This window comes from Diuraphis noxia, unplaced genomic scaffold, assembly GCF_037042655.1.
Source record: "Diuraphis noxia isolate RWA-SAM2 unplaced genomic scaffold, SU_Dnox_SAM2 contig0001, whole genome shotgun sequence".
NCBI lineage: Eukaryota > Metazoa > Arthropoda > Insecta > Hemiptera > Aphididae > Diuraphis > Diuraphis noxia.
The window spans coordinates 11,565,355-11,637,443 of NW_028301711.1; the positions used below are offsets into that span (position 1 = coordinate 11,565,355).

General features: G+C 28.4%; 6 protein-coding genes and 4 pseudogenes across 6 annotated transcripts in view; 7 read left to right on the forward strand and 3 right to left on the reverse strand.

Annotated features, from left to right (window-relative positions):
* Window positions 1–6,227: 6,227 nt before the first annotated feature.
* LOC149059634 (uncharacterized) lies at window positions 6,228–6,948 on the reverse strand (annotated as a pseudogene).
* Window positions 6,949–14,582: 7,634 nt separating this feature from the next.
* On the forward strand, window positions 14,583–35,303 carry LOC107171311 (uncharacterized). The gene is made up of 2 exons (XM_089216634.1): window positions 14,583–14,762; window positions 33,844–35,303. The coding sequence occupies exons 1-2, from the start codon at window positions 14,679–14,681 to the stop codon at window positions 35,152–35,154; spliced, it is 1,395 nt and encodes a 464-aa protein (XP_089072760.1). The 5' UTR covers window positions 14,583–14,678; the 3' UTR covers window positions 35,155–35,303.
* LOC149059635 (uncharacterized) lies at window positions 15,520–18,627 on the reverse strand. The gene is made up of 9 exons (XM_089218129.1): window positions 18,423–18,627; window positions 18,090–18,347; window positions 17,925–17,996; window positions 17,567–17,659; window positions 17,181–17,327; window positions 16,841–17,055; window positions 16,590–16,752; window positions 16,414–16,513; window positions 15,520–15,687 (listed from the first exon to the last, which is right to left on the reverse strand). The coding sequence occupies exons 1-7, from the start codon at window positions 18,625–18,627 to the stop codon at window positions 16,618–16,620; spliced, it is 1,125 nt and encodes a 374-aa protein (XP_089074255.1). The 3' UTR covers window positions 15,520–15,687; window positions 16,414–16,513; window positions 16,590–16,617.
* LOC149059636 (uncharacterized) lies at window positions 18,936–22,827 on the reverse strand (annotated as a pseudogene).
* Window positions 35,304–42,770: 7,467 nt separating the features above from the next.
* Window positions 42,771–43,521, forward strand: LOC149059637 (uncharacterized; annotated as a pseudogene).
* Window positions 43,522–52,730: 9,209 nt separating this feature from the next.
* LOC107171309 (protein CFDP2-like) lies at window positions 52,731–53,477 on the forward strand. The gene has a single exon (XM_089225236.1). It carries the CDS (start codon window positions 52,731–52,733, stop codon window positions 53,475–53,477), a length of 747 nt encoding a protein of 248 aa, XP_089081362.1.
* A 5,181-nt stretch (window positions 53,478–58,658) lies between these two features.
* Window positions 58,659–59,656, forward strand: LOC149059638 (uncharacterized). The gene is made up of 4 exons (XM_089230142.1): window positions 58,659–58,827; window positions 59,001–59,121; window positions 59,195–59,314; window positions 59,409–59,656. The coding sequence occupies exons 1-4, from the start codon at window positions 58,659–58,661 to the stop codon at window positions 59,536–59,538; spliced, it is 540 nt and encodes a 179-aa protein (XP_089086268.1). The 3' UTR covers window positions 59,539–59,656.
* Window positions 59,657–65,981: 6,325 nt separating this feature from the next.
* Window positions 65,982–67,597, forward strand: LOC149059639 (zinc finger MYM-type protein 1-like). The gene is made up of 2 exons (XM_089218032.1): window positions 65,982–66,586; window positions 66,862–67,597. The coding sequence occupies exons 1-2, from the start codon at window positions 65,982–65,984 to the stop codon at window positions 67,523–67,525; spliced, it is 1,269 nt and encodes a 422-aa protein (XP_089074158.1). The 3' UTR covers window positions 67,526–67,597.
* Window positions 67,598–68,675: 1,078 nt separating this feature from the next.
* LOC149059640 (uncharacterized) lies at window positions 68,676–70,218 on the forward strand (annotated as a pseudogene).
* A 1,712-nt stretch (window positions 70,219–71,930) lies between these two features.
* LOC107172121 (uncharacterized) overlaps window positions 71,931–72,089 on the forward strand; it is a 1,817-nt gene continuing 1,658 nt past the window's right edge. Inside the window, exon 1 of the mRNA XM_089225243.1 lies at window positions 71,931–72,089. This exon is cut by the window's right edge and continues 196 nt beyond it. Coding sequence (XP_089081369.1) covers window positions 71,931–72,089 — 159 coding nt within the window.

A 72,089-nucleotide genomic window follows, 5' to 3' on the forward strand; every position in this document is an offset into this window, starting at 1 on the left:
GTTCCTATAAATTGCCTTTCATTTTGAGAATGATTACATTTTTGATTTTGATCTACAGAACATTTATAACATAATGGAAATAATAATTTTTCATTTTTTTCCATTTTTATTTTTACTGGAAGTACAGGGTGATAAAGATTTTTTGGAGGTAAAATTTTACATTTAATTAATCCAAACCAATTTTTATCATATACTTTTGGTTTCAATATTTTTTCAGGATGTCCAACAGGATAATAATCATAATAATTCACAGTTGGATATAAACTACACACATCAATATAACGCATTTTTGTATTTTTTACTCTTAATTTTGTAGCATTTGTTCTACCTCCAAAGAAAGCGTCTCTTGGATTAATAGGTTCAGCTATATCAGCTTTTTCCATTTTTTTGTATGTATTACTATTTATCCAATCACATTCCCATTGTTCAACAAGATTATAACCGGCTTTTTTTATTGATGTACTTCTTTCAATTGTTTTTTCATACAAATCTTCCATTGTAGCATGATTTATATTATTTATAGTTTCTCTATCTTTATAACATTTAGTACAACCGTGCCAAAAACATCCATGATATTGATAAACTGTTTTTGATTTATTATCAAATCCGTCTACTTTAGCTCCTGCTATTTTTTTTTCACCGCCATTTAATGCATGTAAGATATTTTTATTATTAAAATGTTTTAACCACGTTATCGATTGTTTTGAATATTTTTCATTTTTTTCTTTATCAAAAACAGCTATAGTATCTTGTAACAAATATTTTGATTTATAAATAGACATACAAACACCTGCTATAGTCGTATATTGAAAAGGATCTATATTAGCTATTTCCAAAAACTGTTTTCTGAATTCTAAACAACTTCTTCGTAAAATATCTACATCTGAATTACAGTAAGACTCTAATTCTTCTTTAAAATTAAATATATAATTTTCCTTAATTTTACTATCATACCATTTTTCAAATTCTTGTTTATTCTCTGTTTTCATTGTCTTATATCCGTAATATTCTTTATCAGGTAATACGCCTATATAATCTTTATTTTCCACTGTATTAAAGAAATGTGGGAAGTAACCTTTTTTCAACTCTTTAATACCAAAAGTTTTGGGAAAACTACTAAGTGGAGCTTGAATAAAATTACTACTATCTTTTATTTTTATATTTAAATATTTAATTTCTAATAACATTAGTTTTGTACCACTATAAATTGTAAATGGTTTTAGAGTGTTATCAACCAAGTATTTTAATATAAATTGTGAATCGTATCCTTTTGCGTAATGAGCTATGAATGTATAACCCTTATATTTAGAGGATATTATATGCTTACAAAATTCTTCGTTTGTATCAAACATAATTTTATTTCCATCAAAATCATGTGCAATTATTTTATTTGCGATATGAGTTCCTGTTTCTTGTTGAGCTTCATAATCAAAAAACATATATTTTTCTGTGTAAGTACAATCTTGATATTTTTTACTACCTTTATAACATTTATAACAATCATCACGATCAATACATTTACCTCCTTTTGATATTCTAGGTTGCATATAACATTGGTGTTCATTTATTTTCACTTCTTGTTTACAATTTCTACATTCACTATATCCACATAAATGTTCCTTATTTCTTAATTCTATTTTATTACATTCAATACATTTGTAAACATATTCACATATATTATTATGATTATCTAAACATTCTTGATTAAAACAATATCTATTACATTTTTCACAATATATTCTATTTTTCGTACTACATAAATGTTCAAATCTCGTACCAAAATCTGTACATAATTTACATACATTGTATTCTTTAACACATTTATGTTTATCTTTATTTTTATATGGTTTATCACACTTTTCACAATAATAAGACGATCCGTAGAATCCTTTAGCTGATGTAATAACATCAAAATGATTACCATTTTTATACAAATAAATTTTTTTTTTTTTATCATCGCCCTTATAAATTAAAGTATTTAAATTTTCAGCACAAATAACATTTATTTGTATATCTAGTGCAAGTTCCACATTCTTAATATCATTCAATGTAAAACCTTCTTCGTTATATTCTGTTAACATATTACATAATTCTAATGCTAAATCTTTTTGAATTTTTCTACCTTTTCTCAAGTATATAATATCATTGGGTTTTAATTCATGTCCTAAAATATTATTTGTTTGAGTAGATAATGCAACAACAATAGCTCTGGGACAACATAAATTATCATTGTTCTTAATCTGAATAATACTATTTTTCGTTTTTATATTTTCTGATAAATTTATTATTTTAGTTCGATTTGAACCTCTTGGTATTTTTACTAATTGAACTTGAAAAGTAGTTTCTGTAATATCAATTGTTTCAGCTGAAGTTAATATTTTACCAATTGATTGTTTTAAGTTTGATAAAAAATTTTCAGATTTCATTCCAGTAGATATAGTATTATTTAAATTTGGATTCATTACTATAATATTTATTTGATCACCTTTTTCGTAATTTGAATTTTTTTGGACAAGTTTTAACATCTCCTCTAGAGCTTTATGTGTATAATCAATTTTGTATTTTGTATTACTTAGTTTAAGATCTTTTATTAAAGTTTCTCTAAAAGAAATTTTATATTCAGCATTATGTATCTTAAATTTCTTCTGCACTTGTTTATTCAATTGAATTACTTCTATCAACTCAAAAACCTCTGGTGTTTTTTCTAATGAACTATTAAAATAATTTTCTTCAGTGAAAAATGTTTTTTCTAACTTCTGAAACGGATTATTGTTTAATGAACTATTATCAGTCTTGAAAATATCTCTTTTAAATTTACGAAAAGGTTGTTGCTTTCTTTTATTTACGATGTTTGTTATTAAATTTTCTTTATTAAGTTTGTAAATTGATCTTATATCATAATCTCTTGCTAATGACTTAAGCTCAGAGATTTTTAAATCACGAATTGTACGACCTTTCCTAATTTTTGATATAAGATCAATTTTTTTAAGGGTACTATATCCCTTAAGTTTATTCTCTTTTGCTATTGACTTAAGCTCAGAGACTTTCATATTTTCTAATATTCTTATAGAATTTATGTTTGCCATTGTTTATTATAATTTTTATTTTTTTTTTTTTAAATAAGATATTCAATTTCTTTTGAAAGATTTTGCATTTGAGGATTTTATTTCATTTTGTGATCTTTTTATGAATAAAGTTATTTTACTGATCTTTTTATGTTTAATTACAGTGTCCTGATCTTTTTATGTTTAATTACAGTTTACTGATCTTTTTTATGTTTAATCACAGTTTACTGATCTTTTTATGTTTAATTACATTTTACTGATCTTTTTATGTTTAATTACAGTTTACTGATCTTTTTCTGATTAATTACAGTTTACTAATCATTTATGTTTAATTACAGTTTACTGATCTTTTTATGATTTATTACAGTTTACTGATCTTTTTATGTTTAATTATAGTTTACTGATCTTTTTATGATTTATTACAGTTTACTGATCTTTTTATGTTTAATTACATTTTACTGATCTTTTTATGATTTATTTCATTTTGTGTTCTATTTCTGATAAAGCGAGCGTTTCTGATAATGTTTACATTTTCTGATGATTTTCTGATGAAAATCAATCTTGTGATCTTTTACTGATATTTTTAGGAAAAGTGTCCTCAAGTGCCCCACTTACTACTGACAATATTTAAATATAATATATCCTAGACTGACAAATCATCTCCGTTCAGAATCGTTTTTCGTATACAATGATACCTATCATTGGATTCAAATTTAATCCCATCCATTACAGTAACCTACCGTACAGCAGAGCGACATCCACGACTTACCCGCCTTTTTTTAATATTCAGTATTTTTAAATTTCACCAAGATATACAATTTTAAAAAATTAAGTTAAGAACGCATTAAACTAATTTTTCGGTTCAAACAATTTTATTTAATTATACGAATAATATAATTAGTCCTGAAATTTATTTTCCAAATGGTTTTCTTTATTATCCAGTTTATTATTTCAGGTACAACAGAATGATGTTTTCAAGTGGCCAGATATTTTGCAGGGTGTGCTATTCGCATACAGAACTGCAGTTCACACTTCTTCACAAATTCAAAACGTCTGTCCAAACCAAAACAAACAATCGACGTAATTGGAGACGGAAATTGTTGGTTTCGGTGCGTCTCTGTTTGGCTGACGAATTCGGAAGAGTATCACGAAGTATTGAGATCCCGTGTATATAAGGTATTTATGTTATAATTAACTATTATACAATACTATTCATTCCAAGTTAGTAATAATACATTGTATACTTAATAAAAAAAAACAAGGATCTAATAATATTACTTTTTTATAATATAATCATAATTCATCAACCTTTCATAAAAAATAATACTTAAATGTCTCACAATAAAACATTTTTTATTTAAAAATGTATAATTTACAAAAACAATAATATTTATATTATCGAGCATATAATATTATGGTATTATAAAATATGTTTATTATTGTAATTTAAATTGCTATACAATTATTTGTTTATTTATAATAATATTATTGTACATTTTTCTAACAGTTTTTTACAGAAGACAGTAGAGTTCACAGTTTTGTTGGTGATATTGATAAATATTTAGAAATAAATCTAATCGATATTAGTGGCACATGGGGAACAGAAGCAGACATATTTGCTACTTCTCTGTTGTTGAAAACAAGCATTTTTATATATTCAGACTATCATTGTTCATGGCAACTCTTTGGCAAAGATGGTAGGTACATATAAAAATAGGATAAACCCTAATGAAAATTGCTTGTACATATCACACATTAACAGGAATCATTACCAAGTAATTACTGACGTGGAGTGAAGAAAATGTATCAATAAAACATATGTGATATTATATTAAATTAATTTTTAATTATAATTAAGTAACATATTTATTTATAGTTTGAACATTATAAGATATTTAAGCTTAAAATTATTATATTGATTTGTTTATTAAGAATTAAACAGTATTTTCAACATATTCGTGACTGTCGCTAAATATTATGATAAGAATAAATATACAACTATACAATTCAAAATAAAATGTACGGTATTATACTTAGGTAATTAACAATCAAGTTGGATAAAAAACTTTGATTCTAAACTAAAGTTAATATTTTTCAATGTCCTTTAACTTACAAATGATTCAATGAACAATTACAAAAATTACAAAATTTACTTTAAAACCTTTTCATTATGAGACAATGATAAAATGCAAAATATGTTAACGATTTATTTCTCTAAATCAATCTACTATTTGGTCAAAACTACTTCAATCGTTGACAAAAAAAATAATAAATGTGAGTTCATTGGTACATTTTTAAGAAACATCAACACAAGAGACCATTTTGGATTTATATATGGGTTCCCTAATGTTACAGATGAATTTACATTTAGTTTCTTCCAAATAGTTGGTAAGCTGAATAACCCTGAACCATATAAAAGAGGTTTATTTAAATTTCAAATTAACTACAAATCATTATAAGTAATTGTTATATAAATTGTACATTTGTACTTACCTATATTCTTAATACCAAGGTAGGTATGCTTAAAGTATCCAAAGAAGGTTTTACTTTAATAAGTTAATATAAGAAACATAAAGGCTATATTAAATTCAAAGACTGAATTTATTATTTTATTTGTTAAATTGTTTAAAATGTTGTTTTGTAAGTTTATATAATTAAATTAGTTAATATAAGAAACTTAAAAGACTATTAAATTCAAAGACTGAATAAATTATTTTAATTGTTAATTAAAAAAAAATACTGTTATTAAAATAAATATATTATGTTTAAAATGTTGTTTTTCATAAAATAAAGGATATAAGTAAGTTATTTGAACGCTTTTTTAAAAAAAAAATTCAAAATTATGTTTCTATTCAATCTCAATACAGTTGAATAACAAATTCTATGAAAACTAAGCAGCTGTTTTTTTTTACTCACACCTGCGTGTGAATAGAAACAGCGTACTTAAAAAAATTTATAAAATCAAATTTTATAGTTGGATAACCGTTGACAATTCTATCATGTAGTGCACGGTGAGACCCAAATTTTGATGTAATTCACAGCATTGTACATATTTTAGATCCAGAGATATAACACCTGAAAGGTGTAAACCTGTTTCTATTCACTCACAATTACGGTAATATTCTCTACGATATCCTAGGGATATTATAATACGAAATAATATTATATTTCAATAGTAATATTCACCTCTTCAATGTCGTTGACAGCACCACCAGCACCGTCATTACTCGGGCCGTTATTTATGCCGTTATTTTGAATATTGCTCGCCCAACACATGGCCAACTGTTTGTTCGCATACAATTTGATCTGGTTTATGAAACTGTTCTCGCTGTTCGGAAATATATTCATCGCATGGAGGTCGTGGTGAATATTGTCGGTCGCTGTGGAAATTTCTTCTACGGTCGACGATTTGTCGACATAAATATTAGTACTCAAATACGTGGCCAGCTGATCGATTTGCACCATAACTGCACATCGTTCGACGTTGGATTTACGCGAGATCGATTCGCCATTGCATGTCGTGAATTCTTAATAGCCCGCGCCCGCTAAGCATCACGCGACATCCCTGCTATAGGTGCGATTCGACGACGAGCATGCTTTCACCGCGATAAGTACTCCGGGACAGCGTGTTATACTCGTCTTTGAGGAAAAGTCTCTCTCGGCTCATGACCGACGCGTCGGATATATTCGACAGTATGTACCTACGGCATAAGCGCGAAAATTCGTCTTAAGAAAACACTCGTTATACATACATGACGCGACGGTGTTATAATCTGTACGCACACGTTGAAAACTCCGAGGCGTCGAGTCCGACGTTGATGGATTTTCGGGCAGCAAAGTCTATGACGAAGTTTGTGCAGTCAATCAAATCGTTAGGCGGCATAGTCGTCGAACGTTGCATAGGCGTGCGCAGGACATTTTTGCTGAGGGTGCATAGTAAAAATAGATTGAACATTTCAGTATGTTACCTAGCCACATAACAATTCGGGTCAGGATTAATAAAAAAAAAAAAAATTAATAATAATTGTATACATTATATAATTTAATTATAATTCAATACAGTAATCGTAATTACATAATAACTATAATTCTATAGTTCAAGACGACGTGTACCTGGGTACATAGACTTGAATTCATCAATTATACAAATTACACCAACCAATCAAAACTTAAATACCAGGACTTATTAAAACTTCTCAAAGTGTTTCCAAACTTAGATCTAGGATAAACTTCTAATATAGGACAGAAGGATCCTTTCATTATTCTTTCTTTCTTTTCAAGTTGATACTTGGGTAATGCATTCGCTGGATCACATGGGTCACATATTTTATCTACAAAAGTACATAAGAATAAAAATCATGCAAATCTAATGAAATATTATTTGATAATTCTTACCTGAAGTCAAAGAATAAATTTCAGAGTCATTAGTGTCATTAATAAGCAGATTTTTTTCATTTACATATAAAATAAAAATGAAATAATTTTTAGCTATACTTGTTTCTTTAACTTGCACCAAGTAACATCGATATTTTATTTGCAGAATTTAAGGCATTAAAAATGATTATAACATTTGATTTATTAAGATAAAATAATGATTTTTTTAGCACAAAAACATAAAAAAAATTAAGCAGGTATTTTAAATTGAAGTTTAAATTTTAACCCTGATGTAAGTTCAAATAAAATAAATTAGGATCAAATTTAGTATTATTCATTTCCTAAACGTTCATATTTTGTATATATAATCTAAATAAATATTTAATAATGCATGAACAATTCTATAAAAATAAAAATTAAATTAACTTTTATCTAAGCTGTAAGCAAATCTAATGAAATATTATTTGATAATTCTTACCTGAAGTCAATGAATAATTTTCAGAGTCATTAGTGTCATTAATAAGCAGATTTTTTTCATTTACATCTAAAATGAAAATGAAATAATTTTTAGCTATACTTGTTTTTTTAACTTGCACCAAGTAATATTGATATTTTATTTGCAGAATTTAAGGCATTAAAAATGATTATAACATTTGATTTATTAAGATAAAATAATGATTTTTTAGTACAAAAACATAAAAAAAAAGTAAGCAGGTATTTTAATTTGAAGTTTAAATTTTTAATTCTGATATAAGTTCAAATATAACTTACCAGTTTTTGTTTGTTTTGGCGACGAAGGCTCAAAAAAGGTATACAAGGTTGTTGACTTTGTTTTTCGTAACATTTTAAAATATACTATTAGTAGTATAGTAATATACTATTGACCTGCTAAACGTATTTAATATTTATAGTTAATATAATAATATATTAAATCAACAAATTTATCACACACGCGAATACACGACATACTATAAAATTATTATTTTGCACTACACTGCCAAGGATTATTATATCTTATCGTAAACAACAACAGTCATTGTCGTATAATCACAATTCACAGCAGCAATTCAGAAGTTATAAATAACTTTTAGTATAGCTGCTTTATGATAGCTACTATCAGTACTATCTATCAGCTATTACAACACGATAACAGAAAACGATTAATCGTGTTTTGTACCCCAATCCCTAAATCGTAATACCAATTACCAGCACTCTCGTGCGAGTCGTGTGACCGCGGGTTTGAAAAAAAACATAAACTTAAAAAATATTATTTTTATCTATCCATCCATTTCTAAGCTGAACTCGCTGGGGGTGCAGTTGCATACCCTGCACCCCCCGTGCACACGCCTATGGAACGTATATTTTTTCCCTTGCGCTCACCGCGAGCCTCCGAGATGGTGGTTTTAATATTTCGCGTCATTTTTTTACCAGTAGAATTAAATGCACTAGTTACACGTTAGGCGGTTGCAGTGTTACTGCTTCGCGATAATTAATTAACTCGGAGGGTACGGAATCCGCTCGATCGGCCATTTATACGTTATCTATTCGCGGTGTATAGCAAGAGTCATAGTTTTAGCAGTATAAAACCGTGATAATTCATGATACTATCAAAAAACCGCGTTACAGAATCGGCGGATAGATGGCGCCACCGGCGGTGGTGAAATGCCACGGCGGCGTACGATAAGCGAGGCCACGTCGCCGACAGAACGCGGTGGCGAGGCTCGGGGGGTGGTGAAGCGGTGGTCGGCAAGACGCGGGCCCACGGTATCGCGCGATACACATGGAAGGTGGAAGGAGGGTTGTCCCGGTGCCCCGGTGCCTATGACGTGGGTGGTACAGGCGTAAGGTGGTGGAGGGGGTGGCCCTGTGGCCGTTGTCTATGATGTAGGCGGTACAGAGGAAGGTGTGGTGGAGGGGGTGGCCCGGTGTCCGGGTGTCCATGACGTGGGTGCAGCAGGCGGGAGGTGTGGGGGAGGGGTGGCTCGGTGGCCAGTCGTCTATGGCGTAGGTGGTACAGGCGGTGGGTGTGGAGGGAGGGGGTGGCTCGGTATAGCCGTGGAGGGTGAGAGGGGCTCGGTTATGACGTAGTAGGGCTCGTTATTGGCTGGGGAGCAGGTGGAAGGGGTAATGGTTCGGGTGGGTTGGCGGGGGGTGAAGCGGGGGGACCCAGAACCGGCCATTTAATACTACTGTCGTTGGCCTCTTACAATTTTTTACAGTCTTGAATATCACAGGAATTAATAGCCAACTTATATACAAGGCGAACAATAATTGTAATATTAATAGACGTGAGTTCTTACAAACACTTGGTAAGCAACTTACAATGGGTTACTTACAACAACGTACAAATATCAAAACATTACCAATAGAGGTAAAACGAAAAATTGCTTCAATTTTGGGCGAAAATACATAGAACAATCTAACGCTGGACCAGCTCGTGAAGGAAGATGTTACTACTGTGATCGAAAAAAAAAATAGAAAAACAAAAACGCAATGTAAAAACTGTGAAAATTATATTTGTAAGGAACATACCGTAACGTATTGCCAGAAATGTTGCGAAGACGCACAACATTCATCAGATAATTCAGAATATTAATAAAATTATTATATTTTTCATTTATTTATATTATTATTATTTATTTCATTTATTAACTATACATACATAGTATATAGTCATGAACATTAGAGGAAGGACGCCGAACTGTGCATATAAAAGTGGTCCGAAATTATCGCATTCCGCCAGAATGCGCGTCGGACAGTAGTGATGTCGTTTTTACATGTAGAGCATAGGGAAATTATTGGTTTTTTAATATTATAATCTAAATAACGAAACTTATGAATAATTACTATGGAACGTTATTTTAAGACCAAATTGTCCTCGGTCGAATATATGTGTTTCTAGTAATATACGACTTCTATAAAAAGAGATATAGTTGTTTTAAAACATGCATTCAAATTTTGTAATATATATTATATCTATGTATAGGCAATATATATAATATCAATGATTGCGTCTTATCACAACTCGCAAGAATAAAATGTAAAATATTATGTTCTTGTAGCACGAATTAAGATATAATACCTATTATTATTATTCGTGAATTACTTTGTAGCAAGTACAATAATATTATTACATAAAATGTTCAGAAACTGTTTTGTTCCTGGATGTCGAGAGGGCTACAAATCCAAAATTAAAATTAATAAATGGCAAGGTATAATAAAAACAACAATGTTTAAGGCGCCCAAGGTAAGATCCTAAAATCTGAATTATATTTGTTTTAATTTAGTACTTACCGACAAAATTTATAATTTGTTCTAATAGTTAATATTTTAGTTATTAGTTAATCATTTGGTATTACTATTGAAGGCATACAATTATCTACCTCTGCTAAGAATTCAATTTTAGATTCTGGACGAAGTAATGAATGTATTGATTTTACAATGATGTGTGTTTTTTTTTTTTTTTTGTGTCTGTGTAATAATGCTTAAATTTCAAACTTTGGGGGTGGTTTCCGATGTAAAAGTGAATATCCTTGGTGCATTATAGAGGTCAAAAGTAAACATTTTCCAATAGTTTTCAAAAAATCGAGAAAAAAACAAGACTACATCGAAAGTCAGCCAAGTTAATTTAGCTTGTTAAATTAATTTTTAATAAATTTAACAGAGAAGTTACATAATAAGCTGTATTAGATTATTTTACAAACCTACATCAATCATTTATTGAACACATTTGTTGATTGACAATGTCAGTGTCTAAATAACTATTATAGTTACGCAACTTTTCATAAAATTCCTACTTTACATAATATATCATTAGTTATAGAAGTATTTACTGTTATAAGTAAGTTATTCTCTTCTTATGGCGTTAAAAAATATTTTCATATTTAATTGAATCATAGGTAAGGCATAACATTTATAATAATGTATAATATTATATTGTATTACAAATATGTTCGACCTAGTTGTGACACAGACTATAGGTCTGTGGTTGTGATGTGAACTAAATTTAATTTGCGATTTACGAGATTCTTACGACTTTGTAAGTACTAATTCAGAAATAAGTGTAAACATCATGACTGAATTAGTTATAAAATGTTATTTATTCATTATAAATATACTGGAATATTATATTTTATCCTCCAAATGGATTATGGATATAATATGGACATTGAGCCTTTGAAGCTTTAGCTTATTATGTAGAATGTAGATGCCAGTCATACAATCGTAATTCGTAAGCAGTGACAGCAAATATAATAAAATATATATAGTATAATTTGGTAACAGCGATTAGAGAATCGTAATAAAACGCATGAATTGATATTATATGACCTATAAGCTAGGTATGTATAAAAAATTCGAATTTATTTTTTGAAACAACTATATCTCTTTTTATAGAAGTCGTATATTATTGGAAACACATATATTTGATCGATAACAACTTGGTCATGAAAAAACGTTCTATAGTAATTATTCATAAGGTTAGAATGTATATTATGTATAGAATGCCTATGCTGTACATGTAAAAACGACATCACTACTGTCCGACGCGCATTCTGGCGGAATGCGATAATTCCGGACCATGTTTTTACGCTTCGTTCGGCGTCCTTCCTCTAATGTTCATGTATATAGTATACAAATTTAAATACAATTTGTACATTACTTTTTTTTAAATTAGGTACCCAATTTATGTATAAGGAAGTAGGTAACTTTTAGTTTCGATTTTTTTTTTTTATAAATAAAACCATAAGTTTTTAAGGTTATATGAAAATTGATTTATTTCAATAAAATTACTAATCATATACCTATGAAACAACGTTTTTTTATAATTATTTACTTGAAAATTATAACGCGGTCGAAAAGACCGCGGTGCGACTAACTACGTAATATACACTAGTGCGACTAACGCCGGGTTAAGCTAGAAATTCATAAAAAATTTTCTTTTTAAATCTAAGATTTGAAAATTTTTAATAATCTATAATATACCCTAGACAGATAAACCATCTCCGTTCAGAATCTTTTTTCGTATACAATGATACCTATCCTTGCCTAACCTAATGTACAGCAGAGCGATACCCACTTTCCCGCTTTTTTTTTTGGAATTAATTAGATTTTTTATCCAATATTAATTGTTTATTCAATAATAGTTAGGTTATAATAATTCAATTAATAATTATTAATTAATTAATTAATTAATTGTATAATAATTCAATAATAATTCAATTATTCATTGACCCTCAAAAATTACCAGTTTCTTGTGACGTAAGACACATAAAAACTTCAATAACGTTTTATAAAAAATTAATCATAAAAATTCTTGGATATACGCATCCAGTGAATCAAATACTGCTACATTAGTATGCCCAGATAATAGTAAAACACTAAAAATATTAGGGACAGGAATCCTATCAATAAACGAATTTTGTTATATAACAACTCCTACAACGATTTTAAAACCAAATAATTGTTATACTAATATGACAAAAAATATAGACTTCGTACCACAGTTTCAAATAACAAACATGTCTTCAAGCTTAATAAACAACATTAATAAAATACAAAACCCAAAAATAGTCATACCGGAATTAAAATCGATTGACAATCAATTATCTGATATTTCAAAATCTTCAAATTCATTGGACTCTGTTGTAAACATGATAGAAATACAAGAGGGAAATATTGAAAAGGAAATAAATTTAAACAATCATAATTATTCTTTATACGCCGTAATGATAATTGTAGGTTATATAGTTATACACAACATAATAAAGTATATAAAAAATAAATTCAGAACATATTTTTTAAATACTACTCAAACCCAAACAATAGTTTGTTTAACCCCTAGACGTTGAAAAAACTATTCAGACGCACCCATTTAAAAAAAATATATAATAATAAATATTGTTTTTAAATAGTATATATAATATAGTTAATAGAATATTTAAATTTTACTAAATAACACTTAACTGGTTTAAAATAATAGAAATAATTAGGTACAAAAAGGAAGTTGAGAATGCTAGAGGATTTAAGTTTTGTTTGTGTGCCACCTAGTTTATAAATTCTAAGTCACTCGTGGGTCATAATTATACAGGAAAAATTGTGAGGGGGCAACTTCTTAACACAGTCATAAAATATGTCCTACTATAACAATTCATAGTACTACTTCAATGAAAGAATAACAACTATGATGTTCTATGTAAAAGAAGAGTAGAAATATAGTCACTAAATGTTATTCTGTTCATTGGAATATTTTTCAGAAGTTTAAATTCTAGCAAGAGACCTTGTGAGTCTACATTACTGTGTGTCTGTGACCACTTTGACCCCACCTAGAAAGAATTTCTGATTATTTTGGATGGCTATAATAATCGAGAAAATGTGATTTCATGACCTAATATCAATAAGTATACATATACGTGTATTTGTTATTGATGTTTCAATTAATTGTTTATTTGTTATAAATTATATGAAAAAGCATAAATGTAATTAAACAAATAATTCTTATTTAAATTAATATGTTCCCTCATTCATAATACGAGTATATTATTTTAGAAGGAGATACATCGAAAAAATATTTATTTTAATAATATTATTAGTACTACTAAAGAAACTATAACGAAACAAAATAAGCTTTAGGTCATTTATAAATGAATTTGTTTTTGTACTCACGTTTGAAATATGATAATCAAGTATTTAAACGTTGAAAAATACATTTTGTTTTATTAGAGGAAAAACAGGTACACTGTGTTAATTATATTGCGTTTGCTATTTTATTGAACAAATAATGTTCCAAACAAAAATTAGATTTAAACTATACTCTGTTCAAAATGAGATGATGACTCGGCGGGGACCAGTTTTTGTCGCCGCCGGTTATACTCCGCCCACAAGTATCGATCACGTGACCAAAGCAACAGTAGGGATGTGTACGCGTGTGTGTGGATGGTGCGTGTGTGCGTCATGCGTTCCGCGTTAGGTGAATATGCGTACGTACATCCTGCATATTATACCATATGGTGCGATTTCCTGGAATGTGTGTCCATTAAAAAACGAACATCTGCTTGACATTCCAGCAGAATACACGTAGGCAGCTGGCAGCTGCCGACATATTATGCTTTGCATTTGTGTTCCGCTCTCTGTGCCGACATAACCTCCGTATTCGCTCCGTTAATTTTGTCTTTGTGAAAACTTTAAATTGTGTTTTTGATCTTTTTTCTTACGTTTTGTAATAATATAAACGAATCAAAAATGAGTGATCGTTTGGATGCGGTTCCTGAAATGGAAAATATGGACGATACTACTTCGCCAAAAAGAAAAAATGTACATGGAAAAGTGAGTAAAATATTATAAATTATAGTAACTTTACTGATTTAGTAATTTGTTGACGTTTGTCACTTTTTTTTATTTTTATTAATTTTGGCCTCATAAAATAAATCAAATATGCAAATATTTGAAATAACTTTAATTTAGTTTTATGTGGTTTATTAGCAATAACATAAAAATTAAGTACGATAGGCAAATTCTCCCAAGTAGCAAAGAAATGTTTTTGAAACGTTTTAAAAAATGTATGAAAAATATATAATAATATTATTAAAAATGTTTTTAAATATCTTAATGGCCGCTTTTACATTACTTTGAAAATGTTTAATTAACATTTTAAATAGGTTGTAAATACATTTTGTTTTCAATGATAAAAAATATTTTTAAAACCATTCTTAAAAATTTATTTCATATACTTAAAATATCTTTTTTTTATTGTTTTTAAGGTATTTTTAAAATGTTTTTTTTTTTTATAAAACACCAAAATATCATCTATAATATAAGATGATGTGTATAAATTATCAGATCTATATATAAACTATATATAGACAGACTAAAGGTTCTTAAACTCCATCTCAATAATATAGGTAAAAATAGCTTTGACGGAAACAATAAAATTGACATCCACATGCTAAATCATAAAAATTACATAAAATATATAATTATTTATTTTGCAATATTTTTTTTTTTATTCAGGAAAATAAACAAAATCAACAACTGTTATTATTTTTAAAATAACATTCATAATATATTTGATATAGCCCAGGCTATAAAATATAATAATATTATAATACTAAATATATAATGATAATTAATAGTATATTATAATATTATATGAATAATGAATTATATAGTATCATCTTCATCAAATGATGATGATTGTAGTAGTCCTGCGGCTGGCATATTTTCAGTAGATTTTATGTTTCTTTTTTCGTCTCTATATTAAACAAAACAAAAATAAATTCAGCATAAATATATTACTATAATTATAATACAATTTTATATTTGGAATAAAATGTATTATTTAGATATTGATGTATAAAGATGATAGTTATTTATTTATACTATGTCTATAAATATGTACACATAAATTATTTGTGTCCTTGGGCCCAGTCTATATATAAAATAAATTCAAAATATAATATATGCTACTTGTGAAAATTCAAGTTTAATAATTTTTCAAAAATTATCACTTATTGGTATGTAAGTATTATGTAGTTTCAAAATTAATGGCTATAATTCTCAACACAGAAACCAGTTCTCATAATGATGTGATTAAGAAATATAAAATATACTCAATGCCATATTATTATGTTTATAAGTTATAACTAATAAATTTATCATATTGAAAGAATAAATAATATCACTTATTTATTTTATTATCATTTAAATGAATTAATAATAAATACCAATGTTTAAGCTATAACACCCAACAAAAATTAAAAAGATTATAAGAAACTATTTAGGTAATTTAGTTAAAACTGATACATTCTCAGTATTTATAACATAACAGAACCTATAAAACTTATATATCTTCCATTATAATACAAGAAAACAAATTTCAAAAATCAATATAAATTATTGACGTTGTATCATAAATATTTAATGTTTAGTGTATAGTGCAAAAAACTACTATATATTATTATATGTATAATAAACATACCTAAGAATTCTAGTAGGTGCTTGGGCAAACCAATTCATTACACTTGCAATGACATCCATCTTGTAGTTTTCTGAATTAGGAAATTTTTTACCAACACAGTCTAAAACAATATTTACACAAATTATGTTTACCTCAATAATATGTTATAATAATAAAAAAAAAATAATATGACTTACTTATAATAACTTTGAAAATTTTATAATTTTATAATTTCTTTTTTTCTTTTTGACCTTTCCAGCTATAGGCAGATGCAAATTTATCAGTAAATATTGTTTTCAATAAACTATTGGTTACTTTGGAAATTGATTTCCCTTCAGAAGCAAACATAAATGCTGACAACTGTTATTCATACATGTATAAAAAAAAACAAACATTATTTAACACAATAATTTAATGCTTATAAAATAAGTTATAGATAGGTAGGTACCAATTTATCATTATATCCAAGGTCATAAGATGCGAGCTTTGATTCGAGAGTCAAAAGCTTTTCCTCGTCATTAATTGGGAATGTTGATAAAACATCATCAGTTTTTTCCTGATTGAATGTATTATTTTGAAGTGTTGAAGCCTCTTTATTTTCAATGAATGAAGTTAATTCCAGTTTTAAGTAATTCATGTTTGATTTGAACTTCATAAAGTCAGCTGTAATTGTTAAAATATTTAATTAATATATTTTCATATCTAACATTATAATACATTGTCATTTAGTGTTAATAAACATACAAATTTATATAGTTTAAATAATAATAATTTTTTTTTTTTATTACCAGATAGACGACAAAGTTGATGTCCCAACGATACTAATAGTTGATAGTTTTCATCTTTGTTTGTATTGTTATTTTGAGATTCAAACGAACAATGATGATTATTTTTCTTATTTAATTTGCAGTTTACATTACTTAGAGCTGAGTCATCTAAAATTAAATTAAACAATAATTATAAATAATATTAGAAATAGTCATAAACAACTAGTCCAAAATCTAACTTAGTTTCAAAAAAATGTAAAAATTTTAAAAATATATTAAGATAAGTAAATTATTCTATGTAATGCTTGAATTACAATAAATAATTCACTTATAAAAAATGTTCATTTTATTATAATAAAATACTGCCATAATTTATTTACTAATATAACGTTATATAATATTCTTACAGTTATTATGTAATGCAATATGAGGAGTCTCAAAATCAGCATCAATTAATTGATGATTATCTAATGGTGTACTTGTATTTATTGCAGATAATCCTGTTGATTAAGAAAGTTACATTTATTATTAATTTAAAATGTATTAAACAATTACATTACACAACATTTTATTAAATAAGTAATTAGAATATCAGCTGTAGGTATTTCATTTTACATAATTATCTCATTTTTCTTAAGCAAGTTCATTTGAATTATAAAAATATATTCCCATTATCAACAAAAATAGAATTTGACATTTGTGTTATTTTAATTTCTGAATTTTATGATCACAATAATTTTATTTAAGTCTATTAATTATACATACCTAACTTATTGCTTTGGCGGGGAGTGCTTGTTTTTTCTTTTAGTACAGCGCATTCATCAAAATTATGATTTTCTAAGAAAAACAAAAATGTATCATTTAAACATAAACTATACCTAGAAATAATAATAATAACTCACTACTGAACTACTGTAATCATATTAATACCTTTTTTTTCTTTTGGAAAATTCGGATAGTCTAACTGGGTTGTTGATGATGACTTCTGTTTGATACTGATATGGAAAGCTTCTTCAGAATTATCAGAGTCAGATGTTAAATTAGAAAATAAATTTTTAGTATTATGATCTTCATATTTTATTTTTTTTCTCATTCCACGTCCTTTCAATTCAGCATCAGAGTGTAAATTTTTTTTGCTTTTGTTTTTCAACAATTTATACATAAGTTTTATACCATAATCATAATTATCTGTAAATTAATAAATAATAAGTTTAAACAATAATGTAATAAATTTACAATAAATAAATATAGTAAATTAGATACCTATGTTGCTCTCAACTATGTCAATTTTAAATTTTTCCCAATCATTTGTATTTGGTTTTGCTTTTTCTCTAGCAAGTGATTTTATTTTAGATAATTGAAATGACATAGGGTACCAACATGTATCATTATCGATTATCCATGCATTTGGAATTAAATCCGGGGTTTTTGCATCTGGAGGTTCATATAAATGTATGAGTGACCACATTCTAAAATAAAAAACTTAATCAATTATATCTAACATAAATCATGGTATGCTGTTTTAATAATCATTAAAATAAATTAATAAGCACCTGCATAAATAATTAAAATTCTTCATATAAATTGTGATATATAATTAAGATAGAAGGAAAATAATGGATAAAATATAGGAAAAAATTATAAATAATGTTATACCATATTGACAGGTGTATTTATATAGTTGAATATGATGCTAATAATGATTTATATACAATAATGTACAAAATTATAATTTGTTTGGAAATTAATAAAATTAAAAATTAGCTTGTTGTATTATTATGCTGTATGCAATAGGGGGAAAACAACATAAATATTATGTTTATGCTTGAAATACACATATTTTTTACAAATAAATGAAATGGGCCACAATTCAGGCTCTGATAATTTTTCAACTTCATAAACACCTATTAATGAGCTACTACAAGGAATTTCAAAAAAGTTTCGTTTGATTAAAAATTTTCTACCAATAATTACAGTACAGTTTAAATCAATAGAATGACATATATTTTCTACCATGACTATGTCTCCACATTCTAGACCACAGCAGTTATTTGGGGATTCAATTTTTAAGCTAAAATAGGAAAATGTATTTCCTTGTACTGGAGACCCACACATTTAAGAGGTAATGCACCATTATTATAATGAATATGAGATAATAAAGGAAACTGTTGATTCAGAGTTCTCAAGGATGGAAATGACGAACTAATATCACAAAACAGTTCAGCCATTCGGTTTCCAATTTGCTCTAGGGGCTTATTTCTACCTCTAACCATCGACTTAATTTTTTGTAAGTAATTCTCAAATGGAAATGCTGAGATCTTATCCAATGTAAATTCATTTATTTTCGATGAAAAATAATCAGCATCATCAACCAAATGGATCAATCCATGAAAGTTATGTGTAATAAAACTTTCATCATATATTTTAATAAATGATTGAACAAAATGCATTAGTAATTGCCTAGCATAGTTTCGCAAATCTAAATCACCACAACTATTTGGGTTAAGTAAAATGGAAATTGCTACATTTAATGTCATGAAATTATTATATTTGTCTCTGTCTAAAACTCCTCTTGTGGCAACTGGTCCAGTATATAATAAAAATGAACGAAATTCAGTAGCTTTCCAACGAAGAAGATACTTTAAAGCTCTTGGTTTTCTTATAAATTCTTCTGGAAGATTTTGGATTTCCATAAAATCTGATATTTTTTTAATTAACTGCTGTGATAATTTATATGGAAGAGTCCCCTGGTACCACGTTGTTAGCATAGTTCGCATAACTCCCAAATATATTAAATGCATTGGATCTAATATAAATGAATTTACAAAATGAATCTCAGGAATTCTAACTAAAGCAGTATCGCGAAGACGATAATTAGAATCAGCCCAGTTAATAAAATCTTCATGTGTTCTGGCTGTACAATTTAATTCTGTAAATACCCTTTTACGGCTGACTGTAGAACCACGAACAGTGCATTTGGTACATGAAAAATATCCTCCGTGCCCCTTTATACCTATTAAATCTTTTTTAGCTGGTGCATCACAAACAAAACCAACAATTTTTATAGAAAATAATATACCATTACTGTTTGTTATACCGTGCTGCGATAATTCTACTATTTCTGAAATAAATGAATCTAAAAAAATATTCATATCACTTGGTTTTTCTAATCCATAATACAATCCAACTGGCAAAACAATTTTTTTTAAATGAGGTATATTGATTATTGTAACTAAAATTGGAATCACTTGACCAGATGAACTTTTGAACAATGGTAAACCATCAACATTTACTAATAAATTTAGTTCATAAATATCATTAAATGAATAATTATTTATCAACATTTTCAAATTGTTTTCTAAGCCAAAATGAATATAGTTTCCAGGTTCCACAACCTTTTTTAATAAAAACATATTTGTTTTTAATAATGTTCTCGCGTCGGTGGGTAGTTTATTGTTTAAACATTTAACATTTTTTTTCAATCCAGTTAACAGATCAGTAACTGCAGTTGCAGTTACATTGTGTTTAATTGCCCAAGACCGAAGAAAATTCTGTACATCCGTAGGAGATTCTTTAGTATTAGAAATGTCAGTATTCAAAATTAGAGGTGCATTCAAATTGTTAAGTAAATTGTTTTCTTCGGACGTATCATCATTACTTGAAGTTGAATTAAAAATAAAATTTTCAGTTTCATCAGATTCAGTTAAAATACTATTATTATTTGTATTATCATTATCTGTATCAGTTGATTCATCAATATAATTAGAATGACCAATATCTGATGATGATTTATAAACTGGAACAGTCGAAGAACTATTATCTGAATCATGATGAGAAGTTGAATCAACATTGATGTGCCTTCGCTTAGATCTCTCGGATAATTGATGAAAATAATGACGTTTTCTATTCATTTTCTAAAATAATGTAGAATAATAATATATTTGGGTCTACATAATTACTAATTAGTAATTATTGAAATGGTAAATCATGTGTTTACATCAAATCTAATAGTATCTACATTTTACCTTATCTATCTACTATGCAAAAAAATATATGCAGGTATATTTTGATCCAAGTCATTATTAAAAAGTGAAACTAAATGAAAATATTGAAAAATAACTACCTACTATTAAAATAATGAACTTCTAGGTACCTACCTATTTCAGTATTTGCAACTAGGTAGGTACATTAGCTAAAAAGTCACAGTTAGCTAATAATAGTAAAGAAATAGAATAGAAGACTACTTGCCAAACTAAAAACTAATATAGAGACCAGAATTGGTTATATATGTACCAAAATTGTATAAAATATTTAAATATAATAGAAATAAATATGGAACAAGTAATCTAATATGCACCAACTTTTATGACAATATATAAATTTTAGGGGGGTAAACCACTAGTGGAAGTAGGTGTACACATATTAGGAAATACTTTGGAAGTATTAGGAAGTACACGGAAGTCCGTGGAAGTACTTGGAAGTACTTGGAAATATGTGAAAGTACATGGAAATACGCGGAAGTACCGATATTAAATAATTATTATTTAACTTTATTTGGAGTGAAGCAAGTAAAGAACGTATGTCTGCCACGGCACAGTAATGTGCCCTGAGATTTTCTAGGTGTGCCGCGAGAAATGTGGTTGTCAATATTGCGTGAGTGTGCCGTGAACCAAAAAAGGTTGGGAACCATTGGTCTATATTGTTCAATATAAAAGTAAACATGACAAGAAACGGTGTTTTGCAGCTACCATGCTCTCATAATAATAATATTATGTGTGTGATGTGTATATTGCCCTGTTTATTGTATTATTAAATAATTTTGGCCTGAGTAATTAATAATAACTCTTCATTTTGAATAAAATATTTCTAAAAATAATTGAACTATACGAGTTTTAAATAAATATGGTTAAACTTGGCTATAAATAAATATGGTTGGGTTTGGCTTAGTATTATTTGCTTAGTCGTCTCCAGTCCGATCGAAGTCGTGTCCGTTGTATGACGTCTACACACATACAGCACACAAGTTATTTTTTCCCTAATTTTTCCACAGTTTTTCAAATAATTCTATGTCAATTGGTAAGTTTTTAAGATTTATTTACTCAATGTTAAGTTTTAAATAAAATATAATAACTATAATATGTCAGTAGAATCTATAATTATATTATAAATATGTAATAGGTAGATTTTAGAATTTAAATAAGTTGTATAGTAATAGAATTTCGATTTAGTATAATTAAAATAAATTTTAAAACAGTATGATACAATAATCAACACTACATATTATTATCTAGAATAATTTAAAATAAGTTTAAAAATTGAAATAAAGACTATTATTTGAAACTTAAAAAAAAATACATGTTTAATAATTTTGCGAGGTCTATTTTCAGCACTTTTTGCCTGTTTTTGTTTATAAATGTGCACATTGCTTTATTATACTTTGTGGTGCTGGTTATACTATACTGTATGCTTTTATTTCAAACAAATGTATTCATTTTCCAGATATTTATAAAAATAATTAGTGATGGGGACATAAATTGAAATAAATATTACGAAAATAATCAATTTTTTGTTTTTACTCTTGAACTCGAAATATTTCAAATTGTCGTTCCTGACATTAAATTTTATATTTAATAGTTTAAGTACTATTATCAGCCCTTTACTTACTCATTTCAGGGCTCGGAAGTTATAGCACTTAAACAATTAATTTTTAGCGCTTAAATATGCCCATTAAAACATTAATATAAGCGCTATAAATAGCACTAAAAATTGGAAAATATGCAAAATAAAATTCACAACAAATTTTTTTAAACATAAAATTTAAGAGATATCTAATTTTACAGATTTTTTTTAAATATGAAGTATTCGATTTTTTTAATAGAAAAATAAACAATTTATTGGGAACGAACAAAATTGTCCTATTTAATCGACGATAACATCGTTTTTCCCGTTTATTTCGGATGCGTACCATCATAATTTATGTCCAACTGACTGTAACCAGCTCAAAAAAATTCAGTTAAGAGGTTGTTATACCCGTATGTGTTGTCTCCGTTTTACAAGTGTGTAACATAGCAAATTTTACGCTCAGCAGGATCACGCGAAGCTCCGTGAATTTAAAATTTAGAGTGAATTGACCTCTTATAAAAATTAAAGGTAACATTATTATCGAGGAATTCTCATTCACTTTATATTACAGTATAATTTTAAAGCGAGTTATGAGTATTTTAAAACTATAAAATATAAAATATAAAATTATAAATAATTATAAATTTATAAGTATCTCTTAAAATACTCATAACTCGCTTTAAAATTAAAATATAATAAAAAGCGAACGAGAAGCCCTCGATAATAATGTTACCTTTAATTTTTATAAGAGGTCAATTCACTCTTAATTTTAAATTCACGGAGCTTCGCGTGATCTGCTGAGCGTAAAATTTGATATGTTACGCACTTGTAAGACGGAGACAACACATGCATATTTAACATCCTCTTAAGCATTTTTACTGACCTAAAAGGTGATAGGCACACAAAACAAAAATCGTTCTAAAATACATTCATTGCTCAGCTCAGAATCTAAAATTACAATATTATATTTTTTTTAAATTTAATATTAAATAGATATCAATAATAATAATAAATTAAATAAGGGTATATTATAAGGGTCGTTCATACACCGCCGATAACAAAATTTTCAAAAACATTAATCGCAAACGATTTATAAATACCATTGTTTTAAAAACATTTAAACGTAAATTAAAAAACAAAAAAAAAATTACATTCGTGATAAGCTACGTCTTATGGTTATATGAGGTTATATGTATCATTCTGTTTGTAAATAATATTTTAAGATCTTACATCGAACATTAAAAAAAAAACCAATATACTTTTACAAATTTAGCCGTAATAAAAAAGCTAACTAATATAATTATATAATTAGTTAATTGATTGGTTTTAAATTAGATTTTGTATTTTATTCAATCAGATAGTTTGTGTGGGCGTTAAATTAAAATATTCGAATGGAGCTTGAAATGGATATCGCGAAAGATCCAAGCATAGAAAACTGTCCTTTTGCTGAGGCTGAACAGCACTTTCAAACACTTTTGCCAGATGGAATTAAAAAGATATTTATTGCAAATGGATTTTCGAATAAATTTGTTATTTCTAAAATTGACGATAAAGATATAGAAAATACTGAACAGTTTGCAATAGAAATATTGCCAGATATTATTGATGAAAGCGAATATCCTGAATATTACGGTATCTTCAAAAATAATATTAAAAAATTTAAGATTTTATCTGGATATAAAAAAGTCTTGCTTTGTATTTCTGATTTCTATAAAGAACAACTTCAAAAGAAGTCAATAGTTAAACTGACTGCAGCACAAAAAACTGATAATAAATCACAAAAAAAAAAACAATCATTAGTTTATACTGTAAGTAAAGAAATTGAAGATGTCTCTGATGATACGATAGTATCAAAAAAACAAAAATTAGATACTTTAAATGTTGATCTGTCATCAGAAAGATCGATTGTACTAAAAAGGATAAAAGAATGGCTTAAAATAAATGCAATGGATATTTACAACGATCAAGAACTAGACATAACACTTTCTGTACTAAATGATGATAACGACGTTGTAGCTAAAGTTTTATGTTTTGAATGCAATGTACGAGTTAATATATGCAAAGTGTTTAGCCCTGGACATTCAAAAAGATGGTCATTTTCCAATTATTACAAACATGTAAAATTACACCAAAAGAAATCTGCTCAATCTGTCCCTAATAAAATTAAAAATAAACAAACACTTACACTTGATAATTATATACAAATAACACATGGTGTAACATCACAACAAACACACGGACCTTCAACATCTCGAAGTATAGAGATCATTAAAGAAACAATAACTAAAACCCCTACTAAAACTGCCGACCAAGAAGATCTCAATTGTCAGCCGGATTTTCAGAATAGCAAAGTTATGTTTGAGACGAATAACTTTTGCGATTTAAATGTTCAAACGTCTCAAGTATTGTCAAATAAAAATGAAAATAAGTGGAAAAGTACAAAATACCAGAGAAGTGAAAGAGAAAAACGTCGAAGAGAGCGATCATTGGTTACTGGAGAATTTAAACAAACACTTATTACAAATTATATTCCTGTGCTCGATGAAGTTAGTAAATTAATGGAAAATAATCAAAACTTGCGTAATATGTTGGTGCGTAACATAGAGGAAACTGAGGGTGATAATGTTTTGTCGGTTCGATCAGCTTCTTCAGTACTTGATTCAAATTCTTTGTTGAAATGTTTATATGAATGTGCCGAAAAAAATCAAAAATCCAGTAAATATAAACACCGCAACAGATTTGACGAAGAGTTAAAGAAATTTGCTACTTATATATTTATTGTTGGAGGTAGACTGTTGTATGAAACATTACATGCAAATATGGATCGAGTTTTACCATCAATAACAACAATATTTCGTTATCTTGACAATACACAAAGTAAAGTAATAGAAGGCAGTTTTAGATTTAATGAACTTAGAGTTTATCTAATCAAGAAGAATCTACCACTTAAGATATGGATAAGTGAAGATGCCACTAGGATTACGGGAAAAATTGAATACGATGTGAAATCAAATAAAATTGTAGGTTTTGTTTTACCCCTTATGAATGGTTGTCCAGTGCCTAATGCATTCATAGCAAGCTCTGCAAAAACTATTGCACAGTATTTTAATTCTGAAAGTAGAGCCAACTATGCTTATGTTATAATGGCTAAACCATTAAACGACACTGCCGCGCCCTTTTGTTTGTCTATTTTTGGAACTAATAACCGTTTTTCTAACGAAGACGTAATAAATAGATGGGAGTTCATGAAAACTGTTGCTTCTGAACAAGGTATTGAAATATTAGAATTTTCATCAGATGGTGATCCTAGATTACTTAAAGCAATGCTACTCCAAAGCATTGGTACAAGTATTAGTACAATGAATGATGAAATGTTAGAGAATAATGCGGAGGTAAGCAGTTGGTCTTGGTTTATAATTGGAGAGCCACCAATTATTCCTAACCAAGAACAAAATAAAGAAATATATATTCAAGACACAGTTCATATTCTGACAAAATTACGTACGCGATTTCTTAAATCAAATATTATTATACCAATGGGTAATTATTTTGCAACGGTAGATCATCTTATGGAGTTAACTAGAACATTTTCCAAAGACAAGCATTTGTTGACAGTGTCGGATCTTAAACCTGAGGACAAAATGAATTTTTCGTCTGCAGAAAAAATGTGTTCTACTAACGTATTGACCATTTTAGAAAATATTCCAAATACACATGCAACAATTGCCTATCTAAAAATAATGAATTATATTTTAACTGCTTTTTTAAATAAGGAAGTAAGTACTGAAGAACGAATTTATAAAATGTGGTTCAGTGTATTTTTTCTACGAATTTGGAAAATTTGGCTGAAAAATAAAAGTGAATTTAATGTTGGAAATAATTTTATAACTACTAATTGTCTGAATTGCATAGAAATAAATGCCCATTCGCTGATACGCCTTATTATACGATTTCGAGAAGATAAAAACTTAAGTCCAGAAATGTATACGATATGGAATTTTAGCAGCCAAACGTGTGAGCAATTTTTCAGAGCAACTCGGTCACTTACAAGTACTTACTCTACTGTTGTTAACTTTTCTATGAAAGATATTATGTCAAGACTTAAACGTATTGAATCAATAAACGAGATTAAAGCTGAATTATTAAATTCAAAAATAGACATTAAATTTACTCGAGAGAAAACATCAACTAAAACAGTAGAAACAGATTTCTCATATTTTTCTAATAATACTATTTTAAATATTATACAAAGAAGTTTCAATGATGCAAAGGAAATCGCTGAAACTCATATTGGAATGATTGTAAACAAAGATTTAGTTTTTGAAAAGCCATTATTTTTTAACAAAACTAACAGAGAAAAAGATAAAGTAATTGAAGAAGAACTTGATGCAGATTTATCACATAGCAATTTAATTAATGAAACAGACTACTTAGATTTTGCTGAAGATGTTAATAATATAAGCGAGATATTGAATTGTGGTAATTCCCTAAATCTTCAAGATTTCAGTGAACAAATTTTAAACAAATATTCATGCAGTGACAACAAAAACGATATTCCTATAGATTCACCTTTTGTGAAAATAAGTTTAGCAAATGATAAGTCAACTATTATAAAAAAATCTTCACTTTGTTGGCTTTTAGAAAAACCAAGAGATCGGGTCAGCAGTGATCGGTTGCGGCGGTTTATAAGTAATTACGAATGTAGAATGAACAAAAAATCATCGAAAACTAGCCCTGAAAATAAAATACCACCTGTCTATACACTGACCAAAAAGAAAAAAGTTACTACTGATGAAGATTCTTCAGAAGATTCACAAAATGAAGTAATAAAATATGCAGATTCTCCAGACACTGAATCTTCTGAAAGCAGTCAAAATGATAGTATAATATCACTTCAAACTGAAAAATATTATGCTATCATATACGATAGTGGATGGTATATTGGTCGTATTCTCGAAATAACTGAAAAGAATTGTAAAATAAAATTTTTAAAAGCAGAGTTGGATAAGTTTAAATGGCCTAAAGTCGACGATTTACAATTAGTACCTCAAAAATACATATTTTATGGACCAATTTCTTTGATTGGTTGTAATCCATTCGATATTAAAAGATCAGATAAATGTAATATAATAAAACTATACAAAAAATTTAAATAATTATTATTGTTTAGTTACAGTAATTGTTATTATAGTTACAATGTTTTTTAATTTTTAATTTTTAAATTTTTTAATTTGTTTTAAATTGATACGATATGTATTTATAATTTTTATTTCATTTAAATAGTTTTTGGTTTTTCTCTTTTTATACATTATTTAATTATTAATCAATACCTTGTTCTAAACATAAAATTAAGTAATATAGTTACAAGTAATGAATTTTTATATTTTGTATTAAAAAATACAACTAAAGGCAAAATACATTTCTTTCATCTATAATAATAATTATTATTATCATTTCAATTAGCACATATTGTTTACTCTTATTTCAGTTATATGTAGAATTGTAGAATCTAAATATTTTGTATTCAAAATTTGTTTTTGTTATAGTTATAGCACAAGAATGTACCTGTTAATATTTAAGGAACTACATTTTATTCATTTTAATATAAGTGTTAAATCTGTACTTACTTAAAACTTGCATTTAACACTAATAAACTTATTTGTTCAAACCTGATAAAAATACATTTTGATTAACTATACTTGAACAATGAACATTGGTTCAATGTATTTTTAGTATAGTAGTACTTGTACACTATAATATTCTTTGGCTTTTTTCCCTATCAAGTATAATACTTTTTAATTACATAATATATGAAATCTAAAGAGTTTTTTGGGTTATCTGATGTAAAATTATAGATACTTCAAACAGTTACTTAAGCTTCTAATATAATAATTATTAAATTGTACTAAAATATTTTAACATGTTATGTATAACATGTTGAAAGTATTTAGAAAAGTAATAATAGGTAAATTTAAATATTTAGAAATATACATAGAAGTATTAGAAAGTAATGTATGGAAATACTTGGAATTATATGGAAGTACTTGGAAGTATATGGAAGTACTTGGAAGTATACGGAAATACATGGAAGTACTTGGAAGTACATGGAAGTACATGGAAGTATACGGAAGTATACGGAAATACATGGAAGTACACATGGTTGGAAGTCTGGTGTACACAAAATTGACTAGTGGTTTACCCCCCTTAAATTTTAATCTTAGATAATATATAATAATTATAAAGAGTAGTACTCTCTATAATTATATGGAGTAAAAATTATAAAGTATACACATAATAATAATATAATATATAGGACTATAATAGGAGTATATATAGGTATATCACGAGGTATATCATATATGTACAATGTACTTAGTACTTACCTGTTCGGTATATAATAGCGTGGCGACGAAGTGATGAGCACTCAAAAATAACGCACGGCGTGTTTATATGTAGAAAAAATAAATTAAATGGCAAAAACAAAAAATTAAATAATATCCGCAAGAGACAAGTTATCGACACGAATCACTACAAGTCACAACAGTCACAGACCACAGTCACACTGGTTAACGTTGATGGTCGATGCATTTTTATATAAATATTATAAATATACAATCAACAAAGGCGCATTAGGCGGCTCAAAAATCTGCGTCGATAAAGTATGTAATATGATGAACAATAGTGATTACCGATTACAATTTTGAATTTACAAATTTACAAAACACGTTTTCAGTAATAAACGGTAGAAAACGGGCGATGCGACGACCAGCGTTGTTGGTACAGAACTCATGCGTACTACGGATTATATAGGAACGATAACTAATATGTCTGATAACTGAACCACAATAATAATTTTAGTTGAAAATATCCAAGAATATATTTTATTAAACGATAATGTGCATTATATAATATGTATAACAGTGGCGTAGCGTGTGCATATGCTGTGTATGCACAGCATACACTTCCCAAATTGAAATGATAATTTTTTTTTGTATTAATAATGTAATATTTTTATAAAAACATGTTAGATTGTATTAATTTAATATTTTATAATATTATAATATTTTGTATATTTTCTTCTAAGTAGGTACATTAGGATTGATTAATCCGCAACACTACGGCCGCGTCGCGCTATTGTCCGTCATATTTATATCTAATGGCTAATACCTATCATGTAACATGTTCATTATGTACGCAGTATGCACGTTGGCGATCGCATACTAGTACAGACATTTAGCGACAGCTATTTATATTTCTTATCGATAATATTAATAACAAAACATAGAATGCTCGCGGTCGTGTTTACGTCACTCGTGTATGCTGGATCAGTATTGCATACGCTATTGCATAGAGCCGTCTATCGTATATTTTGCCGGCTATAATGTTATATTAAAAAATTATTATTTAAAGTTGTAAAGTGCGTATAATTAATTTATATTATAAGTGTGACATATCGTTTTTAAATTAAAACTATTTAAACTAGTTTCGAGTTATATTTTAAGACTACGTTAGTTATATTTTAAGGCTACGCTTTTATTAACTTACAACTTCAATGCATACACTAAGCTGAAACGCACGCTACGCCACTGATGTATAATATATATATATTAGTATCTATTATACTAATATAGTTGTAAAAGCAGCTCCGTCTTATATTGTACATTGCGGGAAAAATATAAAAACCAAATGTATTTTTAGACTAAACATTAAATCAAATACCGTAATAATGTAATCACTAATCAGTAATCACAAATAGCCAGAAGAAAAATTCAATTCAATTATCAAACAGCACCAGCCACCAGCAAAAATTATTATGAGACAGTGAAGTCAATAACTAATTTGGCGACTATAAAATATAATTTATACTCATGTATCTGTGGGTCGCGGGTCGTCTGGGAAAATTTATTTTTACCAAAATAATTCACATTAAATCTGATCCATAGGGGACTACACACTATTATAGGCGATTCGACGCGTGCGTCTGCATTTTTAAAACGTCGTGATTAATCGTTCAAAATTAAACGTATACAGTTTTATATGGGTGTATTCACTTTGACTAAATGAGACGCATGTTCGGTTACGATTTTTAGCTATAATTAAACAATATTTTCTTAATGCAATTCTCGTGCATTTCTGGTTTTGTATTAAACACGGACGTTTTTTAAACGCCGCAATATATTGCTCGCGTTTATTTACATTCATTCATAATAAATTACTCATTAGCCATCCGATATACTATGATTATATATTCTATATAGCGATGAGTCGCGAATATACCGTATACCAATTATATAATTTATATATTTTAAAATATACCTTATTATAATAATAGGTTATTATATATTATAACGCAACATTAATTATATTATTATAAAAAATTATTTATCGCAATTAATATAATTTATAAATTTATAATTATTACTCATGCGATAATAGATAAATATAATATATCATATAATATAATATCATGTTTTTGTTATGTAAATAAACATTATAATAATATTTTATAAATACGTTTTTAAAACGTAGATTAAAAAAATATTTTTCAAAAAATACATATTAAACATACGTTTTTAAAACGTAGATTAAAAAAATATTTTTCAAAAAATACATATTAAACATGGTTAGTAAAATATGTAATGAAAAATATTTAATTGTTGTTAAAAAAATATTACTACAAAAATATTTAAAAACTGATATTTTAAAAATACTTTAAAAACATTGTTTTTGCAACTCGTTACAACAGCAATGTTGTAATGTTTTAAATACATTTTTAAAACATGTATTTGCTACTTGGGCTGGAATGTAGGAAAAAAAAGTCAAATTAAAATAATTAAATAATTATATATATATTAATTATAATAAATGGTATATATATTATATTTATATAAATATAATATATTAAAATTAAAATTAAAGTATTAAATTAGGTATTATTTAAAATTGTTTACACATTATTGGTCATATTGTATACATATATATATTATATAATTATTAATACACAGGTTATATGTTAATTAATATTATAATATTAACAATTTTATTTTTATTTATGAATACGGGCAATACAGTAGACCAACTGTGTTAAAAATTTTAAATAAATTAACATATTATAACCTGTGTATTAATAATTATATATATATATATATATATATATATATTATGTATACAATATGACCAATAATGTGTAAAAAAATTTTAAATAAATATTTTTAATTAAATTTTAATTTTAATATATTATTCAATTATTTTAATTTGACTTTTTTTTCCGTGGTTTATTTTTCCCATGGCTTTTCATTCTGTAGATTATTTTTCCCGTGGCTTTTTTTTCCCTGGATATTTTTTATTGGCTTTTTTTTCTGTGGATTTTTTTCCGTGGCTTTTTTTTCTGACTACCAAATTCTGATTTCACGATAATGTTAAGCATATAAATACTAACATTTCTAAAACCAAATTTTTTTTTGTATTTTAAACTCAAAAATGGTTTTTAGAAAAATTTAGCAAAATAAGTTTGACCAGCTTTATTGAAAGCACCATAAAATTAAGCATGTAAAAACACACATTTTGAAAAAAAAATCGACTAAATCGCTTGGGAGCTAAACTGCATTCGTTCCAATTATGAATAGTAATAATTAGGGCTGGGATTTGTATGTTAATGCATATTTTTACAAAAACACGATAAATTAATTGTTGCAAATGATAAATTCGTTTCACGTAATTTGCAATAAAATAAGACGTATTTCATTTTACATATTTGTACAAATTTTTTCATCAATACATACTTTTACATAATTCGTAAAATGTCCGCTTTTATTTGACATATTTCATAAATTTTGACAATGTGGGTGGTTTAGTAGTATTCAGTGGCGTATCCAGGGGGGGGGGGGGGTTAGAGGGTTGTAACCCCCCCCCCCCCGAAAATTATTAAATATTTAATTAATTTAATGTTCGACTGACACAGTAGGTGACACACAGCGGTCACCATTACACGTCAAAATATTATAACTTTTAAATTCTTGTAACTTTTAAGATAACTTATCGTATAGTGTACGACGCACGTAAAACTGACTTATAATTAGCAAAACCCGAATTACAAGATTACAAGAATTACAACATAATATTAAAACCAATTAGCGGTTTCTGCTTAAATACTAAATATTTAACTGGGCAAGGGTACGACGGAGCATTACACCACGTTACACTTTTATTAACCCCCCCCCCCAAAAAAAAAATAAAAAAAAAAATTCTGGATACGCCAATGGTAGTATTATACATTTAAATTTTGATAATAGAACTCGTAAAAATTGTAGGTATGTGTATCATGCATAATAGGAAATAAGTATATAAAAATATCAGTTAAATATGAATAACTTGACTTTGGTTTATCTTATTTGTTTGATTGTTTCAACTATACTTTAATGATCAAAGATTATACTTTATATTAAACAATTATTTGATAATATATACTTACGAATTTACAACAGCAGTCTCGGTCTGGCACACCCGGTTACCCGACGATCGCCGGGGGCCCTTCGATATTTTTCAATATTAGGGGCCTACAGCCAATTGTAAATGTAATAAAAAATATGCATGTGTTTAAAATTCTAATCGGGTACAACTTTAATAAATATGTAAGCATTTAACTTGTGTTCTTGTTTGCTTAGTGTATTGTTTTACTTTAAATTGATTAAACATGAATTGTATTTTAATTTAACACGATAACATATTTTTAAATTTTTCTTATTACGTATTTTTTATTTTTTTTTACATACTTTGGTAATTTTAATTACATATGTATGTAGATATTTTTGGTTTTTTATTGCATATAAAACCCAGCCCTATAGGCTGTAGTAATAATAATAATGATCCGTATTTTTTCCTGAATGCGATTTCGGTTTTAAATTTAAATGTGTAGGCAAAAATGTTTGATCATCGATGTATTTATCGATATATCGAAGACTAAACATCGATTTCGGTTAGGTAAAAATAAAATTACGCACACCTAACTTTTATAATTTACAATTACGACATTTTTTTTATAAATATTTTTTTTTTATTTTAGTGGATATTGAGCCGTCAAAAAACGATGATCGTAAATATGTACAAGGATTTAAAATCGAAGGATCCAGATATGCCGTACAAGCAAATTATGTCGAAGATTTCGCAAACCTTGGGTATTGGCTTGAATTCAGTATGTAAAATAATTTCTGAGTACAAATCAACCGGAACTGTTGCATCTCCTACCAAGACACGGAGTAAGAAGTGTCTATTCGACAAAATTGACGATTTGGATAGGAATGGGATACGTCAAAAGGTACACAGTTTTTGGTTGAAAAAGGAACTGCCGACAATCGACAAGGTTTTGGAGGCAGTGAATGATGATCCGGCTCTTCCTAACTTCAAACGCACTACATTGTACACTACTATTAAAAAATTGGATTTTGCCTTTATTAAAAGAAAGAGATGTAGTGTGTTGACGGAGAGGGAAGACTTGCTTGTTTGGCGGCAAAACTACTTGTACGATATTCGCAAATTCCGTGAAGAAGGTCGTACCGTCTATTATCTGGATGAAACCTGGGTCAATGCAGGCGATTGTGTTGATAAGTTGTGGGTTGACAAATCAATAAAATCAAAACACGATGCGTTTACCAGAGGTTTGACGACTGGTGCGACGAACCCTACTGGTAAGGATCAGCGTTTAATTGTGTTGCATATTGGATCACACAAAGGATTTTTAGAAGGTGGACTGCTATGTTTTTTGTCCAAGAAAAATAGTAGCGATTATCATGACGAGATGAATAGCAACAATTTTCATGAATGGTTTGAATCAATAATTCCACATCTCGATCCAAACTCTGTAATCGTAATGGATAATGCCCCGTACCATACGGCGAGGATAGAAAAGATACCGACGGCTTCCTCAAAAAAGGACGAAATTTTGTCATGGTTAACATCAAAAGGCATTGTAATTGACAAATCTATGTTTAAACCACAACTAATGGCGAAGGTTAGAAAAATAAAAAGTCGATATATTTCTTATGTCGTCGACAATATGGCCAAGAATGCTGGCCATACTGTACTCAGATTGCCACTCTATCATAGTGAGTTAAATCCCATTGAATTGGCATGGGCAATGGTAAAGACCTATGTCAAGCAGAACAATACCACATATAACATTGACGACGTTAAGAGTTTACTGAATACTGCAATTGATCGTGTAACCAGTGAAAATTGGAAAAATTTTATTGAACACGTCAAAAGGGAGGAGAATAAAATGACAGAAGTCGATCGCAATATGGATGAAATTATTGATAATTTGGAACCATGTGTCCTCACCATAACAGGCGAGACTTCAGATTCTTCTGATTTTTAAATGTATTATAATGTATATAATTATTGTCTCATGTAAAAAAATTAATTTATTATGTATTTATATTGTATTTAAAATTGCTATTATTATTTTGACGATCATTTTAACATTTTCGTGATTAATATTGTATTTAAAATTGCTATTATTATTTTGACGGTCATTTAAAAATGTTTGTGATTTATATATGATAAATTGTTATATGAACAAATGTAAATATTAATAGTTTTAATTTATGAATAACTGGTGTATACGTAATTGTTTTGTATAATATTTACTATACCATATTGTGGTATTGTTAATAAACAAATGAATATTTTAATTATTTTTACTTCATATCATGGATTGAGTATAAAATACAAAATATAATATCTTGTATTAAATATAGTATATTTAATATAATATTACAGTGTAAGTAAACCGTTTGGTAACCACGACGGACAGACATGCAGAATATACGGGCAATGTATTTTAAATTATGTACACACATCGGCAGTCGATACTAGACTAATTAGAGCTCCCGTCCGCGGCGGCGCGTCAAGCGCTACCACTGAACAAAAGCCACGCCCATGCGCACAACTTGGCCGCCGAGTCATCATCTCATTTTGAACATAGTTTATAGTGACCGATAATATTATGAGGCGCACATCACACGACTTCGACGTATTTCATGATACTAAATAAAATTAGAATATTTTAAATTATATAAAATTTCAGAGTATGTATTGTTAAAATAAACAAAGAGACTACTTTGATACTTTACTTTTAGTCCCAGTCTCCCATTGGATAGACTATATTATAATAAAACATATAGTGCGTATGCGCGGATATTGATGACGATCGATATATATATATATATATATATACTATTAATACTGTGTTTAATAATCAGAGATATGAATAGCAAGATGTGAGTGACAATTTTATGAACGACATTCTAAAACAGCTGTTTTAACAGCTATATAATAATTACATTGTTTTTATATTTTTATTATATACTAAAAATATTTACTGTCGAAAGTGTCTGGTATTTATACCCTTTTCAACAATCTAGTCCGGCGCTGGTTGGTCGTGCGGGTCTTCGTTTGACAGATGAAAATCACACCGTTGTCAATGATGAGAGTGGTATGTATTTATTATTTATGTTAATTTGAGGTACCTACTCCATAGACCTTATACTCATAGACGGAGCATGGGTATAGTTCCAGCGGTCAGACGTGAGTGCGCTGTTCGACTATTACTCAATTACTACGCACATGCGCAATAGAATTTCAGGTTGGGTGATCGGTTGTTGTGTTTTAAAAATTATTGTTTGATAACGGATATTGTTAACGATTATTGTTTTTAAGTTTTAACTCTTAACCTAGTGTTCTGGCTAGCTTCTGCCGCTTCTGCAGTCTGGCTATTTAAATAAGTTATTACCTATTAGTTATTCTAATATAAAGTTGTTTTAGTAGCTTAATTATTAATATTTTTATAATAATAATGGTCTTAAAGTGTGTTGTTTGTGACGTTCAGTTCAAAACAAAAACTGAAAAAAAATTTCATTCGTAAGTTATATTTTAGAAAATACCCAAAAATTTAGATTTCTTCATTTTTGTTATTAATATATTTTACTATTTGAAAATATTATGCTAAATTTACTTCAGATTTCCTAAAGATGAATCACGTAAGATCCAGTGGAAAAAAGCATGTGGGCTAAATTTGTGTTTACCTTCATACAGGGTATGCTCTGATCATTTTTTGCCTGAAGATTACGAGTTAAGTGGGCTTCTAAAGAAAGATGCTGTTCCCTGGTAATACTTTATAATAATATTTTGATTTGAAAAATAATAATGTAATGTGAGTTTACTTTATTGCTTTTAGTAAAGAAAATAGATAGAATAAGAGCGATACAATAATAATGACAATAGATCAGCCTCCTGTGTCTAATATCTGTGTCACTCCTAGGTAAAATTTAACATTATTTTAACATTGCATTATTTTATTATATACCTATCATGTCATATTATGTCATTAGGTACCTATATGTAATAATATTATAGGTATAACTACCTATATTATATTGTGTCTATAATACAAAATTATAAGTTATTTTAATTTCAGAAAGCATAATTTGGATGATGTAGATCATTGTTCACCACCTCAATTATCACCCAGTGTAAAGAGGTGTAAACGTTTAAATCCAGACACTATTGGAATATTGTCTCCTACTCATTTTAGTACTCCAAAACGTACTAAACGGAATATACAAATGGTGAAAGATAAATACAGACAAAAACAAATTCAAAATCACAACCTTAAAAAGAAAGTACAAAGACTTAATGCAAAACTCAAGACATATGAATTAATTGAAAAATTACAACATAAAAACTTACTGTCTGAAAGGGCATAGCCCATTCGGCTCCCGATTTTCCTAAACGGCTCCCGTTTTCAAAAAGGTCAATTCCCAAACAGCTCCCGTCAAAAAAGGTTTTACGAACAGGTCAATACCCAAACGGCTCCCATCGAAAAAAAGTTTTACTATCAGGTAAAATCCGGGTAGTAATCCTGTTTTTTACAACACAAATTCCTTCCCACTTCATACAGACTTAGGACTGTCTCTAAAGTATGGTTAAAAATGTGTTGTTATTTTTTAAGGTTAAATTATAAAAATTTATTCTGTGAATCAAATGTAAAAAAGTTTTAAAAATAGACAAAAATGTATGAATAAAAATATAAAAAAAATGTATGTATAAAAATATAAAAAAAAATTATAGAATAGGTAAATTTTTGATGCACAATTTTTTTTATATAATCTATGGTAGTTATTTTATTTGATGAAAATTCTCGGAAATGTTTTCAATGAGCTCCTGGTTTTTTGTTGGTTTTGGTGTATTTACACCACTTCGAGCTTAATTTGTGTTTCGGATTGTATTTCGGTTAGTATGTCAATAACCTTAAAAATATTAGGATGAGCAGAATTGAATTCATTGTTGAATCTGCTGTGGAACGATTCACAGCCATTTGTGGTCAAAGCAAGGGAAGATGAACATTCAGCCCACATTTCAGGAGAAAAACGACTATCTGACATCATATAATTTTCAAAAATATAGTCGAACACTTTGTCCACTTTATCGTTTTCGTCTATCGGTTTGATAGCCATTAAATCATCTGTAAAACAGTTCAATACTTCTGACGGTGGTAGGTAAGGAAGGTCAAATAAATATTTTAGAGATTTTCCTATTTCAGAATCTATGTTTCTGAATTCTGATGCAAGTCCAACTGACTGAATCTTCCGCCACCAACTCTGACCCAAATGGAATCTGCATCCCTTTATTTTTACCGATGGCCACGTTTTTCGTATTGCAAAATGAATAGCCTCTTCAAAATCTGCGAAAACAACTTGTGGGTCAATGTAATCACACAATGCTGAAAAAGCTTTTCCGTAGGTACCCGAGGTTTTATTATGCAAAAAACAGTAAATCAGGGGAAGATAGTATCCGTTATGTAAAACATGGATGGTAAACATTTGGTAAAAAAAATTTGTAAAAATATTGTAAAATCGTGCGTCTTAAAATGTGCACGTTTTTCGACGGGAGCTGTTTGGTAATTTACCTGTTCGTAAAACCTTTTTCGACGGGAGCCGTTTGGGTATTGACCTGTTCGTAAAACCTTTTTTGACGGGAGCCGTTTAGGAATAATAAACAATAGACGGGAGCCGTTTAGGTATTGACGGTCTGAAAATGCTTCTTATCACCTTCAAATATTGTTATAGATTATTATTTAATACCAGTCTTGAGCAGTGTTGAATTCGGATACTTTTTCCGGGGAGGGGGGGCACTATGAGATGTTGAATTAATATAATACATATCAACAAACTTTACTTTATTTATCTAATTGATATAATTGAACTTAAGCTTATAAAAACAATTAAATTTATTCAATATTTAAAAAATGTATAATTAATATTATCATAAAAATAGTCATAATAATCTTTGTCAAATGTCAACTCTAAAGGCATTTTATAGTGACTGACCGATATCAGTCATACCAATTAGAATTTCCAATTATATTCTTTTAAGGGGCCGTGTAATATGTACCTAGACCATTGAAATTGGTTCATTAATAAATAAATTATTTATTAACTGACATTTAACCGGGAGGGGGGCAAAAAAAACTTCAAGGAGGGGGGGACAGTTGCACTCCCAGATGTATACCTGGATTCAACACTGGTCTTGAGTAAAATACTTTTTAAAAGTATTTAGAATAAATACTTGAATACTCTAGGGAAATAGTATTCCGAATATGTATTTGAATACATCATACAAATAGTATTCTGAATAAAGTATTTAGAATACTATAAAACTATTCCAAATACTTTTAAAATATTTTTAGTTTTAGATATTATAAAATAATAACCTAACCTAACCCACTTGCCTACCTTTTTGTATATTATTACATAATTTTATCATTATTATATATATTATGTTTAAATATATTGTTTATAAATTAAAATTATAATATACTTCACTATGACAATTTATGATTCATGTTCTTTATTAGTTAATATGTTTAAGTTTCACAAAAAAAGTTGTGTGTGGTTGTAAAGTTCATTTTTTTTTAAATATTGTATCATTAAAATATTTTCAATTTTCAATAATGGTTAATATTTCATTTAAAACAGTCCTTTGGATCTGATACACTGCGTTCCTTGGTTGAGCGTAAAATATTGGGACAGAAAATACCTTTTAGATCAGAGCTAAGAAAGTTTGCCATAACACTTCAATTTTATTCCAGTAAAGCTTATGAATAAGTTAGAAAAAGTTTTAAAAATGTTCTTCCTCACCAAAAGACAATAAGTAAATGGTATAAAGTAGTTAATGGGGAACCTGGTTTTACTAGTGAAGCATTTCGATGAGTTACCTACAAATCCTGTATACTAAGACTGAATATTAAAATTGAATATTGCATATTAAAATGTTATCTAGTTGTATTGAAGCTAAAGCCAAGGATCAAACAATTATTTGTAATATAGTTTTGGATGAAATGTGCATAAGAGACCATATAGAATGGGATGGTGAAAAAATGCATGGATTCGTTGATATGGGAGCAAATATTGATGATTGTGATGATGATAACCTAGTTCATGCAAAAAATGCGTTTTTATTTATGGCAGTAGGAATTAATGGGCATTGGAAAATGCCATTAGGATATTTTCTTATTGGAGGACTTAATGGTAATGAACGTAGTAATTTATTAAGTAATTGCTTACAACTCATGCATAACACAGGAGCAAAAGTCCACTCTGTCACTTTCGATGGTGCTTACTCAAACAGTACTATGTGTAAATACTTAGGTGCTTCTTTTAGCACGATAAGTAACAATGATGAAAACAATTTTTGTTTCAAAAATCCTTATACTAATGATCCAATATATATTTTCTATGATGCTTGTCACATGTTGAAATTAGTAAGGAACACATTAGGTGATTATAAGTGTATTTTTGATGACAAGGGGCGACCAATCAAATGGGATCACATTACACAATTGCATAAAATGGAACAGGATGAGGGGTTAAGAGTAGCGACAGAATTAACCAACCGGCACATTTATTACTACAACGAAAAAATGAATGTAAAATTAGCGGCTCAAGTATTAAGTAACAGTGTAAGTTGTGCACTTAAATTTTGTCAATCATTAGGCGATGAACGTTTTAATGATATTGATGGCACTTCTGAATTCTGCTCAATGGTTAATAATGAATTTGATATACTAAATTGTCGAACTAAATATTCAAAGAGCCCATTTAATGTATCATTAGATGAAAAAAGCGCGGACAGTTTTTCAAAATTTGGCATGGAGTTTGAAAAATACATATTTAGTTTGAAGTTGGCAGATGGTAAAAAACTGGTTGAGAGTGGCAGAAAAACAGGTTTCATTGGCCTAGTTAAAGCTCTAAATAATCTGCTGAAATTGTATTATTTTATCAATAACCAATATTCAATTAATTATTTACTGTCATACAAACTATCACAGGATCATTTAGAAACATTTTTTAGCTCTGTGCGTCAAAGAGGAGGATTTAATAACAATCCCACATGCAAACAATTTAAAGCAGCTTATAAAAAACTATTAATTCACAATGAAATTTCTGGGTCACAATATGGAAACTGTATTGCCATTTTAGATGGTACACAAATGTCTGTTGTAAATGTAGGACCAGATTGTGTTATGAATAATGATAAAGAACAAGACAACTCAGTACAATAATCCCAGACCATAATTATTATGAAGTTTTGCAAAATATTACACCATATGTTGATGATGTAACATCATATATTGCTGGCTTCATAGTGAAACAATTTAAAAAAAAAATAAATTGTAAGACTTGTCATACATATTTGATTGACCAAACGGGGCATTCATCAAAACTTATTCAGATTAAGGACAGAAATAATGCATTAATTAATCCATCTCAAGATGTGGTTGAAATCTATCAAGTGGCAGAGAGAGTTTTTCAATCGTATAATGTATTTTTACCAAATATCAAAAACAAAATGATCAATGAAATTAAAAGAAATATTTATCAAAGAACCATATTTCAAGGATTGAATGAACACTGTAGTGGACAACAATTATTCAACAAACATAGGGATCAAGTTATAGCTTTAATAATTATTAAATTTCTAAACTTAAGATTCCACCATGCTGCTTCTATAAAAGAAAAAAATAAATGTGGATCAATGCGGAAAAAATATACAAAACTTATATTGTTTCGAAATGAATAAAAACAGATTTTTTTATTACTTTTTTTATACCAATGTTATTTAGGTAATATTAATTATTTATAATGTATTTAAATATTTCTGAAATAAAGTTACCTACTTCTAAAATGTCAAAACGCCTCTATATTTGGTCAAAATCAAATTATAATATAAATATTAGCCCATATTGTTGGTTCCATCTGCCCATATACTCGGATATACTGAGTAGTGAGTACTGAGTACTGAGTAGTCTAAAGTCTTAGTATCACGTATTCACATTTCACGTCCTCTTGTAATAAGATATTCTATTAATATGTGAATAAACATATTTTATGTCGTCAGAAATGACAACACTGCTGTGGTAATAACTGTGACCGCACCACCCAACCCCGCCAGCCTGTGATGCTCCGTCTATGAGTATAAGGTCTTTGACCTACTCCCAAACTTTCATGCCAATAAGATATAAATGTAAATATTTTATTTTATTTGTATGGCCAGAAACCTTATTATGTGAGAGAATTTATTTTAAAATAATAACAATATATAGTATTTCAATAAATTAAGTGAATATATAAGTAGACTTTAAAAATTCAAAATGTATTAACTTTATACTTATAAAAATCAAACAACGATTAACATTTTAATTTTAATCTATTCATATTAAAAAATATCTTATTGTTTTGCCTTTATTTTTTATCTAATAAAATTTAAAAGTGTATTTAATGTAAGTAAGTCATAATAATGGTAAATAATGGGTTTAAAATAAAATTGTGATAAGATATATAGTTAAAAATATATTTTAAAGATATTTTGTGTCAGGTCTAAAAAATAATAATAATAATTTATATTTATTTTATATTTCATTTAGATACCCTTGAAAAAATGAACCGTAACTTGTTAAGTTTGAAGTATGAAATGATATCACTCCATGAAAAGGTTGATAAAATTGATGAAATTATCAGAAACAACACAATGAATAGAAATATTGAATTGAACAAAGATGCAAGTGCTTCTGATTTATTTATATCACTAAACAGTGATTTTCCTTTAGAGGATGAAAATAGTGTTCAAACATTTGAAAATAAACTGTTAGAGAACAATTATAGGGTGCAATTGGTGAGTTGTTAGGTATATCTTTTTAATTTTATATATTTTTTTAAGAATAAATATAAATATTACGGGTTTAATGATTAATTACGTAAATTAATTTTAAATTACCTAAGTATAATTATCCCATAATTTTATGTTTAAGGTTGCTGAACTTGCCCGTTATGTGCGCAATACATTACCATTTTACCAAGTACCATAAAGGCCATGATGCGTTTCCTTTTCAAAGATTCTTTACTACAAGAATATAGTTATAACTTTATAAGGGGCAAAAGAAAAAAAAAGTGTTTTCAACTCTTGGAGCTAATTACATTATATTTGGTAAATTATAAACATTCTACTATTAAATTGTAATAAAAATATTACAACTTAGTTTAAAATTTTAGATGCTGTGAAAAACATGAAACACTATCAAAAGCACGACAAAATTGATTGTTCCACATCATTTATGAAAATTTTCATTGCAGGTGCGAAGTTTAGAGAGCACAAAATTGTGGAACAACAATAAAATACACTATAATAATATTAAATGTATATTATTATTAATTATGACATTATCTTATATACTCCAATAATAAATTTGTTAATAAAAGTTTATATTATTAGTATTATATAATTTATTGGCGCTGTATTTAATTATCACATCATTCTAATAAAGCCTATATAAAATATTTAATTTGCATAAAAAAAAAAATGGAAATTATAATATTGATATTATAATAATTAGAAGGTATAACATTTGAAATAATATTTTTATACTCGTTATAATAGAACTAACGTGGAAATATAAGAATCATTTTTAATTTTTAAACTAATTTAAAATATTTACATGACATTGAAAAAATATTTTATATGTAATGAACATGATTATATAAATTTTATATGTATGATATAAACTTTTATATTATAAAAGTATTTTTTCTAAATTTTTTTGATTACAAAAACATTAAAATAATATTTATAAAACAATGGTTGGCCACTAAAATTATATTTTATAAATTTTATTTTGAAAACATTTAAATAATATTCTTATATTAATGTTCTTATAATATTTTTATAATGATGTTCTTATAATATTCTTAAAATAATATTTATAAAAATGTAACTTAAGTGGCCAAACAATATTTTATAAATATTATTTTAATATTTTTGAAATCAAAAAAATGTAGAAAAAAACATTTATACAATCATGTTCATTACATACAAAATATTTTTTTAATGTCATGTAAATATTTTATTGCTATCTGGGATATAATCTAAAAATCTATATTTTATAATAATTTAATACAAATACTATATAATTATTATTTAGATAAGTTTTGATTATTTTTTTTTTTTATTAGGCAACTACATTGAGTTACAATATTGATACCATGGCTAAATACTTAGGTATGACAGCAACTCTGTGATACCCATGTCATGACGTCAGCCGGCAGTAACTGTTATCACTACTTATTATCACTTATCAGTACAATTATAGTAGTTTTATAAAAAAAATACTACTACTATTACAAATTTACAAATTTGAAATATTGTATTGCTGTTATTGTTATATTATGATTTATTTAAAAATTTCAAATTATCTTTTACATTTTAAGTTAAGACAAATTTATGTACTGTTAGATCTATTTTTGCTGTTGTTATTCCAATTACCTATGATATAAACTTTCTAACTTTATTTCTTTTAGTTTGAATTACCTATTTTATCCATCATCAATTTATTTAAATTATTGATTCTTATGAATGTTCTTGTTCTTACCAAACACAAAACAACTTCATAAGGAATATTGGTTATTTTTTGCTCAAGACAATGTTGCATAACCAATTTAGTAACTTCACTCATTACTCCTGAAATAATTTTATTAAAGCTGGTAATCATTTAACTTTTTTTGCACCTTTTTACCTACCTGGTAACTTATTTGAACTTGTTTGACCGTGATATTTATTAAAAATGTTTTCTAATACTTTGGCAGTTTTCATCAAGGCATTTGAAGGATGAATCAAATTCCCTTTTGAAATGTATTCTATCCAACTATTACTGGTTGACCTAAGTGAGGATGCTTATGTATAAATTTTCTTGCCACAGATCCTGGCACATAATTTAAACAATCTTGTTCTATCTTTGATAAATTGTTTTGATCATTTTCAAACAACTGAAATAATTATTAAACAGTTATAAATAAGACGTTTAAAAAAATTATTATTCATTTTAAACCATTTCTTCTTCAAACGGGCTTAATAAATCAAGACTGAATTCGGTTGCTTCAATATTAAATACTCCACCAAACTCAATCTCAATATTGGCTAAATGATCATCCACCATAGAGTCCATATTTGGTATGCATTTTGGATAAATATTAGCTTTTTTCAATGTTGATGAAGAAATACATTCAACCAAACAATTTTCATCAGTGTCTTCGGTATTATGATTAATTGTAAAAATCATATTGGAATGTTTTCCCATTAAATACCAACGTAAACTACAAAAAAATATGGTACAAATAATTGTTTAATTATAGATGTTATAATAGATATTAACCAATATTTAAATTCTATAGGTGACATATGAGTATTGGATCCAACCATTCCTTTTAGATAACTAAAGAAATTCTCCAAAACATCAGAATTTACTCTACGAGTCATAATATAATCTATGCCTTCATATTCTTCTTGCAAATCAATCAAAAGATTTCTTATTGAGTTATTTGATACTAATATGCCTAAGAAATATAAAATACATAATTCATTTCTTTATATTATGTGCTCATATGTAAAAAATACCTGTTTGAAAAGGTAATCTCCCTCTACTGTTACACACTTTCATATTTCCAATAAGAGTATCAACTTTATCTAATAAAATATTTTGTTCATCCAAATTCAAACCATAAGTGTCGGTAAAGTTATCTCTTGGAAGCTGGGTATTCATGAGATCAAACCAATCGTTTAAAAGTTTTATAACTTCAGACGCCTATTATTATAATGTATAATATTGTACATCAAGATACATTTTATAATTAAATCTGTTTTATATGTAGGGTAGGTATATTATAATTATACTTACTTCTTTCCTATTACGATCTGTTATAATTTTATTTTCTCCACAGTACATTAAGGCATGCGCCAATCGATTAGAGAACAGTTGTGCAGCCAACTTCACGTTCTGTCTCAGTGTACCAGAAACATTCAGATGTCTTTCAGACAACTTGTAGGCAAGTTTGAAATTAGAACTCGTTGTGGCCTTCAAATAGTCTTCAATAATCTCTCTTCCAATACGGACGTTACTTTGTAGTAAAAACCCTTTATCTATGAAGTGGTTCCTTGCCAACTTCAATAGATGTGGAACATCAGCGAAGACATGAACTCTCTTATGGGTAACTGGGTTTATGAAATCTGATGAACTGGGTTGAATACCTATTTCTTTCCATAAACCAATGTTTGTTGGTCCCATGTCACTGACAATTCCAACAACTTCAAACCCTACTTTATGAATTTCAGATATTATATCAAATAATATGTTTTTAGTCATACGAGTGTCAAAATCATAAAAAATGGGTTGTTTCCATTGGTGTATAAGCCCTCAATGTTAAAAAGTGAATATAAATATTTTTTACTATACATTACAATTTGCATGTACTACTAAAGTACTAACCTCTTGCCATTACTGTTTGTACAGATCTATGTGGCCTAATTATTTGCTCATTCTGTTTGTCAAAGCATATTTTATGGGAAACATAAGTCTCATCAAAAGATAAAATTGTTATTTTTTCATTACGGTTCATAGTTTGACCTTCCAAAAATAAACAATTTGATTTCATTAATTTCATACAACAATATGTTTAATTAATAATGTGTTTTAAATTCCTAACCTTTACTTTTCAAAAGTTCTAAAACACCATACAATAATCCACGATCCACTGGAAAAGTAGCAGCCCATGATCGTAAGGTGGAAAGCCCTACAAATAACAATGGTATACATAGATGAAGTTTACTATTTTTAATTATAAATATCTTTTCATACCAGGCAAAGGAAATTCTCTTTTCAACAAATATCGATACGCTTTTGGTGAAACACTCCTTAATGATGTTGCAGAAGAAATATCCTCTGCAGTCCATTTATATACTTTATTTTTATTTTTTAAGATTAAGCTTATTTGAGTGGGTGTAAATAATTTGGATAAGTTTTCAGTAAATCTGTTTACAAATAATTCCTCTTGGATATTTGTGTCATTAGCGTTGTTTATTGATTGTTGTTGAAAAGAAATAACATTTTTTAAATGTAGTATTTCTTTTTTGAAAATAACCAATTCATTTTTCAAATTATTATTTTCATCATTATCCTTATTAATAAATTGTTGTCGACAAGAAATTACATTTTTTAAATTTATTATTTCCTTTTTTAAAGCAACTAATTCGGTTTTTAAATGTTTGTTTTCTTTTGTGCAACAATCAAGTAGAAGGTCTAATCTAAAAATTAAAAATAACTTATAAATGTATTAATTTTTATTTTTATTTTATTACTTTCAGCTATTATTATTATTATAACTAATACCTACTTATTAATGAATTCTAATTAAAATAGAAAAATAAAAAAATTTTACTAAATACTTCACATAAAATTTCCAATTAGTTAATAATTAATACAACATTATTTTTATTTTAAATTAGTATTACAACACTTATTTACCTATTAGTATTGCATAATACATATATGTAAATATACTGTTTTAATTAGTTAGTACACACTACATTCTACACACACATTTTTAGTATACTACAGTTAATATTTTTTAAATGCCAACTATGATTATATAAACACACAGAGTAAATAACATATTTATGGTTTATAATATTATACCTTTCAATTTCAGATTCGACATCATTATTCCTAAATTATTAAAAACAAAACTTATTAATTATCATTCAATTTTAAATAATTTCCCTCACTTGGCAATTTTTCATATTAAAATACAAAAAAATAAATATTTTTTAAAATTAATTCTTACCTAATATCTTCAGTCATTAGAAGATATTTCTATCACTTCAATCTCTATAAAAACAAAAAATATATATATACTAGTGAGCAAAATAAAACTTTGAAAAATAACTAGTTAGTAGGTAAATAAGTTTTACCAGTATCTGGTACCACTTCTGATTCAAAAAATTCTAATTCATTGTGAAACTCTTCAGACTGCTTTGGTGGTCTATGTACATCTTTAGTAGGAATAGCAGTTTCTTTTAACTTCCTTTTACAACGAGGAGAATAATTTAAAAACGTTTCTATCATAGGCTTTACATAGCAATCATCCTCAAAGTGGGCAGAACAAATCCTAGCTAAAATGTATAAGATTAAAATATTAAATAACACATTTTGTACGGTTTTTAATTTTATTTTTCTATGTGTGCTCTGTAAATGTGTGTTAAATGTTTTGTTGTTTTAGCAATTATATTAATTATTTTGTACTTATTATTAAGCCTGTAATTTTTGATCATTAAACCTAATATCTTATATGAATGTAATAAAATTCTTTCTAATGTAGGTACCTACAGTAGATTTTTTCAATGATCATTATATGCGTTATGCAGTCAGTTCACTTGACTTAAATATGGTTGGGATACTTACCAGACTGTATGTTTATATTAGGTTTACCAGCAGCTATAACCCATAGGTTTGGAAAAAAAGGATTTCTTGGAAAACGATGAAACCTATATCAAGAACCTAAATCAGAGGCCTCTATTAAATGGTGTTTGTTTGTCTTACAATGCTTAACAACGCACCACGACATTTTTATGAAGTTTCTTACACTACAATTGGTGGATGAACACAGAACAAAAAAATAACAAGTTGAATACTTGAATAAACATTATTTTTATTGCAGCATAACATTTAACAAACAAATAATATATATAGACATAGGTATAGTTATAGAAATATTGTTTAGTTTTTATCATAGTATTTTCACTATTTGATATTTCATCTTCATACTGGTATATAATATAATTTTTATTAATTATCATAAATCGATGAAATAATATTGTTGGCAACTTTACTGTAGTCAGTAAGTTGTAGTAGTCTAGTAATTTTCCCGCTGAATTTCAAGATTAATTGGCCGATAAAAATCCTTGCCGGCTGACGTCATATTATCATGGAATGAATTAAGATTTGTTCATTATTCTATGAATGCGCTTAAAGAACGGATTTTAGTATTATTGCTGTCATACCTAAGTATTTAGCCATGATTGATACAGTAACGCCAATTCCTAGCATTGAAGAAATTGATAAATTACTCTTGGAATATGAAGTAAGTATTTCAAACAATATTGTTTAGTAATACTGTAATATTATTATTCCTTATCAATTAAAATTTATGTAGGACAATAATATTTCTCATGATGTATCTGCTGACATTGATGGTACTGTTTCAACATTTCAAGAAACACTAAAAAACATTAATTTATTTGAACTTATTGATGATGATCCAATATATTCATATAATCATGAACCTAAACAAATAAATCAAGATCAAAATATTGTGAATATTGAAACAGAATCAATAGATTTAATCACACTTAAGTCTGCAGAATTATACCAAGTAGAACCAACTGAAAGTGAAAATTGTATTGTGGAAAAAAACAATTGAACTCAATTAGACCAAACAGAAAATGAAAATCTGAATGACGATCCTCAAGTAAAGCTTACAAAAAAACGTACAAGAAACTCAGATAATTGGGAAAGAAATATAAAAAAGTTAGCAAAAAATAAAGGTGAAGTGTATGTTAGTGAATCAGGATCAATTTTTAAGTCAAAAGTATTAAAAGCTCCATGTGTAAATTTTTCGATACAGCTGTAGCTCTAACATTAGCTTAGAAATAAAAGAAAAAATTAGAACTAAGTTTCTCCTAAAAATGTTAAAATATTTTAAATTCCAACAGGAAACTTAACAACATGGTTTACTACCTAGAAGCTGAAGAATTTGGTAAATTATAAGTATGCAAAAAGATGTTCGAAGCAACTCTTGTTGTTAGTGACAAAATGATAAGAAACTGTTTCAGTAACTTAGATTCTGAAGGAGTATTGAAACCACTGTAGCAAGGAAAACATAAGAACCATCAAAAAATTTCAGAAGAGATAAAAAAAGGAGTGTTAGACCATATAGACTCATTTCCTAGGATTGATTCTCATTATTTAGGATCACAGACTCAAAAGAGAATTCATTGATGGTGGTTTGACAATTGCAGATATGTATAGACTTTATGCGATACACCAAGAACAAAATGAAAAATAATATGTTCATAAACATGTCTATTATGATTTATTATTTATTAATAATAAACGAAATATAAATTTTTTTGTACCTAAGAAAGATCAGTGCACTATATGTGAGCCATGAAAAAATATCAGTGAAGAAGAAAAAAATCTACAACGTGTAAAATATGATACTCATGTAGTCATGTATGTAATGAAATACACTGCTGTACGGTTAGGCTTCTTTATTTAATACTCGTTACGACACAGGTTTCATTATTTACAAATTAGAGTTCTTTATAGAACAAACTTATACTCCGCACGAGTATACATCAAAACAATTTAATACGGAGCATATGTAAAGCGGGTGGGAATTTGTACACAATTATGTATTATAGACGGTAGAAGCCTGCTGTCTGCCAAGACTATTGTCGGGTGATGCCGCGTTTGAGCTGCTTCCTTGTCTGCTAAGACTGTGGCCGGGTGTTGCCGCGTTTGAGCTGGCTGCCTTGTCTGTGATCCGTAGTCCTTGACGTTTTTCTTCTTCGGTATCGTCTCTCCGATGAACTGGTAATGATGCCGTGGAAATGGCACACTGGGCTACGGGAATACGAGCGGCGCTTCTTAATTGAAGCGCTTGGTCGCTGGGTGAGGAGTCTGTGGCACTTCCGTGTCTAACGGTATATAAAGACCGTCCGGCTAGTGCAGACTCCAGGGAAATTGCTGTTTATCGTTTGATTATCGTGTCCGTGTCTAACGGTAGGTAACTACCGTCCGGCTCACGATGAATCGCATTCAGCGGGGACGAAGGTGATTTTACCGGCCTTGATAGGGCCGGTAAAATATAGGCCGGCCTTGATAGGGCCGGTAAAATATAGGCCGGCCTTGATAGGTGGGCGGCCTATATTTATGTATATCTTGGCCTTCGATATTGGTGGAGAATATGTAGTTGAACTTCTTGTGATTGTGAATTCTCCGGTGGCACTTTAATGTACTATCATGATACGAATTTGTAGTTCAGAATCCGACGATTCTGAATCTACAAACCGTTTTGTTTTATCTCTTATAGTTTTTCCGTAATCTTGTATTTTCCGGGAGGGCGGCGTCCTGTTGCGCCACTACTCCCCCAACGCGCTTTATGTTGAATAAGTGCGTTATTTTGTAGGTTCTCGTAGGAGTATAGTGCGCGAGAGCGCGTGATAGGAAGTTAACGAGCGACGCTAGATATAACTAGAGACCTCTAGCGGTCTGTATCGTTACACGTAGAATCAAAGATTCAAAGCCGTGAGGAAAAAGCAAAGGATGTTGCAAAAGGAAGACAAGGTATGGTACTTGTATGTTGTTATGATCTTCAAGCAGTTTTGCAAACGCCCTGTGGGGAAGTAAATATGCTTTATTACAAACGAAAGTTAGGAGTATATAATTTTACTGTACACGAAACTTCATCAAGACATGGACTTTGTTATGTGTGGAGTGAGGATAAATCCAAGAGGGGTGCCAATGAAATTGCATCATGTCTATGGAAATATTTAAATAATTTAAACTCCATTACTATATCTACCAATTATATTCTACTCTGGCCAAAATAAGAACAAATAGGTATATTGTATGTCTAGTCTATACATGCTTGCTACCATGAAGTTTCCTTCAATAACCCATTTTTAGTCTGCGACCACTCACAAAATGAAGGTGATGCAATGCATGCATGCATTGAAAAAATAAAAAAATAAAGTTCTTAAAAGTGGACCAATTTATGTCCCTGATCAGTGGATTCCAGTTATCAGTATGGCTAGAAAGTCAGAAGCATATTTTGTAAATAAAATGACAACAAATGATATGATAGATTTTAAAAAATTATGTGGACAAATTGGCAGTAATTTTAATGTTAATAAAGATAACAAAAAGGTATGGTGGGGAAAAATCAAAATTATAGAAGTCCGAAAAGAGTCACCATCTAAAATATTTTATAAAGAACTGTCTGAAAATACTTTTAAAGTTATTGATGTTAGAAAAGAAAAATTAAGAGGACGAAGGCCAACAGTAACTCCAACAGATCTATCCTTAAACTTGGCATATTCAAGACCACCTGGGGTAACAATGCAAAAAAAAAAGATTTATCAAGTCTTTGTGAAGCAAATGTCATTCCAAACATTTAACAAGAGTTTTATAGAAACCCAAGTACAAACCTAACAGCAAATTCGGGTGATGAATAAAATTGGGTATTCATTTTTTTTTAAACCACAAAGAGACTAAAGAGAAGTCTTAACTTGTGATACAAAATATCATTTTTTTTTTTTTTTTTTTGATTTTATTAATTTAATTTTAAGTTTTTCTTGTTAATTCTTATAATATTATTATTATTATTTTATTACTAGATTATGTTTTATTATAAACTTGAAAAGACTGTAATTATGTTTGATAATTTAAGTTTTTCTTGTTGACCCGGCGTAGGGAAAGTGGCGCCCCATCGCCCAGTACATCGCATGATGCACTGCAATAGCCACCACAACGATCTGAAAAGGTCGAAGTGGTCTGGTCCTCCAGGTTGGGGGTTTGGCGACGGGCTAACAACCCGTCCCAATAAAAGAACTACTGTTAAGAAACCACAACCAACTAAGCCTCGGATACACGTATTACCTGGAACCCCTTTTGGAAATGGAAAACGGAAATGTAAGGAGATAAAGATTGCGACTTGGAACACGCTGAACCTGTATCGCACTGGAGCTTGTCATAATCTAGTTGATGTACTGAAAAAGTACAATGTCACAATTGCAGCACTTCAAGAGGTGAGGTGGACTGGTACAGGCCAAATAAAAATAAATGATTATACAATTTACTATAAAGGAATAGATGACTCGCACCAGTTTGGTGTGGGTTTTGCTGTAAATAAAGATTTCGAGATGTGTGTAAAAGAATTTAACCCAGTATCTGAACGCATATGCACGATAAGGCTGGACACAAAACCACTAAACACATTTATAATTAACATACATGCTCCCACTGAAGGGAAAGAAGACATAATAAAGGAGGAATTTTATGAAGAAATAACGGAGATTTACGATAGAGCACCAAAAAATACGGTGAGAATTGTTATTGGGGATTTTAATGCCAAAATAGGTAGAGAGACCATCTATAGACCTACAATTGGATTCCACAGCGCTCACGAACAAAGCAATGATAATGGACAGAGAAGTATAGCTTTTGCAACCTTTTTCTATCAAACACAGTACTGAATAGTTAATATGTGCCAACAGAATAATTGTCATTTAACTATGAACATTGAATTTGATTTCCTGAACAATTGCTGTTTTTTAAATGTGGCCTTATTGTACTGGTAGTACGACTTTAGTTCTTCAAGATTTAATTGAAATAATGAGTTGTTTTGATGATGCAACCAAAAAAGTATCAGGTAATTTATAGTTTATAATATTACAGATTGCACTTTTAAAATGTTTTATTGTTTTAATTTGATAATTTTCTGTTTAGGTGATTATGTTACTATTTCATTAATTATACCTTTAGTGTATTGTATTTATAACCATCTTATAAATCTACAACCAAGTACTTCAGAAGGAAAGATTATTTTACAAAATATAGTGGAAAGTGTTAAAACAAGGTTATTTCCTTATGAGGAACGCACATTAACCCGTTTAGCTACAGACCTACAGTATTAGATCCAAGACTGAAAAAAGAGGCATTTAGATCTTCTGATGATGCTAAACGTGCAGTTTCTCTACTTCAGAGTGAAATGTCTCTGCAAGAATCGTTATTACCACAAAGACCAGATGAAAATCATGATACTACAGAAGCTGTATCTAATTCAGGTAAATCATTATTTGATTTTCTGAACACAAGAATAGCAGAAAAAAAGTAAAAATAGGACAGTAACTGCCAATTCAATAATATATAAGAGAATACATGGAACGTCCAAATACAAATAATGATATGGATCCTTTAATATTTTGAAATGTAAGTTCCTAACATCTAAATGCTAATAAACAAATTTTAAATCTAAAAGTTATGATTTTTATAACGACAGTCTTGGGACTCTTGCTACATGTGCTAAAAAATCTTATGTGCTCCTGCCTCTTCAGTCCCATTTGAATGAATATTTAGTAAAGCTGGTATAATTGTTTCTGACAGACGGTTCAGAATAAAAGCCAAAAATGTGGATATGTTAATATTTCTTAATCAAAATGATTGGTTATTATAGATAACTGATCATATTTTATGACGACCAATTTTATATTTTTTTATTGATACATTAATACTTACTACTTAGTAGTTACATGACTGCACTGCTTAGTGCTTTATAACGAAATTGTGGAAATTTATTACCTAAATAAAACTCTTGTGACCACCCAAAGACCAAAATACGTCACTGTTTGATATTATGTTTTTATTTATTGCCACCACTAATATTAATTATATTTAGGTACATTAAACACAATTCCTATACTACCATTTTAGATCTAAAAAATCATATAAAAATAAGGTTGAAAATTTGAAATTGAAGCTTGAAAATCATTTAGATATTAAAGAACTTTAATTAATGAAGAATCATAATTAATAACGAGAATTTGATTTAAAAAAATAGTATCGAAAACTATTGATAGTTATCGATAGTCCAACTACAAATAATCGTAAATTATGGATAGTCATGAATAACATGCAATTGTTGTTGTCGTACACATCGTGTACACCAACATTGTTAGAAAGAGATAGCATACAACTTAAGTAGTGTGACCATAATTATTTTATCCTAAAGGAGGACAATTAAAAAAAGAGGCGCGTAAAATGTAAATACATAATAATAGCAAATACATATACATTACATTTCATTTTATTTAAAATTTTTACAATTACAGTTTTAATACTTATCCTTAGATACAATTTTTTTTAGTAACAAATTATTTTTTTTTAATAATTCATAAAATTCCAAACAAGTGTAATCAAAGTTTAACTTGGTTATTACTAATGCCTTTAATGTAGACACGTTCAACTGGGTTTTTTCCTTGGTCCAAATTTTTGATATGTGACTGAAAACACGTTCAGTTGATGCATTGGAACCCGGCAGACATAACACATATTCTACTATTATTAACATTTTATCACATTGTATGTCTTTTTCTTTAAAATATTTGAAAATACAAACCCAGCGTTGATCCGTGGGTTTTTTTTTCTAAGTTCCATTCATCGATTTTCTCTTGTGTAACATACTGTAATGTAAGCATAAATTGATCAAATAATCCTACCGACTGCGCCAACTTTGTAGCGTCCCAGCATACAGGAGGACGAACGACTTTTGTTGAGGTAGATGGATTGAGTGAAATAAGTATAACAACTTGTTTGGTGATTAATTATTAGATATTTATTTGATTATGATGTGAATAAAACACTATTATTTAACAATAATGATTTAATTTAAAAATATTCTAAGTCCGAATAATTAAGTTGGACTGGTGTTTGGCGTGAATGTGCTTGTTCTGACTCTGGTGGCTCACGTCTGAATTGGGTCTAATCGGGACTCTCCTATATAGTCCAGATAGTCCTACTCCCTGCGTTTCCTCTCCTATCGATAAGATACGTATGTGTCCATGGCCGAGTCGTGCAAAAGCGTACGCGTGTATTATTCTAATATCGCAGCTTCCCACGCCCATGCGACCGGTCGGTCCATATCCTGGTTATTCGCGATACGTAATCTCAATAACCCAACGACATTAATCATATCTCTAGTTACGCCTGCCAAGACTACGATTTCATATTTAATATTTCGTATATCTAATTACTATGGTAATATTTTGGAAAGGCTAGGTGTTTGGCCTTCGATACAGCTATTGATGTCCTACACAATATAATTGGTTGGCGAAATCATACGCCCCAGGGTCACTTATACATATCTACGTGTATACTGTATATGCGTGTTTAGATGTCTCAGCGGGACGTCAGTACATAGCAAGGTATTTTAATTTTTTTTTTAGAATGAATGTGGAAAATGTTGAAAAAATGTCTTAAAAACCACAAAATGCATTAAAGACTTAAAAATGCAAAAAAATGCAAAATAAAAGTTACATTTTTTAATTCTTTGATATGTGAAATGAACTTTTTGCTTGGAAACCAATGTTTTCGGACATTCAGAAAAAAATGAAATTAGCATTCAAATCCGTTCCCTACTGATAACAAACGTTCTTCGAGTGATATGTTATGTCATTCTTCACTTTGTTCTTTGAAATATTTTTCAAACATTATAAATTGATCAAAAAAATTATTTTCGTCAATACAAATCGTATTACAAGTTGTATTTAAAAATCGTATTAAATTCTTTGCATTACTCCATGTGACAATTGTTTTTGGAGTGAGTGTCCCCCCCATAACAAATCCTTTAATCAAGAATTATGATTAGAATTATGTAAATGTAATTATAGCGAATTTCATAAAAACGATCACATTTACCGTCAAAATCTCGTTTAGTCATGTATCCTTCTTCTTCAATTGCTTCCAATAAGTTTTCAACTTCTGTAACAACTCGCACGAGGCCATACCCAGATTAGGCGTGGAGTGTACATTGACGAGGCTGATATAGGTCGCCAACCCACAGCCGAGATTCGAAAATCGGAGCATGCGGGATTTTCTTTATATAAATTAATAACTAAATCGGAAAAGGGAAAAAAAATTAAAACATAGTTATGGGAATTGGTTTTTTAATTTATACCAGAAAATAAAATTTTAATTTATGGCCAAGAAAAGCCATACGGCATAAAAACTTGGCCGCAACTGAAGGCCACCGAACAAACAAACATAACGGATAAATATAAAATAGAATATAATAATATGGAATTGGACGATATGCCAATTCCAAACACTGCTCCGAATATTGGTTACCAGTGTATGAATAAATAAATAATAATGGTATATGAATATAGTATATATATACGAACGAGGAACGATCATATTTTATAATATCAATTCAGCGGCCAAGGTGTGGATGTATGTGTGTTGGATGTACAACGTTAACAAAATCATATTACCATCTTCTTTGCTGTTGGACCGTTGAGCGTCGTCCCGAAGACGCCCTCGGCGATTTTATTCTTCGCTACTCTGCCATGATGTTACCCGTTGAAGCGAAAAAAAAGTAATGATCAAGAGATGGCCGTGGCCGGGCATGTTGTTCACCGAACAGCGTTATATAATTTATTGTTGCATAATTTAGTTAAAAATATGTTTGGCCGGTGTACTTTACACTTTTATATTATTACATGTCGTTAATGAGGTGTTAATATTATACAGTGTCGGCCGGTCATCCGAACCACGGATACTAGGCATACGTGACAGTGTGTGTGTGTTGAACTCGGTGTTGCCTATGAGCGGTGGCAGAGGGGACCGTGGGACGGAGAGCGCTATCGCATAATGGTTTATAATATTATTAATATTAATTACAATTTCGATCGTTACACTTCAGTTGTCAAAAATTTTTCTTCCCTTTTATTCTTAATTATATTTAATAAATTTTCAACAAGCATCAGAATCTCGTCAAAGTATACAGAAAACTTTTTATTCTCCATTTCTTTCACTATATTGTCTTCAACAACACTTGCAAGAACGTTTTTAATTAATTTTATATATTTGGTACGCTTTAAAGAAATCTGTTGGCAATTTTTGAATCATTCAGTATAAGTCTAGGCAATTGAGATAAGTGATCAATACTTCTGAAGCTCAAATTATGACATGCTACATAATGAGCTAGCATAAGTCCTGTCTTTTGTACTTATATATCAGAGCCAGGTCTAAAATTTAATTTAGTTACATTTTTTAAACTTGATACTGGCCTTATATGTCTTTGAGATTCAATATGTCTTATTATATCAGACTTTTTAGTACCGAAAATTAATTTGCAGGCTATACAAGCAGTGCCGTAAAAACCGGGTGTGTTGAGTGTGTGCAACACACGGGCCCAGGGCCAAAGAAAATTTTTAGGGGCCCACTCAGATCTCTCAGACTATCATTAATTTTTATTTAAGAAAAAAATTCTATCGATAATCAACAAAAAAATTATAGACGATAATATAGTATATTATACATTATTCATATAAATCATACACCAATACTCGATGACGTCTACGTATTTTCTTTATCTATGTCTACGTACTACCTACCATGACGAAATAACAAGGTATGATCACAACAAACTGAATTTCGTTCAGTCTACGCAGAATAGGGTGGGAGTAATCCTCGTCATTTGATTGGCTTATACTTTACGCGCCTTTTATGAGTTTTTGATTGTATAATGCATTGTGTTATATTAATAATAAAATATTAAAATATTTTTTTTTTATACATTATACTGTATTTGGTACATTTTCATTTTTTCCTGTTAGTGTGTTTGTTTATAAATTGTTGTTCTTGGCTTTTTCACTATGCCAGTTTGTGCATTTATTGGTTGCTATAGTGGCAGTAAAAAAATAAAAAGTAGCAATACTAAAGTTCACATTTATAGATTTCCTAAAGACTCACATATGAGGGCTCAATGGTTTGAACAAATTCAAAAAGGTTCAAAGGAAACTGTGAATATTAATTTTGAAACAGGTATGTAATAACAATACATATAATTATATAAACAAGCAAACCAATAAAAAAATGAATCTATTAACGCTATAATATTTAAAATACTCTGTAATAAATCAGTAAGACATAATAAGTTAGTTTACTAGTTACTAGTTTATAAATAATAATTCAATGTTTGACGAGTTTAATTTTAGCTGCAGTATGTTCATTACATTTTCCACCTAGTTCATACGAGAACAAAACAAGGGCACAAAACATGTTAAATTACACACCCATCCGTGGCAGAAAACTAAAACCTGATGCAGTACCATTAAGGTTAAAGTCCCATCTATTTCTGATATTGAAGTTGGTTTAATACAAATAAAAAAATGTTATTTGCTTACTATAGTAATCGTGAATGTCTTGAAACAAGTATGCATGGTAAAAATAGTCCAGTTCAACAATCACCAAAAATTTGTACACCGTCTGGATCATTTTTAGTTACAAATCTAGCTGATGAACCAACCAGGTATCAATAAACCAATGTGCTGTTATTTTGTTTAAAAAATTAAACAAATTAATTATTTTCTATTTTTATAATACATTTAAACATTTTTTTTCAGTATTGAACCAGCAATTAAAGTAAAAAAAAGTTGTAAAATTAGTCTTTTTGATAGGTTGGAATCTGATACAAATTTTGGGGTAGAAGTTCTTGCAGAAGAATATAATGATTCTTGTTCGTATCAAAGGTAAATAATTAAATCTTCAAAATATAATAAATGTATTTCTTCTGTGACTATAATAACCAATATTATATTTTATATTTGCTTTTGTGTTTTGCATGACTAGTTGTAATCCATAGTTGATCAGTTACTTAGGAAGATAACCATTTGAAAATCATAAAAGTTAATCTCAATATAAATACTACTTCTTGGTTCGTGCGGGAGTATAGTTTTTATAATAACCTGACGGACCAAGAATTGTATTTAATATTGAAATATAATATGTTTTAGCAATTTTTTTTAAAAATTTGTTACAAATGTATAAATTATAATTATTACAAATATATAGATTATAATTGTTTTATTTAGCTACTTAAATATTGACAATAAATTATACATTATTACTTTATTACTTAACTAACATGTACTTATGTAAAATATTTTATAAATGTGCAACTCAACTAGTATTGTAAATCATATTTTATTCATGTTTTTCTTTTTTATAACAAACTATATTGTTTATTGGTTTGGTATTATTGTATTTTTTTTTACTACTAGAATTTATTGTTTATTCATTGTTATGCATGATGATCAAATAAATGTTAATTGTTTTTTTATTTATAAATACCTAAGTATTATTTATTTGAGTATAACACCATACTTTTAGATTGAAAAATGATTTTGAAAATTGTAAGAAGGATAAAGAAGTTCTTTTAATTGAAAATACTAAACTTCAAAATATTATAAAAGGGTTAAGTGCTCAAAATGAGTATTATAAAAATTTTGTTGATTTGGAAAATCAGAGATTTGAAACTCGTTTCAATGATTTGTTAAATAAATTATTCAGTCCAACCCAAATCAGTCAAATTCTTCATCCAACTAGAAAAGTATACAAGTGGTTGCCTGAAGATATATCCTCAGCAATCACTTTGCGCAGTATATCCCCTAAAGCTTATCGATATTTAAGAAATAAAAAGCAATATCCATTACCCGGTTAGTTTATATTTAATTTATAAAATGGGAACAGATTTTTTAAGAAAATGAAAATTAATATTCACAAATTAATCTGTTTCCAATAAATAGTAAGATCTACAACATATAAAAAAGAATAATAAATGGATACTATTATACCAACTAAACTATAAAATTTAATTTAAGGTTTATCTACATTAAGAAGATGGGCATCAACTTTTAAAGTTGAACCAGGAATATTGGAAGGTGTACTAACTCTAATGAAAGCCAAAGGTAAACAATACATTTTTTTGACAAACTAAACTCTATAAGTAAAAAAGGTAGTTTAATCAACGTTCTAAATAAATTGTTGTATACTTGTGTTATTTTTCCAAGGAACATTAATGACTAGTAGAGAAAAACTTACTGTAATTTGTTTTGATGAGACTTACGTGTCTAACAGATTATGTTATGACAAAAAGAACGAACAAGTAATTGGTCCACATAAATGTGTACAAACGGTTGTAGTTAGAGGTACCAAATATTATTTAAGTTTAACTGAAAATAATAATTCAACTTACTATTTCTTAATTAATTTTATTATTTAATAAAATGTAATCCAATAACAATTTAGGTCTTACAAGTAATTGGAAACAGCCAATTTTTTACAACTATGATACTAAAATGACTAAAGAATTATTATTTAACATAATTGAAGAGTTACACAAAATTGATTTCAATGTTATTGCTATGGTAAGCGACATGGGTCCTTCCAACATGGGTTTATGGCGAACCTTGAACATTTCAATTGAAAATACAACGTTTGAACATCCATCGACATCCAATAAAATACATGTTTTTGCAGATGTACCTCATCTTTTGAAATTAGCCAGGAATCACCTAATTGACAAGTTGAATATTGAAATAAAAAGAAATTTTAATTATATATTATAATAATAAATATTTTTATTTTTTTTAGTGGTTTTGTACTTCCAAATTCAAATTATGTAGGTAAATCAATTTTACAGACTCTATTAAAAATTGATTCAGGCGACTTAAAGTTAGCATATCGTTTGACCGAGAGACATCTGGACGTACAGGGTTGTGGAAGGATGAATGTTAAACTAGCTTCCCAAGTCTTTTCAGAAACTGTTGCTAAAGCCATAGCTTATTGTGGGGAAAAGAATTATTTAGATAAACTAAATTGGAAAGATGTAAGAAGCTTTTTAATTTATGTGCTATAAATAATAGACCTATGAATATATGTTTACTTGAAAAACAGGCCTCTGAAATGATTCTTCTGTTCAACAATTGGTTTGACATCTTCAACACTCAGCATAAGTTTGATGGCAGTACTCCAAGCTATGGTATAAATGTAGAGCATCAAGATGAACTTCTTGATAAAATGAGTACTTTTATACTGGAAATGCGAATATATGGAAAAAAAACCCTTGTTCCTTTCCAAAAAGGTTGTAATTTTATACTTTGTAATAAAACATGTATTGTTTTAATAATTATTTCTTGATTATTTTATCCTATTATTATAGGAATAGCAGTGTGTAATAAATCTTTAAAATCATTATTAAAATATTTAAAAGATGAACATGGCATGGAGTACATCATTGGTAGAAGGCTAAATCAAGATATAATAGAAAATCTATTTAGTTTTCTGAAAGGCATGACAGGTTCAGCGAGTAATTGTATAACACCTCTAGATTTCAAATACTGGTAAGTACTAAATTATGTATAAGTATATAACTAGTCATTTATAATTTACATAAATAGTCATAAAATAATTAAATATATTAAATAATATTTAAATAATTAAATTAAAAAAATTAAAATGTATAATTGTGAATAAAAAATGTTTAGCCTGAGATGGTACATTCTTGGAAAACATTCAGATTTTGTATTTACTGAGAATACAAACTCACAGCTTGATCTAGAAAACAGATTATTGACTGAAAATGAGTGTTTGACTGGTCAAATGTTGAATTCGAGTACGTTTGAAACAGATGACCCAACAGAAATAACCAACGTACAGTCAAATATTGGTAGTGAATGTACACCAATAATCAGTGAACAGTGCTTTGATCTTCTAAAAGAATTTGAAGTAAATAAAAAATATTTTAGCACATAACTAAATCATACAATCAAACATAGTAAATATTAATAATTAATGTGATTTAGATGGAAGAAAATAAACCTTTTAATGAGCTTGAAGAGGATAGTGCTCAATATGTAGCTGGCTATATTTGTAATCGGTTTGCCAGCAAATATCCAGAGTTGATAAAACAAACAGATGATAGTGATGTTGCAGAAGACTGTTGGACTAATTTCAAATCAAGAGGTGGTTTGAAATTACCATCAAACAATTTGTTGACAGCACTCAAATTTCTTGAAATTGAATTTAAATTAGTTAATGGTGATAATATTACAAAAAGTAAAGGAATAATGAAGAATATGGTTAACAGATTGACACCAACAATTCAATATTTGTCTATTCCACAAGAAGTTATTGACTGTCTAGTGAGAACAAGAACATTCATCAGAATGAATAATCTAAACAAGCAATTAATTTCAGATAAATATCAAAAAAAAAAAGTAGAAACACAAAAAAAACAAAAATTTATTAAATAGTCATTACATTAATTTAATGTATATTACCTACCTATATTGTATATATCTTCAATTAATAGTTTTTTAATTAAAACATTTAAATTAACATTAAAATAGTATAATAATAATACTAAAAATAATTATTTACTTTACTGTGTTTATGCATAATATAATTATTATTTTTTTTTCAAATGCTAGTTAATAGTTATCATAGAGGGCCAGGGCCACATGTTTTATAAGCGTAATACCAAGGACCAATGAAAAGCCGAGGATAACTCCCACTCCTATTTCTGTTAATAGGGATATGATGCGTATCACAAAATTGTGATCATACCTTGTTATTTCGTCATGCTACCTACTACGTCGCGTTTCGGTCGGCGCGGCGCGCGCGGCTTGAACAAAACTAAAAATAGATGTATTGATAATTTTCCAATTGTACGATAACGATAAACGAATTATAAAATATTATTTTTATAGACACATAGTCACATACACAACACCATAGAGAATAGAGATAGACCATATTATTATACCATATAAGATCTATGCACAACACAAATATCATTATCAAGTTAATCAATTTTTATTATTTTACCATCTTGTCAATATTGTCAATTGTAATGACCATTCTATATTTCTATGAAACACATTGACATACCTAGTTCATTATTTTATTACGAATATAACGTATCAGTTCTATAGTACTATCGTCTATCGTCTATCGTGTATTTTTTGTTTAACATTGATCTTTACTCATTTCACATTTGTGTATTAAAATTATTACCTTATTAAATACGTATATAATATTATAAATAAATATGCCACGAAAAATTCTAAGTGGTGCTGCCAAAAGGAAAAGAAAACAAGAAAAGGAAAGTTATATTTTAAATACGAATAAAAAAATCAACAGTTTCTTCGGATGCAGTCAGCTTAATAACGATATTGAACCTTTAGCATCTACTTCATGTAAGTAGCTCATTTACTAAGTTATTTATTAATTTAATTTCTAAGTTTTAATTGAATGTATCGATGTCAATTTTTGTTTATTTACATACTATTCATTAAACATGTGACAAGATGTTTTGAGTAAATTTGTAGCATATACCCAAGCTATTTTTCTATAATATATCTGTTTACTTCAGCCTTAATTTGAATAAATAATTACCAAATAATTGTTTATGCATTTGTTTAAAACAAGTTATTAAGAAAATTATGAAAAATATAAATACTTAAAAACAAATACTATCAAACCATTCAAACCTAAATGTAAAATTACTTTAAACAATAAAACAGTGTTTTTAATAGATAATTCAAATAATTTATTAATCAAAAAGGCATTACATTTTTTTTAGCTGAAACCATATTAATGAACTCTAGAGGTATTGTTTAAATTGAAGTTGAAAATGTAATAAATAATGATAATTTTGATGGTAAAGATGAAGAAGTTGAAGAAGAACAAATTTTGAACTGTATTGAAACTGTGGCATCTACTTCAAGTAAATACCTCATTTATTAAGTTTATCTTTGAATTATTTCACATCAGTTTTAATTTCTAAATTTTTTTAACTATTATTTGTTGAAGTTGTTCTAAATATTGCTCTCTTTGAAATGCATACATTTTTAAGGAAATTACTTTGGAATAGCCAATTTTCATTAACTATTTAGTTAACAATTTATTTTAAAATGTTTTTTCTTTTAATTATAGATATTGAGAAAATTGTAAATCCCCCTAAAATTATAACTGTAAAAGATAACAAAACTATTAGTGACTCTCATGTTGTGCTTGGTAAAGTTAATGATGACATTTTAGTTGATCAGTCTTCTGCAGGTAACTAAAAAAAGACAAAATACTTTTTGTGTCTACTTGATTAATATTTTTTTTTTAATTATTACTTAGATTTGTATAGTGGTGTTATGAATTTGTTAAATCTTGAGGAAGATTTTCCAACTGACAAAGCATTATTTCCAGAACTAATTACAAATAAAAATCTTAAGCAATGTATATTACTTTTTGGACCATGTAAGCCAGATATAAATTTTCCAATTAACAGTGATGGAAAACGTTTTTCAACTAGTTACTATTATTTGACGACCAAGTCTGGTACAAAAATACCTCGATTATGGTTATGTTACTCTGTTCGTTTGGATAAATCATATTGTGAAACTTGTTGGCTATTTGCTGACAGAGGTTATAGTAAATTCAAGTCAGATTGGATTGACGGTATTAATGATTGGAACCATTTATCTCAATGTATACAAAGGCATGAATGTTCCATTCAACACTTAGATGCTACTAAACTTCGTTCAATATGTGCCAAAACTCATACTATTGATGCTGAATTAGAAAAACAGTATTCTGATGAAGCGATGAAGTGGAGAAATATATTAAATCGCTTAATTAAAATAATACTTTATTTAACTGCTGGTAATTCAGCTTTAAGAGGCAATGAAGGTAGTAAACAAATCAATAATCCTACTGAAGGCAATTTTTTAAGGACGGTTTATTTACTTGCTGAATTTGATCCCTTTTTAAAAAGTGTGTTAGAAGATAAAAACGGGAAAATCAAATACTTAAGTGCCTCGATTCAAAATGAACTAATAGACATTTTGTCAACAGATTTACGCCGTACAATTTGCAATGAGATAAGGAATAGTATTTTTTTTTCAGTTATATTAGACTCCACCCAAGATATTACCAAAGAAGATCAAGTAAGTTTAGTTATCCGTTATACAAAAGTGAACCATGAACAAAAACAAATAGTAATAAAAGAATCGTTTCTCGGATTTTTTTTACTAAAACATCATAATTCTATTAGTTATGCTGATCTTTTAAAAAATACTTTATTGAAGTTTGATTTAAATATTTTAAAATGCCGTGGTCAAGGTTACGACGGAGCAGCAGTTATGAGTGGCTCTCTAACTGGAGTTCAAAAAAGAATCCGTGATATTGTACCTAATGCAACATTTGTTCACTGCTGCTCCCATAATATTAATTTGATTATATGTGATGCTGCAAAAAGTACAAGAAAAGTGCTTTCGTTTTTTGAAACAGTTCAAGATATTTACAACTTTTTTAGTTCAAGTTCACTTAGATGGAAACAATTAGCTTTTGGAGAAGATAAAGGATTAAAGATTAAAAATGTAACTATAAAAAAATTATGTCCTACCCGTTGGGAGGCTCGTCATAATGCAATATTTTCTTTAAAACAGAGATTTTTAGATATTTTAAGAGTACTTTCAAATATTCAACTAACAAGTGACAAAAGTGATGAAATACATATGGCTAAAATATTAAAAAACAAACTAGGGTCAGCAGAATTTATTCTTATTCTATGCATATGGGAACCAATTTTGGGATCACTTCAAATTGTATCTAAAACTTTACAGTCTATTCATCTTAGCTTAAACAAAGCTTCAATACAGTTACAAAAGGCTACTGAAAGTATAGAAAAAATGAGACAAGAGTACGAAAAAATAACTGACAACGCAAAAAAATTGTGTGAAACATGGAATATACTGTAGGTGTAGGAACGGTTTGGAACTTAAATAAATAAATACTACAACGTATTATTTAGACACACACGTTTATTATCCGAATACAATATATATATATATTACGATTGTCACTGCGTACGACGTTGACGGCGGTCCGGCTAAAGCTGTCGCCGCCGTCACCGCCGCTGGCCGGGCCGGCGGCCGTGCCGCAGGCGGCGGCCAGACCGGTTGTCGGTCGCGATCTCGCGGACGTCGATAGAGACGCCGCGGTCGTTGCGATAACGACCGCGACAATACCATTTAAATTTGATAAAAAGCGTCAACGATTTGCTGTAAGGCATTTTGACGAAGTAGATAGTGATTATCGACTTACAGTAATGGAAGATAATTTTAAGGTAAATGTATTTTACCCAGTAATTGATACAACATTGATGCAACTTAGAGAAAGGTTTAAAGGAATGCAAATGGTTTGTGAAGATTTTAGTTTACTTATGCCTCAAACATTAGTAGAAATGTCTGAAGAACTTTTAATAAAATCAGCGTATGACTTTACCATTAAATACAAAGATGATATAAGTTCAGATTTTACAAGACAAATTATTTCTTTAAAAGCATATTTATCATCAACTTATCAAGAAAACTCACTTCAAAAAATGACTGTTCAAAATTTAGGAGAAATCATTATCAAAGATGACTTAACTTCCATATTTCCAGATGTTTTTACTGGTATAATCATTTTTATGACTATACCAGTAACATCTGCTTCAGCAGAAAGGTCATTCTCAAAGTTAAAACTTATAAAAAACTATTTGCGCAACTCTATAGGTCAAGACCGGTTATCTAACATCGCTATTCTGAACATCGAAAGACTTCAAGCAGAAAATATTAATGTAGACAAAATCATTGAAGACTTTGCAAATTTAAAAGCAAGAAAAAAGAATTTTCTTCGATAGCTTATAATTTAGTTTTGAAAATTATATACTTGTAACATTTTTAATTAATATTATTATTTTATTCAATTACATTTATGATCAAATTTCAGAATATTTTTTATGACTTACCTACCTAAGAGTTATAATTATATTATTTATTTACCCACATTTATATGTAAAATTATTTATTTTAATTTTTATGTTGTTTCTAAACTACAAGTTATACTTATTGTTAAAAAAAATGTCTTATTAGCAAAATAAATATGGAGATTTTCAAATAAGTAATTTTTTTAGGAAAAAGGGGCCCAACAGAGTTTTCACACACGGGCCCAATCAAATCTAGTTACGGCACTGTATACAAGTAGCCTTGAATGGTTGATCAGGAACTGTCCTTAACCAGCCTTTAAAACGATCGTCCTCAAGCCAGGAACTAGAAAATAATTGTTTTCGTTCATTTTTGCATTTTTCATCCATTGTTAATTCACCTTTGTATTGCCTTTTGTATTTTGGTGTAAGTGCTGTATCATTTTCTTCATCACAATGACGTTTTGAAGAACTAGGTCTTTCAAAATCCTGTCTTTAAAAATACTTTTGTATACAACATACCAAAAAAAAAAAATTTAAAAATTTAAAAAAATTTAAATACCAACGAAGTTAATTGATTTCAAAATTTGTCCATGTTGTAACTTATTACCTTTTAATTAATTATTAACCACTAATAAAGTTTTCTAAAATATTTTTCGCTGTGTCAGTGTAAATAGTACTGAGTAGTGACTAGTGAATATTTGGAAAATCTCAAATATGAACTATTATTGAATATTTAAATATATTCAAATTAGGCTCCCGACTCTGTACAGTGTGACCAAGTATCCTATATAACCCAGGCAACTGCTAACACAATTTGGTATTGTAGATAACAGTAGATAACAAATTCACCATGATCAATAACTACTAAATACTTCAATAACGATTTTAAACTTTTGAATGTTTAAAAAGCGTTATTTTGGCAATATTATTGTAAAGAGCCGCTACTAATAAATTTAGACAAAAAAACGCTACGCATAGCGGCTTTAATGATTTTCAGTTTATTTTTATTTAGACCTTTGAGAATTCTAATATTGAACATTGTAGTCCAGATCATAGTAACTTAATTAATGAGGTTAATGATGAAATGGAAGGTACAAATAATAATAATTATCTAGACGATGATCTTAGTGTAACTCCTGTAACTCCTGAAAAAAAATTATGACTAAAATATAGACCATCCTAAGAGAAAAACAAGAATAAGCATAAAAGGTGATACTACAAAATATCGACAATATCGAAAAGATAATAGAAACGCAGGTTTAGAATACCTAACCAATAAAGGAAAAAACGGTAAAATCTAGATGTTCTATACCATTACCTGACTGTAGAGCTAAATGTAGCTCCAAAATAGATGACAACTTAAGAGAAGAATTATTTAGAATATATTGGTCCATGAACAGTTATGAGAGAAGAGTTGCATATATTTCAGGCTATATTACATTTAGTGAAAGAAAAACTACTAGGAAAAGAACAGATACTCCAGAAAAGCAAAGAAATTGAAACAATACTCGTAATTATTTTGTGCCTTAAGATAATAGTTTGGAATCGGTTTGCTAGGGTTGTTTTCTTAAAATATTTGGGGAAACATCAACATTTTTAAATAATATATGCAAACAAAAATTAAGTTCTCCAGCAAATAAGACTACACCAGATAAAAGGGGACGTGGAGAACCTAAAAATAAAAAGAGTGTTGAAAATATAGCATTAGTAAAAAAACATATTAAGAAGCTTCCCAGTTATGAAAGTCATTACTGTCAGAAGGAGACAGTTAAAAAATATTTACCTCCTTACTTCACACTACAATGTGCATAATATGACGATTATGTAAAATCTGTTGAATAACCAGTAAGTAGATCAGTCTATGAGAAGCATTTTAAAGAATCTGGTTTAAAGATAAAAAACACTAAAAAAGATACATGTGCTAAGTGTGATAAAATTAAAATGCAACTTTCAAATAATTTGAATGAAGAAAACAAAAATAAACTTCTAACTGAAAAAAATGAACATCAAAATAATACAGAAGAGGCTTATAATTCAAAAATAATGGATGCATCAACAGTTTTAACAAATGCATGTATGTTAGCTTTTGACCTCCAGCAATGCCTCCCAACACCATTTTTAGAGTCATCGGTTGTATTTTATAAGCGACAACTCTGGACTTACAATTTTACAATGCATAATATTATTTCTTCTAATGCATCCTGTTACATTTAGAGTGGACCTATAGCTAAAAGAGGGTTTAATGATTTAGGTTCCTGTTTATTTGATTATTTAGGTAAGCTTTCAGATGAAATAAATCATGTAAATTGTAATTATGTATAGTGATTATTGTGGAGGTCAGAAACATGACTCTATTACAGTAATAGACCATAAATTCATGGTTCCTGGTCATACCAGAATGGAGTGTGATTCAGATCATGTCAGGATTGAAAATGCTCGAAAAAGGTACCCAACTTCAATAAATCATCCTTATGATTGGTCACAGTTAATATGGTGGGCAGAAAAAGTTTAAAGTTGAAGATATGAATCAAAGCAACTTCTGTGATTTCCAGAGTCTTTTAAAAACAAAGTATAATATGAAGAAGAAAAATACACTTGGAGAGAAATTTGTATTTCAAGAAGTATAATGGTTACGGTATACAAAAGAGGAAAAAAATACCATTTTCTACAAGACTTCACTCAAGGAAGATGCTAATTTTAAAACATTGGATTTATCTTGTAACAAAATTGTTAATGAAACTATGAATTATGTTATTTTACTAATAGCTTATAATGATACACTGCCAATTAAAAATTAAAAAAAAAAGATCTATTAACACTGTTACTATTGATACCTGAAGTTTTCCATGAGTATTACCAAAGTTTAAAAGCAAAGAAAGATGTCACAGATCCACTTCTTTCAGATGAGGAATTTGACTGAGGTCTTATGATCGATTTTATTACGTTACGAAAAGTTTTATAATTGTTTGTTTTAATTTTATAAATATAATTAAAAAGATTTTTAAGTGTTGTTGATGTTATTTTATTTTTATGAAAATTACCAATCATTTAATATGAGTGAATTTAATCTAAGTGCAATAATTTAAGTTTTTATTATTTTATTTTATTTTGCCTAAGTAGCTACAAAAATTGTTATGGCTTAATTTTTGAACTTTATACTTTTATTAAGTTTATTATTTGATTGAATGTAAAACAAACTCTTATTCTTAAACTTATTTTATCAGGTAGTTGACTTAATTAATTATTTATTCTAAAACCTATGATCTACATTGTACCAATTATCTAGTTATTATTATCTAAATATCTAATAATCATTAGTTTTAACTTATAAATCATGTGTTCAATTCTTCTGCAGTATATTGATAGTTACAAATTATAGTTTTGTTTTTAACTTACCTATTTTAATGTAAATCCTCATCTGTATTGAGTAATAAGTCTTAAATTTGTTCAATACTCTTGTTTTTAATTTTAATTTGTGTTATTTTTAAAGGCTTGACTTTGATAACAGTGAAAATTATTTTAATAAGAATAGACAACAATTGCAGTTAGATTTAGACAACAACCAGAATTATGATGTTGACTTTATCATACCTGACTGCAAGGAAAGTATTGGAACAAAAAAAGCATTTTTGGAACGACACCCCATACAACCTTTAGGATCCAATGGAAAACAGATGCCTTTTAATCCAAGTAAACTGTATTACCGTGCACTTCCTAATGGAGAAAAGATTTTAAGAAAATGGATATCATATTCTTCTATATTAAATAAAATATTTTGTGCTAGTTGTATGGTGTTTTCTGATAGAAGTTTTAATGATTCTCTATTTGTTATTGGTTATACAATTAAGGCAAAACATGTTTATAAAGCTGCTGAAGAACATGAAAATTCAAAAACCCATCAACAACTAATATCAGCTGCCCTTCAATGTGCCATGAGCAAATATATCGGCTCATTAATTGACCGCGTTTGACATTTAAACGTTTGAAGGAAATAGAGCAACGAAGATTGGTCCTTAAAAGGCTTATAGATGTAATTATTTTTATTGGGCGTCAAGGTTTACTATTCAGAGGTAAAGAAGGTGCCCATTCATTGAACAAAAAAGGAAACCCTAGTAATTTTTTAGAATTAGTTTTATTACTTGCTGATTACGACAGTGTATTACGTGTACATTTGAATCAGTGCATTTTGAAAAGTGATAAAAATAAGCAAAATCGTGGAAAAGGTTCGCTAATTACTTTCATGCCAAAATCGATTGTTAATAAATTAATTATTATAAATGGAAATTCTCTTCAAAATATTATTTTAAATGAAATAAAAGAAAGCTCAATAATTAGTGTGATGGTAGACAGTACTCAAGAACGACTTTTAAAACTAGTTGTTATTAAAGATTCAAGTGGAAAAGCGTTATATGATTTACTAAAACAAAATTTTGAAAAATGTGGAATATCAAAGACCCAAATTGTAAGTTGTTCCTTTAAAGGTGCTGCTAACATGAAA

Bases quoted from the DNA above. Each gene is read 5' to 3' on its own strand.
- LOC107171311 (XM_089216634.1), top strand. From the start codon at position 14,679: ATGAGTGATCGTTTGGATGCGGTTCCTGAAATGGAAAATATGGACGAT. The intron at 14,763-33,843 runs GTGAGTAAAATA...TTTTTATTTTAG, and splicing joins GAAAAAATGTACATGGAAAA to TGGATATTGAGCCGTCAAAA.
- LOC149059635 (XM_089218129.1), bottom strand. From the start codon at position 18,627: ATGTGGTCACTCATACATTTATATGAACCTCCAGATGCAAAAACCCCG. The intron at 17,660-17,924 runs GTATGTATAATT...CTTAATCAACAG, and splicing joins CCGCCAAAGCAATAAGTTAG to GATTATCTGCAATAAATACA. The intron at 16,753-16,840 runs GTACCTACCTAT...TATGAATAACAG, and splicing joins TTGGATATAATGATAAATTG to TTGTCAGCATTTATGTTTGC.
- LOC107171309 (XM_089225236.1), top strand. From the start codon at position 52,731: ATGCACTGCAATAGCCACCACAACGATCTGAAAAGGTCGAAGTGGTCT.
- LOC149059638 (XM_089230142.1), top strand. From the start codon at position 58,659: ATGCCAGTTTGTGCATTTATTGGTTGCTATAGTGGCAGTAAAAAAATA. The intron at 59,122-59,194 runs GTTAAAGTCCCA...TGCTTACTATAG, and splicing joins CCTGATGCAGTACCATTAAG to TAATCGTGAATGTCTTGAAA. The intron at 59,315-59,408 runs GTATCAATAAAC...ATTTTTTTTCAG, and splicing joins CTAGCTGATGAACCAACCAG to TATTGAACCAGCAATTAAAG.
- LOC149059639 (XM_089218032.1), top strand. From the start codon at position 65,982: ATGAGTGGCTCTCTAACTGGAGTTCAAAAAAGAATCCGTGATATTGTA. The intron at 66,587-66,861 runs GAATATACTGTA...GATAACGACCGC, and splicing joins AAAAAATTGTGTGAAACATG to GACAATACCATTTAAATTTG.